At 43.3% G+C, this 70448-nt stretch overlaps 1 protein-coding gene across 6 annotated transcripts; it reads right to left on the bottom strand.

The window, feature by feature from the left end:
• Positions 1 to 14363: 14363 nt before the first annotated feature.
• Positions 14364 to 42450, bottom strand: TBPL1 (TATA-box binding protein like 1). Of its 6 annotated transcripts, none has more exons than XM_075597364.1 (8): positions 34098 to 34329; positions 32502 to 32560; positions 24274 to 24453; positions 18885 to 18967; positions 18182 to 18245; positions 16578 to 16681; positions 16392 to 16486; positions 14364 to 14541 (listed from the first exon to the last, which is right to left on the bottom strand). In XM_075597364.1, the coding sequence occupies exons 3-8, from the start codon at positions 24406 to 24408 to the stop codon at positions 14462 to 14464; spliced, it is 561 nt and encodes a 186-aa protein (XP_075453479.1). In that variant the 5' UTR covers positions 24409 to 24453; positions 32502 to 32560; positions 34098 to 34329; the 3' UTR covers positions 14364 to 14461. The 6 variants fall into 6 exon arrangements, with proteins under 6 accessions (XP_075453479.1, XP_075453480.1, XP_075453482.1 ...); XM_075597365.1 differs by lacking the exon at positions 34098 to 34329 and adding an exon at positions 33974 to 34087; XM_075597367.1 differs by lacking the exons at positions 32502 to 32560; positions 34098 to 34329 and adding an exon at positions 42429 to 42450.
• Between the last annotated feature and the right edge of the window lie 27998 nt (positions 42451 to 70448).

The raw sequence follows: 70448 nt of genomic DNA, 5'->3' as shown, positions 1-70448 counted from the left end.
TTTCTTATTGTGATACAGAATAAAGCATTACAATGCAACCTGTTTATTTTTATATTTTCCACAAAAGACATGTGTCTGCCTGCCTGGGTGGGTGAGTGGGTGAATGACAGTAGAATGACAGTGGGTGAGTGGGTGAGTGATTGAATGACAGTGAGTGGGTGAATGACAGTGAGTGGGTGAATGACAGTGGGTGGGTGAATGACAGTGGGTGGGTGGGTGAATGACAGTGGGTGGTCGGGTGAATGACAGTGGGTGGGTGGGTGAATGACGGTTGAATGACGGTGGGTGGGTGGGATAATGACGGTGGGTGGATGAATGATGGTGGGTGGGTGGATGAATGATGGTGGGTTGGTTGGATGAATGATGGTTGGATGAATGATGGTGGGTGGGTGGGTGGGTGGGTGGATGAATGATGGTGGGTGGGTGGGTGGGTGGGTGAATGATGGTGGGTGGGTGGGTGGGTGAATGAGTGAGTGAGTGGGTGGATGGGTGAATGACAGTGGGTGAATGACAGTGGGTGAATGACAGTGGGTGGGTGGGTGGGTGAATGCTGAATGTGGGTGGGTGAATGACGGTGGAGAGAGTGACTGGGTGACAGTGACTGGGTGGGTGGGTGACAGTGACTGGGTGGGTGGGAGACAGTGACTGGGTGGGTGGGAGACAGTGACTAGGTGGGTGGGAGACAGTGGGTGGGTGGGAGACAGTGACTGGGTGACTGAGTGACAGTGACTGGGTGGGACAGTGACTTGACAGTGACTGGGTGGGTGACAGTGACTTGGTGAGTGACAGTCAGTGAGTGGGTGGGTGACAGTGACAGTGGTTGACGTTGACAGTGGGTAATGGTGACAGTGGGTGAATGATGGTGGGTGAATGATGGTGGGTGGGTGGGTGAATGATGGTGGGTGGGTGGGTGGGTGAATGACAGTGAGTGAGTGGGTGGATGGGTGAATGACAGTGGGTGAATGACAGTGGGTGAATGACAGTGGGTGGGTGGGTGAATGTTGAATGTGGGTGGGTGAATGACGGTGGGAGAGAGTGACTGGGTGACAGTGACTGGGTGGGTGGGTGACAGTGACTGGGTGGGTGGGAGACAGTGACTGGGTGGGTGGGAGACAGTGACTAGGTGGGTGGGAGACAGTAGGTGGGTGGGAGACAGTGACTGGGTGACTGAGTGACAGTGACTGGGTGGGACAGTGACTTGACAGTGACTGGGTGGGTGACAGTGACTTGGTGAGTGACAGTCAGTGAGTGGGTGGGTGACAGTGACAGTGGTTGACGTTGACAGTGGGTAATGGTGACAGTGGGTAACGGTGACAGTGGATGACAGTGACAGTGGGTGACGGTGACAGTGGGTTATGGGGACAGTGGGTGACAGAGCCAGTGGGTGACAGTGACTGGGTGGGGTGACTTACCTTGACCGGGTGGGTGCAGCTTGTCGCCGGACGCTTCCCCCTCTTGCCCCCGATATCCCCTTCTGCCCCCGATATCCCGGCGGCAGCTTCCAGGGACGGGAGGTGTGCTTGGGGAGGGGGCGCGGGAGGAGGGCTCGGGGGGGCACGGGAGGTGGGCTCGGGGGGGGAGGGGCAAGGCCACGGGAGGGGAAGCCGTGACTTCAACCAAATTGACAAATGTTGTAGTTAAATACTTACAGTTGTGTGAAAAAGAAAGTACACCCTCTTTGAATTCTATGGTTTTACATATCAGGACATAATAACAATCATCTGTTCCTAAGCAGGTCTTAAAATTAGGTAAATATAACCTCAGATGAACAACACATGACATATTACACAGTGTCATGATTTATTTAACAAAAATAAAGCCAAAATGGAGAAGCTATGTGTGAAAAAGTAAGCACACCCTTACTGCTTCCATAGGAATTAAGATGCTAAGTAGCAGACAGGTGCTGCTAATCAAATGCCCTTTATTAATTGATCATCAGCAAGTGTGACCACCTCTATAAAAGCCGAAGTTTTAGCAGTTTGCTGGTCTGGAGCATTTAGGTGTGTGTTAACACAATGCCAAGGAGGAAAGACATCAACAATGATCTTAGAGAAGCAATTGTTGCCGCCCATCAATCTGGGAAGGGTTATAAGAGCATTTCCAAACAATTTAAAGTCCATCATTCTACAGTGAGAAAGATTATTCAAAAGTGGAAAACATTCAAGACAGTTGCCAATCTTCCCAGGAGTGGACGTCCCAGCAAATTCACCCCATGTAATACTAAGAGAAACTGCAAAAAAACCAAGAGTTACATCACAGACTCTACAGGCCTCAGTTAGCATGTTAAATGTTAAAGTTCATGACAGTACAATTAGAAAAAGACTGAACAAGTATGGTTTGTTTAGAAGGAGAGGTTTGTTTGGGAGAAAGCCTCTTCTCTCTAAAAAGAACATGGCAGCATGGCTTAGGTTTGCAAAGTTGCATCTGAACAAACCACAAGACTTCTGGAACAATGTCCTTTGAACAGACGAGACCAAAGTGGAGATGTTTGGCCATAATGCACAGCGCCACGTTTGGCGAAAACCAAACACAGCATACCAACTGTCAAGCACGGTGGTGGAGGGGTGGTGATTAGGGCTTGTTTTGCAGCCACAGGACCTGGAAACCTTACAGTCATTGAGTCAACCATGAACTCCTCTGTATACAAAAGTATTCTAGAGTCAAATGTGAGGCCATCTGTCCGACAGCTAGAGGTTAGCCGAAATTGGGTCATGCAACAGGACAATGATCCCAAGCACACCAGCAAATATACAACAGAATGGCTGAAAAAGAAAATAATCAAGGTGTTGCAATGGCCCAGTCAAAGTCCAGACCTCAACCCGATTGAAATGCTGTCGCTGGAACTTAAGAGAGCTGTGCATAAACAAATGCCCACAAACCTCATTGAACTGAAGCAGCGTTGTAAAGAAGAGTGGGCCAAAATTCCTCCACAACGATGTGAGAGACGGATAAAGTCATACGGAAAACGATTACTTCAAGTTATTGCTGCTAAAGGTGGTCTCTACAAGTTATTAAATCATAAGGTATACTTAGTGTTTCACACATGGCTTCTCCATTTTGGCTTTATTTTTGTTAAATAAATCATGACACTATGTAATATGTCATGTGTTGTTCAACTGAGGTTGTATTTACCTAATTTTAAGACCTGCTAAGGAACAGATGATTGTTATTATGTCCTGATATGTAAAACCATGGAATTCAAAGAGGGTGTACTTTCTTTTTCACACAACTGTAAGTATTTAACTACAACATTTGTCAATTTGGTTGAAGTCCTAGGCCTTTTTGTCTTGTTCTATAAATGGTCACAATCCTAATAGCACTCCTCGCGATCTATCTATCTATCTCTGAATGTGTAAAAAGGTTACATAGTTCTTAGGATGGGCAGCAAGTGGGGAGAAAGATTGAAAATTTACATTCCTTACAAAAATAAAGTTCTTTATTGAAGGGAACAAAAACCATCAAAACGTAATGGCTGTAATGATTTCTCAGCAATAGTCTGTACAAACAATAAACTTTAACTTCACCCAGTAGAGGGACTTCAAGGTTCCTACTTAATAAGGCACTGTCTTTGAGGGGGGGGGGGGGGGGTGCTACTTGTGCCAAAGCTTAAACTAACTGATCCTCCTATTTGAGACACAGGGCCCATCTATGGAGGACCTCTCATACTCCAGAGGCCTCCTGGAGTCCTGTCCACCTGTTGTCCCTGTGGCTACTTGATTTTGAATGCATTGTGGGTGTTAGGTTCTTCCTGAGGTCCTGGTCTGCAGTACCTATGCACTTCCACCGGGACTGCTGTTGCTAGCTCTGATACCCTCCACCTGTCTTCTGTCTCTCAGCCTGTCTATGTAAACCTTCGCTTCCTGTCTCTCAGTGAGTGTTTATAGTGGTTCCTCCAGCACATTCTTGGTTCTTGTGTTCACTGGTCCATGTAGCTTTGTTCCTGCTCCCTTGTCTCAGTCCTGCTCCTGTCACCTCACTGCCAACCTCTGCCTGTGACCCCAACTATACTGCCGCCTGCCTCTGACCTTTGCATGTGACCCCGATGCTCCTTGCCACTGGGATCCACTCCTGCAATAGATCTCTCATTGACAATGGGGCACTATCTTAGCTGCTCGCTTTCTTAGAAATCCCTAGATTGGTTTCATTATCAGATCATCTTACTCCCTCTTGATTGCAAGTGTAACTAACTATTTATGGGTACTGAAGCCCCTGTTCCCCCAGATTCAACTTACTATGGGAAAGGTACAAACTTAATAGGTTAACCAATGGGGTTCTCAAGTCCTAAAGACGCCCCCCCCCCCATACCCTTGGAGACCACATGGGTGATTACACTCTTCCCTGAGTCAACATTTTTTTTTTTACATTGTCCAACAGTATAATGAGAATCACAATTATACATAACATATCCTTATACACAATCGTTGTAATATAATGATCTTATAAATCCTGGCCTAGCACAATACATAGCCTAGCAGTATTTCCTAGGGTTCTACACATAGAAGACTACTTTAAAAACAAAATATTAACAATATTTATTTATAGAGATGTATCTTTAAAAAAAAACAAAAAAGACAAAACAAACCACCAACGTTAACTCACTAATATATTACAGCCATTTTCCCACTTGGGTACTTCCGAAAACTGTACCATTAAGAGGGAACTTCAGTAATGCCACAACAAGTGTTCCGAAAATGTTGCTTTGAATATAGTAGGCAGTAAAGAAATCAGCATGATTTTACATAATGGTGCCTTTGGTTAACAGTAGCCCAACATCTTGTTTGGATTAAAATTCACACCCCAAAGAAATCTGTCATGCTCACCAAAAATAGTAAAATAATGTCATGCTCGCCCACGTGGATGTGTCTGGAAAAAAGGTTAACTACAAAATTGCCACACACACTGTGTCATCTTCCTGCAGGGTACTAAAATGAGCCCGCACAGCCCCAAAATATTCACACAACACACAAATTTCGCTGCCACCACCAGGATTAATCTAAAAAAAACTCCTTTTCCTTAATGTTACGTTTATGTCTGAAGCACTTATTCCCATGACCTGTTACTTATATTATTTGTTATTTATATGATTACCACATGTATTACTACTGTGAAGCGCTATGTACATTAATGGCGCTATACAAATAAAGGAAGGCATAAAGAACAGGGCTAAATGGAATTTTCAAAACTAATTTATTGCCAACAAAATGACTGACGTTTCGACCACACTTGGCTTTCTCAAAGCAGAGAAAGGCCAAGTGTGGCCGAGACGTCAGTCATTTTGTTGGCAATAAATTAGTTTTGAAAATTCCATGGAGCCCTGTTCTTTATACCTTCCATTGTAAGCTGGATCATCACAGAGAATCCTGAACCAGGAGCACCGGTAGTTGTATCCTTATATTATTTTTATGTGGTGTGCAGCATTTTCCCTATAGTAGCTATACAAATAAAGAAATACAAAAATGTACACCTAAGTAGTCTACAGCTTCCCCCATGTTGTCAGAAATATCTACAAATTTATCAAAAATCCAATTTAGAAAACAGTATTGTAAAACGTCTTAAATTAAGGACAATCCCTTCACAGGTTCAATGGGAGCTCAAAAACAGTATTTATTCAGTTTTATATTTAATGAGGAGCTATAGTGCTTTCTATAATAAAGAATTACAAAATTATACTGTTGGGAAAAAGGCATTTAAAATTACTCAGAGAAGTTTGCCCCAGGGCATCATGGGAAGATGTGAAACACATTCCCACCCCTCTATGTACTGTATCAAGGAAGTACGTGTGTGCTAACAGTTGTGTAAAAAAATATAGGGCCTCATGCACTAAGCGCCGAAAAATGTTTTCGGCAAGTGTTGCCGATAGGCATGATTTTGGCGATTTGCCCTCGCAGTATTCAGTAAGGGCCGAATCCATGCCGATCCCTGCCGAATCTCTGCGAAAGCAAAACACTGATGAGCCGGTGATAAAAAATCCTGGCTCCCGATAACCTGGCGATAGGCCGTTTCTGCCGATATGTGTTTGCAGCAGAGAGAGACCCGCCGCTCTCTCTGTGCAAACATCGGCACATTAAAAACATATCAAAACAACTTTTACTGATAGTGTACATGTGAAGGGGGTCTCCAGAGCTGAACCGCATTGGTTTCAGGTCCGGGGACCCCCTGCTTCCCGAGATACAGGCCCCTTTATGAGGTGCCGGTATCCCTCTGCATTTAAAGGTCCCGATCACATGACCGCGGAATGTAAACAAAGCAGAGGGATACCGGCACCCCCTATAGTGGCCTGTATTTCGGGAAGCAGGGGGTCCCTGGACCTAAAACCAAAGCGGTTCAGCTTCGGAGACCCTCTGCACATCTACACTATGAATAAAACACCCATATCAATAAACAATCATTCCTTACCTTTGCGGCTATGTGCTATGGTAACGAAGCAGCATGAATGTATTTTTAATAATAGTGTACTGTGAGAAGGGGGTCCCCTAAGCTGAACCGCATTGCTTTGTGGACCAGGGACCCCCTGCTTCCCGAGTTACAGGCCCCGGTCTGTGTCATCGGGTGGCAGTGTCGCCGCCATCTTTATAGCATCCCATTCGCGCCGTGCCCGCTATAAATGTGGCGGCGACACTGTAACTGATGCCCCAAACCGGGGCCTGTAACACGGGAAGCAGGGGGTCTCTGAGCCACAAATCAATGCGGTTCAGCTCAGGAGCCCCCCTGCTTCGAACAATATTATTAAAATACATAAATGCTGCTTCATTACCATAGCGAATAGCCGCTAAGGCAATGAAGGGGTTAAGGCAGAATAGCATGTTTATTGGGGACATTTGCCCACAATAAACATTGCAATAAACAACATACACCCCCTGTGTATTTAAAATACATAAACACCAATCAATACATTAAATACATATAGCACTCACCCATTTCCGTCTGCCACGATGAAGGCCGTCCTCATCTTCATCCTGGCCATGCCCCCTCCGCTGCTGCAAAACATACACAAGAATAAAAACATCCAATGTAATGTCCCCTAACCCCTTAATCACCATAGCGGTTAATAACCGCTAGTCATTAAGGGGTTAACCCACCCTCACCCACCACTCAGGAGGCCTACATACCCTCCCACACAAACCCCCCACCCCGTGAGGCCTAACCACCCTCACCCACTACCCACATACCCTTGGGGCCAATACCCCCTCCCCCCACCTCCAGTACCCACAAAAAAAAACAATACACTGCCCCACAATAAGCAACATTCTATTTATTAAATACATTACCCACCCCCTGTGCCCCCCCATAAATACATGATTTATTCTTTTACATACAGGGTTCATACCCCAGCCCCAAGCAAGTCCCCGGCGGGCTGGCAGGTCACCTGACAGACCTACAGGGTACCAGCAACATGTTTCACACAGGTTCTGGAGGCCTGTTGGTGGGTCCCGCCAATCGCCATGGCCCCCAGGTGGTCTCCTTGGGTCACCATGGGCCACAATTGGGTCCCACGGTAGGCCTGCGGATGTCTGGGAGCCCCGGGTCAGACCCACAGGTGTCTGCGGGGCCTCGGGTGGTTCTCACAGGGGGTCTGGGGAACTCATGAGTGCTCACTACGGGTCCGCGGTGCCCCCACGGATGTGGGACTACCGGTTCTTCCCCGCACACTACGGGTCCGCGGTGCTCCCCACGGATGTGGGACCATCGGTTCATCCCCGCAGGTGTCACCAGAGATATATATATATATATATATATAAAAGTATACATTACCGCATAGCAGCAAAAAGGGAGACAGCACTCAGGTGAATGAAAATAAATGTATTAAATACAGCACATAACTCCAACGTTTCGATCCCACAGGGGGATCTTCCTCAGGGTGGTGTATATATATACAGTGGTTGACAAATCACCAAATAATCTACTCGCCACACAAAAAAATCTACTCGCCACCTAGTACCAAACGTGTGTTGCTTGGGCCAATATTTACTCGCCCGGGGGTTAAATCCACTCGCCCGGGGCGAGCAAATGTATAGATTTGTCGAACACTGTATATATATATATATATATATATATATATATATATATATATATATATACACACACATATATATATATATATATATACACACACACACACACACACGATGAACCAATATACAAATAAATGTAGAAGGGTTATCAAAAACATGCTCTACTACAAATACCACTTCTCCATACAGACACACTACAATAAAATCAATTTCCTTTAATAATCCAATCTGATCTTCCAATCAAAAACCTCAAATGCCAATTAAAAGCCTCAAATGCCAGTCAAAACATTGCATTATATTGGTTCATCATGTGTGTGTGTATCTCTCTCTCTCTCTCTCTCTCTCTCGCTCTCTCGTTGGATGATGAAGCCACTGTACAAATGAATGGGTGAAGGGTGGGTATCAGGCCAGTGTTGCTTAACCCCTTAATTACCTTTGCGGTTATTATCCAATAAGGTGTTTAAGGGGTTAATTGATATCTGAATGTAATTGCAATGTATTGGCTTTGTATTGGCTATGTATTTTGTGGGCAACGAAAGACAAGGATGTTGCTGGCGACGGGGGCTTCTTATTGATGAGGTGGGGGTTAGTGTGGGAGGGTATGTAGGCCTCCCGAGTGGTGGGTGAGGGTCGGTTAACCCCTTAATGACTGTAGCGGTTAATAACCGCTATGGTGATTAAGGGGTTAGGGGACATTACATTGGATGTTTTTATTCTTGTGTCTGTTTTGCAGCATCGGAGGGGGCATGGGCAGGATGAAGATGAGGATGGCCTTCATCATGGCAGCCGGACATGGGTGAGTACTATATGTATTGAATGTATTTATTGTTCTTTATGTATTTTAAATGGGCACCTTCACTATTATCCATTTGTGGATAATAGTAATTGTGCCCATTACTATACTGTATGTGTTAGGGGGGTTATTTATTTATAAGTATGTATGTGTTTTGACATTAATTGGGGGGGGGGGCATATGATTGGTACTGCAGGCCTGCGGGTAACACCCAAGGGCCCCCGCCGGCCTATAGTATCATTGATGTGCATATATGTTTATGTTAGGGGGTATAGGGGTTGTTGGGGTAATATATATATATATATATATATATATATTTATTTGGATATATTTATTTATTTATTTAGTGTGGGGCTGTTGTGTGTGAATTTTTTTTATTGTGGGTAGCGGGGGTGGGTGAAGTGGGTATTAGCCCCAACGGTGGTTGTTTAGGGCTTGCGGGTGGGTAGCGGGAGGGCTTAACCCCTTCATGACCGTAACGGTATTAACTGCTATGGTCGTGAAGGGGTTAAATGCACCCGCAATCCCCCCGCAAGCCCTAAACAATCACCAAGGGCCAAACACCCCCTTCACCCACCCCTGCTACCCACAATAAACATGGCACGGCGGGTTAACCCCTTCATTGCCTTAGCGGTTAGCCGCTAAGGTAATGAAGTGGGCTTTACATGCATTTTTCCTGCCTCGGATGCATGCCGGGGGGCTCCGTGATGGTATCAGCTCCGGAGAACCCCAGCATCAATCACAGACAGGAAAAAGGCCTGATTTTTTCTAAGTGTCGCCCTTGCTGATGCTTCTCCCCACCGACCCGCCAACTTTGAGTTGGCGGGACGATTTGCCGCAAAAATGGCTTTTCGAGAGTGCCGATCAGCTCCGATAAACACCGAAAACATGATCGGGGCTACTAGAATACAGCCGATTTAAAAAAGTGGCGAAACGTGCCAAAAAGTGGCTTATCGGCAGCCGCTTTGGCCAAATTATCGGCGCTTACTGAATACCAAAGGCATTTTGTGGCGATAAAAAACTTTTCTGCGCTTTGTGCATAGAGCCCATAGTTTTTTTTCTGTATGAAACACATTTTTTATGAAGTGCATTTATTCTATTTTACCATCTTTAAAACCGCACTCTTGGGGAAACATTTTACAAAAAAAAAAATATTTGAAGTTTCTCCATCGTTTATTTCAGCTGCGGGTGCCCCCTGCTTCCCGAGATACTTACCTCAGAAGGGGGTGCCCATAAAGGGTCCTTAGGTGGGCTGCTTTAAGGTGAGGGGGAAAACACCAATGCAGAAAACTGTTAAGAAAAGTAATGAAGACTGCACATCTCTTTAATACATAGACCCGACCTCAAATTAAAATATAACTCCACCCAAAGTCCTCCCACTTGCTCCATAAATCCCTCATCTCATCACAGGCAGACACAGATGTAACTGAAAAATGCTACAGCTAAGATGAACACATAGACAGTGCCTGACGCAGGTATATTGTAGCGTGAGTTGCGACAAAACTTTGTGCCAGAATTTGACCTTTGATACATTGAGCCTAGTGCATTACCAGGATGAGTCAAAAATGGGAGATTCAAACCCCAAACTGAAAAACCGGTTTGCATTTTGATCTGTCCCTCAACACGAGACCTCTAATTGGTCTGTAAGGTTGTATCCTGACAGTCACTCGTCACTTTCTCATTGCTATTTGACAGTTTTATGACCTGAAGTCTGTAAGAAGAAAGTTATTATATCCGTCTTTATTCAAGTAGTATAAAGACCTAATAACGCTCTCCCAGTAATTACCAGACAATTGCAGCAATGCAGTTTTGTTCCACATGCTAATTTCAGGGTACAGAAGAGAATTCTGCAGGCATTTCCCAACATGTTTATATCCCACGTTTTGAAGTATTGAGGAAATTGCTATTTAGAATTAAAAAAGTTTAATTAAACTTCTGCATGATCAACAGGCTATTACCGAAACAAGTCAATTTTACCAGCAAGCTCACTTTCCACATGTTCTGGGAGCTTCAGAATGCAATTACATAGCACTACTGTCTCCAGAGGAATGAAGGTATGTCCAGAAACCGCAAACTCTACCCTTTCCTTTCCTATTGTCTGATTTTGCTGTGCTTAATGTATTATTATAATTTCCTGTATTGTATTCTTTGTGAAGCGCTGAGATCACTTTTGGCACTATATAAAGACATACAATACATAAAATGCCTAGCACATTTCTGATACTTCACTTCTCATAACCAATCTGGTTGCTAAATACCCTTGCTGCACCCGATTCCTTTGTTTGCCCCTCGGTCACAATATAACTACTGAAGCCTAGACAGCCACACATGGAATGGCTTCTTGGCAAGTACAATTCAAAGATTTCACCTGATTAATATTTTCAATGAAATATCCCAGTATTAAGCTTCATTATTTGCGATGAATTGGTGATAGACTAGAGCCCTCAGCTTTTAATACTTTTAGCTAATTCATCCAAACCAAAGGCTATCTGGTACAACCAGAGCCATTACTACCAGAACGTTCTAGAACGTGCCTTTGGACTTCTGAAAATTCACTTCATGTGGAGCACTTCTCTATGCTCTAGTTATTTTCTGTGCTATTGTAGTACTGTGCTACATTTCCCACAACATACTGTTGCTGGGTAAGGAAAGCTGTACTGAAAAAAAATATCATGTAGATCTTGATTCACCAGCCAATGGCCGACTGAATACATATCTGATGTTAATTAACCTTGATTGTACTAGAGTATAAATGTTTGCTTTCAAAAACTGTAAATTATTCCTTGACAAAGCATTTTTATCATGTATCACTTTAGGAAGATTTTTTTTTTGGTACCGTTTCCATAAGTCTATAATAAATAATGTTATATTTTGATTGACGTCTGAAAATCTCTTGAAGCTTTGTTCCTGCAGCTCTGGAGCGTTGCCGTGCCAAGATCCTCTGTGTTTTATTGCTGAAAAAATATCAGCTTAAGGATATGGAGAAAGATGAGGCAGAAGTAGACAATAGAACAGAGGACGGGGGAAGGACCAAAGATTATGCAATTCACCAATTTTTGCAAGTGCCTTGATTACACTTTTCTACATATTTTCCTAAAGTCTTAACAAAACTTACATTATGCAGGTAACACTTTAAATGAAGACTTTCTCATCTTACTTAATGTTGTGACAATATTTATGTTGCACATTGCATATGTATAAACATTGTGCAAACAAGTTGGATGTACACAAGGCGCACACCTTACTATACACGCACGCACACGCACACGCACACACGGTTCTCCACATCATGCCCCAAATGCCCTCTGAGAATGCATGTTTTTGTGACAAAGTATGCAGCACCACACAGGTGATTGTAACGGTTTGCTATAGCCAGTTGTTGGGCTGTCTCAGACAGGATTTGGAAGGAGGGCCTTGAAGAGAATGAGAACATGTGCTGCAAAACTAGAGAAAAATTGCACATGTTTTATTAGTACAATTTTGTTTTTTAATAAAAAGCTTTCCGTTGTTTTCTTTGATATCCCAGGAGCTAATATTTCCTCATTTTGAGTTGGGAGACTTTGATTAATATCCCCAATAATGTGCTCAAAAAATGTAATGGTGCTTGCATTGAAAAATATTTTCAATTATATGCATATGGCACATACGTGTTACATATAATAAATATTTTATTTTCACGCTAATACAAGTGTGTATTTGTGATTATAAAATGACAAATTGTGATTTCAAAAAGCTGCCAAGTGTGGCACAGAATTGCTGTCAAAAGCAATATACTCACTCACTTTGCAGATGTTGACTCATATTTTAACAAAAGTTTATAATTATGAGAACCATGTCAACTGATATTAGTTTTCCATAAAACACATGGCAGACTTTCATTTTAAACTACTATGCCACAGTGTTCAGATTAATTTTTCTTCAAAGCAGTAGTTCCCTCCGGCCCATTTTTAAAAATATCAATGGTACGGGAAGCAAGGGGTCTCAGACAAAGTGCAATAATTTAAAAGAGAGGGGGGGGGGAAAGAAATCTGAACCAAAGGGGTAACTGCTCCTTTAAACATTTCGGTAACCCCTTTTCTTCTGCAGGTAGATGGATAATATGTTCTAGAGCCAATTGCCATTTCTCAGAAAAATAGAAACTTTTAGAAATTGACAGCAGGTAAAAAGGACTTGGCCCACTGGCCCACTTAGTCTAACTTTTACCAAAGTAGATATTCATACGTGCTGAAAAGGAATTAGTTAAATTAAAAAAAACTGATGTGCAAATTTCACCTGGGGCACAGACTTTGGATTTCCTAGCTAATATGTCTTACTACTCGCTGATTTTTCCCTCTTAACACTCTCTCTCTGACATGCTTTGTCGGGCTTTTCAATTCAGCATCTCCACAGCTACACAGGTGCCTTCACAACTCTACTATTTGCGTAAACGGGCGGCACAGTCTGCCGTAAAGCAGAAAAATTGCAGGGATCTCTTCTTTATGCCACAAAACACTGCAAATATCATCATCATCGCTAAAGCATAAAAAAAAAGGTTATCACAACACACTGCAATATCTGTGGGCCATGGTGCACGTTTTGCTATTCAGTTTCTAGTATACAGTGTTCAAAAATGTACCTAACTTTAACTGGAACTAGCTGAATCTGTTGGTTTGTTTCAAAATAAAACAAACAATGAACCCCGACTACACAGAAATAATAAAAAAAATAAAACACAGGAGCAAACCAACCTAAATCTAAGTATCTCAGGGAGCACGGGGTCCCAGCAGTCAAAATTAATGCAGTTCAGCTCCTAGACCCTTTGCTTCCCACCTAGAAAATTTTTAATTAAATAAAATGGCATGCTGCTTTAACTACATAATTTTAAATCAACACCTAAAACACGTCTAAATTTAGCACAGTTTGAACTTGATGGACGTATGTCTTTTTTTCAACCTCATCTACTATGTAACTATAGAAGGTTTTTTTACTATGGATTTTGCATAACGACGATTATATGTTACATATTTATAGGAGGCGAGAGCCATTTATTCATATTTCAGGAAAGTTTTGTTACAAAGTGACTAAGTGAATATAAATTATGTTTTGTAAGCAGGTACATCCAAACGCAATACACTTGCTTATAAAATATTGTGCTTTAACATTAATAACAGAAACTTTAATCAATAACATTTTATTAAAAAATATTTACAGATCAAGAAAAGAAAGTATTTGTGCTATGACAACAGAACATTTAAAAAAACACATTCATTGAGTGAGAAGAAAACAACGCGTACAGCTTCTTTGGTGCCCGTATTAAGCATTTAAAAAAATTTAAAAGACTATTTCATAAATAAAACACAAGCTCAAAACAGAGAATTTGTTTAGAGTTAGTGCACATCACAGCGCTCCTTATGGGTACATAAGAATTTACTTCACAAATAAATAGCATGTCTGTTAAAAAGCAGCAGGTCCAAGTCTTGTAAACAGTCCTGTCTTGACAATACGGAATTGTTTCAAATAAAATCCATAGATTCTGAAGACTGTGACAAAGAATATGTAAAACAAAAAGGTGCTCTCCCTTTGTTAAAGTTGGTCCTGTTCGTTTTCCTTTTTTGTTGCAGGAGTCTTTTTTTTTTTTTTTTTAAAGGTGCCTGGTACCAAATCCCAAAGTGGTTATTTACAAAATCGGTTTTCTGCTTTCAAAGACGAAGGGATAAATTTGCTCCACACCAGTGGCAACAGACTTCACATCTGGGCCTGGCAAAAAGGGGGAAAAGGTGAATTGGTGAGTGCAGATGTACTGTAGGATGACAAAGATTGTATTTGGACTTTGCCTTCTCATAACATAGTGCAAAGTTCTAGTAGCCTTTTTGATCCTTGCGAAGTACAGATTTATCGTAGGTTGCAATAAACATTAAAAAGCAGCAATCCACTCTACTCAGCATTTAAAAAAAAAAAGGATAATTATTTTCTGTTAACCATTGTGAAATATTTCTACTGTTGTCATTAGCAATGCACCTTTTTTAAACTCCTGCTTCTCTACTTTGGTGAAAATGTGTGCCTCTGGAAAGTTAAAATGGCTGCTATCATTCACCCTGTATGACAAAAAGATAAGCCTACAATTGTAGCGGTGCGACGGTAAGCATAATTTAGGAGAAGCAAAGTACAACAGACGAGAGCGAGGTAGTGAGTGAAGAAAGTGTAGAAGGTTTTAGACAGGCCGAGCTGATAGTGCACTCTATGCAGACGACAGGCGGGATGTGACAAGGGTCGTGGCGGAGGTTTGACCAATGACGTCATGCGAGCGGTTTGCCATTATTGGCTGAACAGCTTCACGTGACGCTGACGTTACGTGGCGGCCGCATGGAGACAAATTCATTTGTCTGCTGGATCCTGCCGCTAGGTTGTGCCTCTGCTTAGTCATGTTCACTATCTGCAGCATGATGCACAACAAGGTAAATGCTTTGGCGGCGCGGCAACTATAAGTGCGGCCTTGCACCTCCTCGTCTCTAAAAGTAGCAGGTACACTACTAAGCTCTCACGAGCAGGGCCCTCATTACCGCTTTGTATCTGTTTGTGCATGTCAGTCCTCACTTGTATTTAATGTACATTTATACATAATTTACGGTTTATGTAACATACACAACTCTGTACCCCCACTGTACCACACTGCGGAATATGTTGGCACTTAACTAACCAACAATAATAATTACAGGTTGACAACGAATAACAGTGTAATTAGTAAGTGATTAAATAAAAAGCTGCTTCAGAAGATGTGGGGTGGTGTAAGCCTGCAAGCTACCAGGCCCTTTTAAGAACACACTCATATTACATTGTTACGGTCTCCATAAGAACACTAAAGTACGGACAACACAAATAAGTACATAAACAGGATAACATATATAATTTATTAGGGTAATCAGTGCTGTTTGGTAATTCTAGCATTCCCCCCAAAGATCATTCATGTTGAAGTAACTGAATTTATAGTAACACACACACCTTCTAAATCTGATATAAAGGGCAGCTGTAGTGCTATTTTGTTGTAGTTAGAGCACTTAGGTGCTTATTCTATAAGCTCAGAAGCAAACAGATTTGCAATCATCTGAAAACTTCTATTCAAGTAAATTGTCTCCTTAGGCCATGTCCCCTGTGGTCGCTGCGGTGCGTGCTATACACCACAGCCATCAATGGGGTAGGCCCCAGTGGCCATGTGTCTGGGCGCGCAAAGTGCTTTGACACGTACGCTGGCAGGGAAGGCATCCAATTTTGTCTTACCTTCCCGTGCCGCGGTCACGTGCTCGTCAGGCAGCCAATAGAAGGACAGATATGCCCTGCCATGGCCCTGCCCCCGCACCCCTCCCCCATCTTGGCCGCGTCTCCCATAGCGCCCTACAGACCAGATATTTGTGCATGCGCCGCCAGGACTGCAGGTGCGCGTGTAGCAGTAGTTACTGGGGCCGCAGCCTTAGACCTTATAGAATAAGACCCTTTGAGGTTAGTTTTAGGTGCAATTGTAGAAGGTGCTGCAGAAATAGTTTGCATTTGTTAGCTTGTCGGAATCGTCGACAGCATATTCAAATCTATTCAAAATAAACCTGTGAACATACCTGTTACTGTAATACTTCCGGTTGAGAAGATCTGCAATGTTGTCCTCAGAGACTTTATTCTATAGCAGACAGCAGGATGAAGTTCAGGTTCATAACTGCACAATGGAATTATCAGAGATGTTTCTATTGTCAAAGTCAGGATGATGGTTTAAAAATAAAAACAAATAAACAAAAACACACCCCTACCTAGCATGAGGACGATTCCTCTTGGTAAATTCTGGCAGTCTTATTTCAAAGGGCATGGTACAAACTGCCAACACATTGACAACTTTAAACTCTGTGAATTTTACCTATGAAAAGAAAAACAAGTAAGTTGGCTTTTAAAAAGGTCAACACCAAGTATGATTATTTTTTTTAAGCAGTTGTTGAACCAAATAGATAAATTTTGTTTAAAATGCATCATGTGAAGTTATTTTAAATTCCACTGTAAATGTATGGCATGCTTTGGAGGTAATTGGGAATTTAAGCAAAAGCCAGCAGAGCACTGAAGTCGTCACAAAAGGAGAATATGAAACGCTTAACTGTACATGTCCCACAGTCATAACCGACTAATGCATATAATAGAAAAAACAGAATTCAGAGATCAATTTTATACAATACCCAGTTTCTCTGAGTGTTAGCATTATGCCTACCTGCTTAATGTTAAATGTGATTTCCCTCACTGGTAATTTCAGGTAGAGGTCTATACCACCCACTGGAATGTTAATGAGTCAAGAGAACAAAGAACTTTGTATTCACAGCTGCATTCAATCTGAACCCATTCAGTGTAGATCTGCGTCGCCCCAAAGGCGGACAGCCTTTGGTGCAGCCGAAGAGCAGCTAAAGGATGTGAGCCGTTTGCTGATGTTAAAGCTTCACTATTTCAAATCTAAAACTCACCAGGCCTTTATCCCGTGCCCAATTTTCCAACTCTACCTGTCCATGAAATGTCTGTGAATTGACTGTATAACTCAGTTATTTTAACGTAACCATGTATTTTTAGAACTCTGTGCCCAGGACATACTTGAAAACGAGAGGTAACTCTCAATGTATTACTCCCTGGTAAAACATTTTATAAATATATCTACACAATACGAGCAGTGTTAAATAGTTTGTGTTCCTCCATTGAAGCAGGGGAATACAGGGGAGCAAGGGCGGTGATGTCTGAGATGTCGCCCACATTCTTTAACATGCTCCCCTGAGGGGTAGCAGGCTCAAAAGATCAGTGGGTGACCAAAACATGGTGGTCGGCAGACCACCATTAAACTGTAACCTGTAGACATTAAAAAAACAAAACAAAAAAAAACGTATCAAATTTAAATTACATATATAGTAAGTGCCATCAAAAAGTGTGTAGTAGGAATATCATCAATGCCCTAAAGAATGATGTTTTCCAGCCTGTTGCGCATGGAACCTTAGCCAGGCATATACACATAAAATAAATGCATGCATGTGTGCATAATAAATCATTAGGTCTCAAAACTGATCTGAGGGGAGGGTTGAGAAACACTGCACCAGCTACTCAAATTACGTTCTAGGTTTAAAGCAGCTCCCAGGTTTCAGATAATGGATCTTAATACGCCCGGATGAGAACATGGCCACCGAGGACAGCCTCACAACAGCAGCTAAGAGAAAACCACAATGTCAAAGATTGACATGGCAGATATTTTACACCATGGGCATCTTTGTTTGTTTTTGCATCCTCTTACCAGGAGAGAGGGGGGTGAGGGGAGGGAGGGGAGAGAAATGTCCAGCATCAAATCTTTTCATATTCACAATATTTTTTCTTACAACACCAATAAGAAAAATACCTGGAAACCAAGTTTCTGCAAAGTACGTGCCAACCGTCTGGCACCAAATTTGGCTTCTTCTTCACTGCACACAGGGGGAAGGGGAAAGAATAATAATTAAAAACAATGAGTGACGTAGAGTAGCGACAGTTCTATATTTGCTTTGTTATTCTTATCTAGAGCTCCTCAATTTATCATTGTTTTTCAAAAGGAGTAGTTATTTACCATGCTACCCAGCAAAAGTAAGAAGGACTGTATTACATGTTTTTCTCTTATCTAACAATTCTCTCAACACAGATGTTCACTTTTTGGGGTAGATTCATAAAAAAGTGTGATTGTGCAAAAATTACCCATTTAAAAAACATACAATATCCACTTGACTAAACCTAAAGCAGCTCTGCATAAGTGCAGAAATACAGAGAACGATGCCTAACACTTGCTGGATTGAAACTACTCTATTTAAAAGGACGTACAATCATATTTTAACAGGGTGTCAAATTATATCATGTAATATAAACGGTCATTACCCTGCAGAGGACTTGTCAATAGTTAACAGGCGTGTATGTACGAGAGAGAGAAAAATAAATACATAAATAAAAACCTGTTGAAAATGCTGGAGAATGGGTTATATGGCTGAAAGCTTTTATACAATCCATAAAATAGATGTTGTAGAAGGTGGACTTTACCTCACCACACTTCAAATGTGTTCTAATACAAGTGTTACCTGGTGGCTCCTGTGCAAATTATTTTTCCTGAGGACCAAATTGTAGCAGTGATTCTGGGTTTCCTAAGTTTCATTAGAACCTTCTGGGGAAAAAAAAAATATGTAAAAAAGGTCAGCTACTTAATTATTTTTTTTATTATCAAAAATGAAAGAGTGTGAAGTAGAACAGAAAAAAAACAAGTCACATTACTTTGAACTGCTGTCCGTGCACTATGAAGAGTATATGGTGAACCAAAAGGAGTCTACCCGTGCACTCAAACAAGATACACCAAGTAGTCCAAAGTAATATTTTTACTAATATGGACAACATTTGTCCAATTATAATTGATGCGCGCACTATATTACACGCCTTAGGGATTCGTGGTTTATACATAGGTGGTGCCGTCTGTCCACTCTGTTACACATATGAAGAGTGTATAGTTTAATATTTACCTATTTGTTCTGAATGTATACCTTGCTTTATTACCATAGCAACAAAAGGGAAATGGTCTCTCAGCTACATGACCATTGAAATAACATTAATCTACAACGAACTCAAATGGATTTAGACATTTGCTATACTCTCTAATATCCTTAAGAACGGATGTGAACTAATTCCTTAATAAAAGCATTCATTACTGCAGCTGAAAACACTAGTTAGTGGATGCTCTTATGAATATAAATGACTGTTGGGAATATAACTTCACATTGCTGCATACATTTCAAATGAATGGACATAACTTAACAAGCCCAAGGTAAATAACAGCAATCTCCAAGCAAAACCCAAAGAATGTGACATGTCCGACAGCTGAGAGTCAGCAGTTATAATACATACATTGGTTAAAATCTGTGATTGATAACTTTTAGAAATTGATATACACAAGTCTGGGATTTCTTTTTGTAAGAGTAGAGAGGTCAGCACTCAAGTGATCTTGGTGAAACTTTATCAAACATTTATTGAAGCTAGATCAATTTTTCGGTGTGCTTGCAGGCCTCTCTCAATATACAAACAGAAAGTTGTGCTATAAATACCCATACAGGTTGCCACCAAGTGAAAAAAGGCACCAAAAGCGTTATGTCGTCAGTGCTGCAATGCAGCCTGAACGTAAAGTGAGTAAGTGTTGCAAAACAAACTTCCACAAAACATAACATACAATATGAATAAAGTTAAAATATACTAATGGTCACAAGAATAATTAATACAGACTATCATATCACAGTTATAAAAAAAATGTATCATAAATTTTTTTGGCACTAAAGGCGTTTTATCAAATAATCCAACAGATACTAACACACTAGCATAAGTGAATCTCTATCATAAACTTTAGTATCATATAATGGTTGCTACAAAGTGAATTTAATTGGATCTTAAATAGGCTACATTGTTCTAAGTGAAGGTATGTCAAACCAAAATGTAACATTATACAGGGACATTATTTGAGCAATATGTTACTATAAATGGATCCTTACTCTAGTCTTGCTATATTGATTAAAAGCACACTGTGGAAAAGACTCATGCTCCGTGTTTAAACCGTCCACGTCCAAATATGGAGTCTCATATCTCTGCGTCAGGATTACGGTCAACATCAGGTTAATCCCTTGGCAATATCTTAGAGGTAAGCAGCGGACTATAGATATATTCTGGTCGGAGACCCTGTTAGTCTCTATCATATATTAGGTTTCCATACATATAGAACCTGGGCCTTGTCACATATCCATAACCGTTGTTGTTAACAAAGATACAGACAGCACCAACTCTCTTTCCAGACTTTGACAGAACAGACATAGATATTGACAGACATCCAACAATAATCATGTGTTAGCGTGCATGGACAATGGACTAAGTAACAGCGATATTCAATGGGTTAGTACTAGCATAGTTATCTGCTATATGTTTTCCCTATGGTTGGTACAAAGTTAGACACATTATGTGCTCTAAGAGGGTATATAATGCATGTAGAATAGCATAAAATACTGCCCAGTTCAAAGTTCAATGCATGAGGTAAGTCCAAACATCCAAGTCTGTTGGAGGATCGATGTGAAGGATGGTGTCACAAGAAGCAGCAACGTTTGAGGCCCTCATTAAGGCATCAGTAACAGTTTGGTGCTATAGCCTCTTCGTGTGGGTCTCGGCACATGGATAATGATCATGTGTCTCAAGGAAGATATTTGGTGGCCTTCCTCCAGGAAATGTTGTACCACTGGTTTAGACATTTCTCCTTTCTTACAGGCCAATTATATGCTGGATCTGTGCTCGTTCCTACATTCCCGAAAGGTATGGTCACCATCTCCCACATATACCAGACGGCACTGGCAAAATATGAGATAAACCACTGACGTGGTATGGCGTCAGGTATGTTTTAATTTGAATTTCTTTGCTAGAATATGGTTGTTTAAAATATGTTCCTGCAATTATTCTGCTCCTACAGGTGGTGCAGCCCTTACATTTGTAACAAGCGTGCTTATGTGGAGAAAAATGTTCTTGGTGCAACACGGCGCATATTTCGCAACAGGATCAGTTTGGACCAGTAGATCACGGAGACTTGGGTTCTTCCTCAGAGCAAAAATAGGTTTATGTTGTGTATATCTCGAGCTTAGGCTCTGTGGCTCTTACATGCCAATGTTTAAAAAAAAAAAGCTTCCAACATGCTTTTATAATACAGAGTAGGTGGTTACTACTGATACTCTCTCTGCCAATAGTGAATACACATGTAACTTGCTTAGTAACTATCCGTGGGTTATACCCAGTCTCTATGAATCTGTCTGCCATTAAACCCATATGTTGGACTCATCTGGATCACGGACCACTGAGAAACTGTGAATATGGCAACCCCACCTTAAATGGAGTTGGATGAAAACTAGATGCATGCAGCAAACTGTCAGTCAGTTTAGTATATAATGAGGTGGTACTAGAACAAAAAATAATTGCCCATATGTGATGGTTCATTGTGAATCTAATAGTACTATCTATTGTGTTGTGTACCTGTACAAAGGCTAGAAGTTCCTCCTCTGAACCTGTCGACAACAGGAACATACTCCCATAGTATGTGTTGTCTAAATGGATGTACTGATAATGTGAGTGCCTGCATGCTTGCCCATAAATAAATTGGCAAACAATAGGGCCATATTGCACCCCATTGCCATGCCAGTCAGTTTTAAGTAATAGCTAGTCTTAAGATTGAAGTAATTACAGGCGAGTACTACTCGATTAAGTTCCAATAAATATATTATTGGCAGTCCTGTATGGATATTAGATGTATTTAGAAATTCTTCTATGACAAAAGACCCTCCACATGGAGGATAATCGTATATAAACTGGTCACATCCATGGTGACCATATGGTCTCTGCTGTTATATTAGAAAGTGCTCAGAGTTGATTAAGAAACATGGTGGCTCTAATATCTTGTACTAGCCCCATAAAGGCTTGTACAGACTGGTTAGTAACAGGAGGGGGAACAAAAAGATATGTCCAACCTTAAATTAAGGCATTTTGTTAGTTGTGGGTTTATCGTGAAAGAAAATGGAGTCTCAAGCCTATTAAGTATAAACATATCCACGTAACTCAAATAAATCTAGTGTTGCTGTCAGTACATATGACAGACCCGTCTAACAAATTTGTCTCAACGTCAGTCAGTAATGTATCGGACAGTTTGTAGATCAGCGTCGTCTGCATTGTGGGGAACAGCACTGCCGTTTTGCACATTCCCTATCGTCTGTGTGCTCTGTCACTTTTATGTGGTGGTCTTGCTCTTAGTTTGTAGGAACCCTTCTGTAAAAATTTTTTTTATGGTTTTTGTGCATCAGTATTATTCCTAGAGTCCGTCAGGTCAGTCTCACTCCGGGAAGAGGGAATGAGGGGGTATCAAATCCTTGATTAACCTCAAACTTGGCTGCTTCTTGTGACATACCATCCTTCTCATGGATCTTCCAGCAAATACAGACGTTTGGACTTTCCTTGTGCATTGAACTTTGAACTGGGCAGTATTCTATTCCGCATACTTTATATACCCTGTTAGAGCACATAATGTGTCTAGCTTTGTCCCAACCATCGGTAAGACAGTTATCTGCTATGCAAGCCAGTACCAATTATCAGCCCAGTGGTCCAGAAGGGGGCCCGACTATGTTGCAAATGTTTTTGTCTCTCGGTTGTATCATTATTTGTCACTCCTTGCATCCGCTCTCCTCCTCCTGAAACACAGCGTCAAATGACGCCACATGGCATCTCGATGTATTAAATACACTTTGTAGCAACCATAGTGTGTTAGTATCTATTGGATTATTAGATGAACACATTAAGGCCAGTTTTAATGATAAAAATATAAAACCATGTGATATATACAGTATACACAATATCATATTCTTGTAACAATTAAATTAGCATTAGTATGTTTTAACTTTATTCATATTGTATATTATGTTTTGTGGAAGTTTATATTTTGCAACACAAATCACTTTATGCTCAGGGTGCATTTGCAGCAGACACTTTTTGGCACCTTTTTCCCCCAGTTTGTGGACACCTGTATGGGTATTTATAGTGCACCTTTGTCTTCAGAATGGCCCGCAAGCAGACCAAAACATTGATCTATCTTAAATCTTTTTAATACTTTTTTCCTATAAGACCACTTTCGTGCCAACCTCTTTACTCTTCTGGATTGTAGGTGAAATCCACAACGCTGCAGGACCGCCTTTGCTCAGCACTGGTGGTAAGTATCAGGTTTTTGTGACTGCACCATGCAACAGTTTTTTTTTATTTTTTATTCTGGAACAGCTTCAAGTAAAATACAGAATAGGAGAAAATACTGTTCTGTTCATAATACCAGAGCAAGCAATATGTTGCACTAAAGATTAAATACGACTACAGTGCATTGTTTATAAAATTTGACTAGCATTAAATTAAAAATCCATGTCCAAAGCAAATTACCTGAAATCAACCACTTATTACAATAGGAATGAATTGGGCAAAATTGCTAATAGTTATCCATCTTTAAAAAGTGTCATGCCAAATAAACTTTCAAATACAGAGACAAGTGTAACAAAAGATCAATATTTTTTCATAACAAAAAGTAGTTAAACAGATGTTTTAACATTTCAACGATGGTGCCCTCTAAGGTTGCGGACATAGTGCAAGAGACGGCGAGTGCGGCACAAACAAATGCATATAAGTGCACCAGTCCGGCCTTGCTGCGTGCGTGGCGGCATGATTTTGGGCAGCCAAAATGTTTAGTTTTTATTTTTCGCGCGACAACCGCGTCACGTGAGCGTTTCCACCAATGAGGGTGAACAAGCCTGGTGACATCACGGCTCCCTGTCGCCTAAGTGAACCGAGTCCACAAAATCGGACAGGCGCGCGTGCGCACTATGGCCACAGCCTTACACACCTTAGCAGTTTGGTAAAAATGTCAATACTTACTCCAACCTCACGCTTGTAAATGACATTTACTCCCTCCAAAGCAATCTTTCGCAAGTTTAAATGGCATCTCGTTCGAAACACAGATACAACATTGGTGATTAAAATATCCAATGCCACGTCACTGTCCGCATCCATTGAGGTGGCTAACTGGTAACTTTCCTTCCACCATGAAGATTACGCCTGGAAAAATTAAAAAAAAAAAAAAAAAAAAAAAAACACAAATTATTCAAAATTGGTAATACAATGTGTTGGAACATTAGTAAATTCTAAAGACAGCTACCAAAAAACTGGCATAACTACAAAACAATATCTCTATCTCTAAGCTTTGACAATGTTATTTTTGCCAAACAGAATCATAGCATTATTTTGTGATTTTAAAGCTTTACACCCATGTATAAAAGGCTTACTAAACTCCACAAAACTCAGTCAATTTGCAAAGAAGTAAAAATAATAATTTAGACACATTGAATCAATGTTATCCTTGCCACGTGTACATATTGCTATTTTTTTTTAAACACGTTTCAAAATGTAATTTCCATAAAATCAATTGCCAAAAAACCTGAAACTTTGGAAAGAAAATTGTGATTTTGTAAGTTTTATTAATTACAACTTGCAATAATCAGGTTATTGTGTGCACAATAAATCCAACATGTTTGGTAGAAGAATAAACACAGAAATACAAAGTTGAAAACCGTGATAATTTACTATTTCAATTCTTTTGATACACCTAGGACATGCTAATGCCAATTATCGACTATGGGGACATAGTATACGGCTCGGCGCCACAAACCCACCTTGGTAAACTCGATACCCTCTACAACTCAATATGCCGTTTTGTTCTCCAATGCAACTACAACACACATCACTGCGAAATGCTTAAAAAACTAGATTGCACCTAGACTCAAGTGATGACCAAAGTTCATCTTTCCTATCTTGCCTTCAAATACTTTCTGGGCAAGCTACTTGTCTACCTCAACAAGCTCCTCACCCCTACCACATGCAGCACACTTATCTGAGATCTGATTCCAAAAGACTGTTCATGGTCCCAGGGTTCAGCAAAGAATCCGGCCGCTCCTCTTACCGTGCACCCCAAAACTGGAACAATCTACCGGAGACTCTCAGCTTCCACCAGTTCTTTCAAAACTAAAGCTGTCTCACATTTTAACCTGGTCTGTAACTGTTACATATGCCTATACTATATATTATTTCTAACTGTGCATGCTATGTCTTGTATATAATGTGTACACTGTTCACTTATGTGACTATGTATTTGTAACCATGTATTTGTGATCTTAATTCTATGCAGGAAGGCCAGACAGCAGGAGGTTACAGGAGAAAATGAGGGCCTGTGTCAGAGTTTTAGCAGTGGAGCAACAGAGGAAAGGGTGTATCTTTGTAATATTGCAGAGGAAAAAGCGACAGGTTTTAGCTACCTTTTGAATGTGAGAGGAGTCGAGTGTGACCCCATGGCAGAGTGCTTGGGCTACTGGGTGTATGAAAGTGCTTCCAACAGTAATGTGGAAGAAGGTAGTAGGGCCAGGTTTGGGATGAAAAATGAGGAGCTCCGTTTCTGCCATGTTAAGTTTAAGTCGGCGGAGGGCCATCCAGGATATCGCAGAGTGACATTCAGAAACTTTGGTCTGTACAGGAGGTGTAAGGTCAGGGTTTGAAAGGTAAATTTGTGTGTCAGCATAGAGGTGATATTTTAACCCAATAGATGTGATTAGGTCACCTACAGAAAGTGTGTACAGAGAAAAGAGAAGGGGTCACAGGACAGAGCCCTGGGGTATATCCACAGAGAGATCGATAGAGGAGGAGTTGGCAAAAGAGACACTGAAAGCACAATGGGAGAGGTAAGAAGAGATCCTGGATAGAGCTTTGTTACAAATACAAAGAGTACAGAGAATGTGAAAATAAGTTATGGTGGGTAAAAAAAAGTGACAAAAACCCTCCACAGCAAATGGAAATATTAGTGTATGCTCATTTGTATGTCTTAGACAGGTCTGCAACCAGTGGAAGTGCTGTGTGATAATGGTGAAAGGCGGGGTTGCAGACCGCAGACACCCCACACACCCCACGATATTGTTTGAACGGCTGCTTGAAAGAGAAGAGCGTGGTCCACAGTATCAAATGCTGCATAGGTCGAGTAATATGAGCAGAGTGTAATGACCTCTGTCTTTGGCAGCATAGAGGTCATTAGTTAGTTATTTTAGTGAGTGCTGTTTCAGTGGAGCGAGCAGTGCGGAAGCCAGATTGTAGAGGGTCTAGGAGAGAATAGGCATTGAGAAAATTAAGCAGGCGAGAGAATACAAGACATTCAAGGAGGGAGAAAGGACGATAGAAAGAAAGGCAGGGTCAAGCTTGCCGTTTGAGTAATGGTATAACTGTTGCATGTTTGAAGGAGGAGGGAAAGGTACCAGAGTAGAGGGAGGAATTAAAAATGTGTGAGAGGGCAGGGATTATAGTAGGAGCTAGAGGTTTTAGGAGATGGGAGGGAATGGAGTTAAGAGGGCAGGTGGTAGAGGAAGAAAGGGAGATCAACAGTGCCATATCCTCCTATGTGACAGCAGAAAGAGAGACAAGGAAGGCAGAAGGATAGTTAGGAAGAGGTGTAGGGTGGAAGAAGAAAACAGAGGGGATGATATATGGATTCCACCTTTTCCTTGAAATATTTATCAAAGTCCTGAGGTGAGATGGAGGAAGAATAGGCAGCAGAGGGTGGTTTTAGTAGGAGTCAGAGATAAGAGTCGGAGTGGGTTAAACTTGTGCGTGTTGATTAATGAAGAAAAGTGGGTTTGTTTAGCACAAAGGCAGAGTTGAAACAGGATAGCATAAATTTGTAGTGAAAGAAGTCTCTTGGACAGGGAGAGGAGAGAAGATCTGGACAGTGTAAGCCTCAAAAGTGGCAAAAGCGAGGGAGGAATAGGAAGGGTTCGGTAACGGCAGAGAGAGGAGAGCAGGAGCCCCACGCCTCCACCCCTGCCATCAGGGTGTGGAGTGTGGGAGAAAAAAAGGCCACCATAAGAGAGGGCAGCTTCCAGAGCAGAGTCAGTCTGAGTGAGCCAGGTCTCAGTTATAGCAAAGAGAAGCAGGGAGTGAGAGAGAAAGAAGTCATGCACAGAGAGGAACTTGTTAGAAAGGGAGCGAGCTTTCCAAAGGCACAGGAGAAAGGGAGAGAGGAGGGAGGGTGGCTGGGGATGAGTATGAGGTTAGAGGGGTTGACACCAGAAGGAGTAGAAGTTGTATGTGGGAGGCGAGGACAAGGGACCAGAAGATATATACCAAGAAGCATTGAGGAGAAGCACGGGGAAAAAAAGAGAGAATGTGTGAGGAGGATTTGTAGGGGTGTGTTTTGGTGGAGGGGGTATTATTTATTTATTTATTTATAAAATATTTTACCAGGAAGTAATACATTGAGAGTTACCTCTCGTTTTCAAGTATGTCCTGGGCACAGAGTAAAACAAATAATACATGGTTACAAATACAGTTACATAAATGAACAAGGTATACATTTATATACAAGACATTGCATGCACAGTTAAAGAAAATATATATTATGAGCTTATGAAACAGTTACAGACCAGATTAAAGTGTGAGACAGCCTTAGATTTGAAAGAACTTAAGCTGGTGGTGGATGTGAGAGTCTCTGGTAGGTTGTTCCAGTTTTGGGGTGCACGGAAGGAGAAGGAGGAACGTCCGGATACTTTGTTGAGTCTTGGGACCATGAATAGTCTTTTGGAGTCTGATCTCAGGTGATAGGTACTGCATGTGGTAGGGGTGAGGAGCTTGTTCAGGTAGCTGGGTAGCTTGCCCAGAAAGTATTTGAGGGTGAGACAGGAAAGGTGAACTTTGCGCCTAGACTCTAGTGATGACCAATCTAGTTCTTTGAGCATTTCGCAGTGATGTGTGTTGTAGTTGCATTGGAGAACAAAACGACAAATTGAATTGTAGAGGGTGTCAAGTTTGCTAAGGTGGGTTTGAGGAGCCGAGCCATATACTATGTCTCCATAGTCAATAATTGGCATTAGCATCTGCTGTGCAATACGCTTTCTGACCAGGAGACTTAGGGAGGATTTGTTCCTGTAAAGTACCCCTAGTTTGGCATAGGTCTTGGTTGTCAGGGTATCAATGTGCATCCCGAATGTTAAGTGGGAGTCAAACCATAAGCCCAGGTATTTAAAACTAGTGACAGGTGTTAGGGTGGTTTTAGCGTTGGTTCTAATCAGGAGCTCAGTCACTGGAAGCTTTACAAATTTAGTCTTGGTCCCAAATACCATTGTTACAGTCTTGTCAGTGTTTAAAAACAGTTTGTTTTGGGAAATCCAGTTTTCGAGTCTCAAAAAGTCAGACTGAAGTATGTGTTGAAGGTCAGAGAGGCTATGGCTGTGTGCATACAGGATTGTGTCATCTGCATACATGTGTATTGAGGCTTCCTTACAAGCTGTGGGAAGATCATTAATGAACACTGAGAAGAGTAGGGGCCCCAGAACAGAGCCTTGCGGGACACCACAGGTGATATCCAGGGGGTTGGAGTTAGAGCCTGAGATGGACACATGTTGGGATCTTCCTGATAGGTAGGACTGAAACCAGTTTAAAGCATGTTTCCCTATTCCAGAGCTCTGGAGTTTGTTAAGCAGGATAGCATGATCAACTGTGTCAAAAGCCTTTGCAAAATCTAGGAATACTGCACCAGTGAGTTGTCCCCGTTCCATTCCACACTGGATTTCATTGCAAACTTTTAGCAGGGTAGTTACGGTGGAGTGTTTGGGACGAAACCCAGACTGGAATTGGCTAGGGAAATTTGTCTTGGTGTAGAACTCGCTTAATTGGGAGTGGACACATTTTTCCATAACTTTGGATAGAATTGGGAGAAGTGAGATTGGCCTGTAGTTTGAGACAGTGTTTTTGTCCCCACTTTTGAAGATTGGGACAACTCTGGCAGTTTTCCAGGTCTTAGGGATATGGCCTGCAGACAGGATAGAGTTGACTATCGACGCAATTGGTTTGGCAATGGCTGGGGCACCAAGTCGTAGGAACCTAGATTGTAGTAAGTCGGGTCCACATTGGCTGCTTAGTTTTAGTTTGAGGAGCGCTTGTGTAATCTCCTCTTCAGATACTGGGCTAAATTGAAAATTGTGGGCAGTGTTGGGAGGGGGTGGGACTATAGGGGTACTCCCAGGATGAGATTCAGGTTTGGGGTTTGTGCTGCGTTTCGCTAATAGGTTAGTGGCACACCCCACAAAGTAATCATTGAATGCATTTGCAATGTCAGTGGGGTTTGTCAGAGTAATATCCCCCTTAGTGATATTACTTGGTTGTTGATGGTTAGGAGGCTGGAATATATTGTTGATAACCTTCCAGAAATTAGCTGGGTTTGATGTATTCTGGAGGAGATTGTCAGAGTAATATTGTGCTTTTGCATGCCTTGTTTGCCTTGTGCACACGTTCCGCAGGCATCTGTAGTGATTGAGATCCTTGGTAGTGCCAGTTACTTTGTAGCTTTTCCACAAGGCATCCCTGAACTGGTAGAGTGCTATAAGGTCAGGTGTAACCCATGGAAGGTGGGCCCCCCGTACCCTTATTTTGCGTAGTGGAGCATGGGTATCGCAGAGTTTTAAGAACTCGGATTGGAAATAGTCGAGCGCAGAATCGGGGTCGGGAATTAAATCGATTCTGTGCCATGGGCAGTTGGTAAGGTCATCCAGAAACTGTTGTGGGTTAAAGTTTTTAAATGTTCTAGTTAGGAGAACTTTGGGGCTTGAATGGGGCGGTTTAATTTTCCTTACACAGTACACTATTGCATGGTCACTGAAAATGTCAGGAAGGATGCCAGAGGATTGGATTCTGCTGGGGTTTGAGGAGAGAATCCAGTCTAGCAAGGAATGGTTATGCGACTTCAGGTTTATTCGTGTGGGTTGGGAAATGAGTTGCGATAGGTTAAGTGACTTGAGTTGTATCTGGATTTTGTGGTTTTTAGGGTCAAGCCAATTGAAGTTGAAATCCCCAAGAACTAGCAGCTCACTCTTCTCATTCAGAGAGGAAATGGAGGCAAGAAATTGGGTGATATCAGTCAAGGATTGTGGAAGGGCTTTAGGGGGGCGGTAGATGCCAGCAAGCAAGATGGGCTTAGAAAAGGGGAGGCAGATTTTGCCAACTAGAGTTTCAAAAGAGGGTGGACTTGGTGGGCAATGTAGCAGTGTAAATTGTAAGGTGTCTGCAATATAAAATAACACCCCTCCTCCTCTCTTTGACCTATCTCTCCTAAAAATGGAGTATCCCTGAATGGCGATATTTGCATCTGGGGTTTTAGAGGATAGCCATGTTTCTGTAAGAACGATGGCTTTGGGTTTATGCATAAGGCACCATGCCCTTAGTTCGTCTAGTTTGGGCAGCAGGCTCCGGATGTTTATATGGGCGACAGATAGCCCTTTTTGGAATTTAAAGGTGGAATTCTCAGGGGCATGGGACAGAGCTGAAATGGGAGGACCTGGGTTAGTTTCAATATCACCTGCTAGAGAGAGTAATAGTATGAGAAGAAATTTGGGTAGTTGTTTACAAGTTGTAAATTTGTGGTGTTTTCCATTAGAGTGAGCAGTGGTTGGTGTGCTGGTTTTTAGAGTTCTCCACCAACATTCAGTAGATAGTGCAAGGCTTTTGAGTAGTCCAGGGTGTATGGTGATGTTGGGTGCGGGCCAGGATGGAGGAGTTTGTAGTGGATAGAGGGAGTAACATCTCCATGAGGCCAGGAGAAAGAAAAAAGTTAGAAGACATAGCAGGTTCATGATGCCAGAGGTAGGCAGTGTTGCATGGAGCTGTTATGAGCAGAGTGAGTGTGTGCAGACTAAACAGCAGGGGTGAACCTGTACCTTGTCATGTGTTTTGCTGCATTGCAATGCTAGGGTCAATTCAGGGTTTCAGTGTTTTGTGCAGTCAGTTTTGGGAGAGGCTGCAGTGAAAGAAGTTGTAAAGGGGTGGGGGGTTAAACTATGCAGGCTAACAAGCATGGGATCATAGTGTGATCTGAATAGCTTACCATTTGTTGTCTTGAGTTAAAGAGTTTGCAGAAAGAAGCAGTCCCCAGTCACCTCTAGTCAAACTGTAGTCTAACTGTATCACTTAAAAACCTCACTTTAAATGCCTCACTGCCTAATGCAGTTCCTGCCAAATGCAGCTGAGCTGTTAGTATTATACACAAAAAAAAGGTCACATGACCCTCCCCCTCCCCAATCAGTCACCTTGTTCCATTTGTTCAATTAACAGCACAGAGTTAAGAGGAAAAAAAAAAAAAAAAATACTTTTTACATTCAAACATACTAACTTATATATCAATTCAACAAGGCCAGATTCAGTCTTATACAGAGGGTTTCAACATCAGGAACATACTTATATATCAATTCAACAAGGCCAGATTCAGTCTTATACAGAGGGTTTCAACATCAGGAACATACTTATATATCAATTCAACAAGGCCAGATTCAGTCTTATACAGAGGGTTTCAACATCAGGAACATACTTATATATCAATTCAACAAGGCCAGATTCAGTCTTATACAGAGGGTTTCAACATCAGGAACATACTTATATATCAATTCAACAAGGCCAGATTCAGTCTTATACAGAGGGTTTCAACATCAGGAACATACTTATATATCAATTCAACAAGGCCAGATTCAGTCTTATACAGAGGGTTTCAACATCAGGAACATACTTATATATCAATTCAACAAGGCCAGATTCAGTCTTATACAGAGGGTTTCAACATCAGGAACATACTTATATATCAATTCAACAAGGCCAGATTCAGTCTTATACAGAGGGTTTCAACATCAGGAACATACTTATATATCAATTCAACAAGGCCAGATTCAGTCTTATACAGAGGGTTTCAACATCAGGAACATACTTATATATCAATTCAACAAGGCCAGATTCAGTCTTATACAGAGGGTTTCAACATCAGGAACATACTTATATATCAATTCAACAAGGCCAGATTGAGTCTTATACAGAGGGTTTCAACATCAGGAACATACTTATATATCAATTCAACAAGGCCAGATTCAGTCTTATACAGAGGGTTTCAACATCAGGAACATACTTATATATCAATTCAACAAGGCCAGATTCAGTCTTATACAGAGGGTTTCAACATCAGGAACATACTTATATATCAATTCAACAAGGCCAGATTCAGTCTTATACAGAGGGTTTCAACATCAGGAACATACCTGTGAAGAGAATGCAATTAGATCCATGTCATATCAGCTGAGGTTATTGGTTATTATAGCTGTGTAGTGACAAAGGGCGCAGGTAAGAAAGGAGTTCATGCCAGTTGAGAAGTGACGAAGGAAGGAGAGATGGAAATATGAGAGTTAGACATAATGAAGCTGGTAGAAATAAGCGCATGCTTTCAGAAGAAGCGAGGTCAGAACAAATACATAGTAGAGGCGGCATGGCAGCCATAGTTTAGTGCCAAGGTGTGCAGTCTGGGAGATGATATCCTTCTTTCCAGCGTAGTTCAAATCCAGGATTCTGGGCCAGTAGGTGTTTTGTTGTCCAAATGTTCACTCCTGTTAAACTCCAGACTGTATGCTACTTCAGGGGTGCGCAAACTAGGGGGCGGGTGCACAGTATTTTTTTTTGGGGGGGGGGGGGGAGAGGGCACAGCAGGTGTAGAGGCTCCGCGCTCTTCCCTGGTGCATTTAAATTAAATGCCGGGGGACCACGTGAGGCCTCTGCAACCTCAACTTGCCGGGATTCAGCCGGCTTCTGTACGCGTCGCCATGGCAACACACGGTGTTTAATGATGCCGCAGGGTCATGCGACGTGGTGCATCTCCATGGTAACACGCGTCACATGCCACGTGGTGTCATTTGACAACAGTTCACAGGAAAGGGGGTGGCGCGAGCACTGGGGCTGGCAGGCAGCGGGCGTAGCACAGGACCTTTGCGAAACCCTGTGCTACGTTAAAGATGGGCTGCTTCCCAGCAGACGCTGCTCCCCCCAGTATGTCTCTAGTTATATAGCTTAACAAGTCACCTGACTGAATTAAGTTCAGCCCAGACAGCTCAATTAGGACATTAAAAACAAATTATATTTCTAATCACAGTTGTCCTACCCAGGTGTCAACAGTTGACACAAACAAACATACATAGATTTTCAAGTCCCTTGAATACAAGTCACTATTTCTTTGAAAAGCCTCAGTAACATCTCTACGGTCTCCGACCTGTGTGCACCGAGACTGCACTATACTTTCTTGCCATAGCAAGAAAATTCAGAGCAAAATACAGTGGGCAGGAGGGTACAGCAGTGATCGCCTGCACTTGCTGATGTCTTTTCCTATTAGGGAATACATCTGTTATTGTCTTTAGTGGGACCAACCATTGCATATTTTCTTCTTGCACTCTACAGACATCAACATTTTCCATACTGAGAATTTAAACATGTATACTGGCATCAATGAAAAAAGGTTACAGATGTGTGCACACGGCTCTGCATAGCATAGGCGCGATATATATCCACAGCTCTGCATAGTCACGATATATGCACCGCATACACACACAGCGTATCAGGCACAAATATATACTGCCGATGTGCAGAGCACTGTACATTGCAGGTGATACATCACACGTACTGTACATACAACCAGCCCTGCCCATTGCAGTGGTGATATATATATATATCTCTCACACACACACACCTCTACATATAGAAGGGTTGACTGTGATAGACAGCGTGGTGTCATATAACATAGTGATGCACACGGGGCGGTATAACAAACACCCCCCATGGAGTGATACACCACACAGACATATTCCGGTTACCTTTACGGCGCGCGCCCTCCCGTCTCCATGGATGCGCGCTCTCCCGCGGGCAGGTGACGGTTGCTCCCTTCTCTCTCGCGCGCGCCGCTTCTCTTTGTTCCACACCCTCTCCGCCTTCTCGTGCCCTGGATTCCGTGTCTCGCGCTCCCCTCCTGCACCTGCTTTTGCTGTTCCGGCCCGAGCCGTGACGAAGAAAAATAACCAAACGGACTCAGCGCGTCATCGCGCACGCGGCAATAGCCAATAGCGTGAGCAGGGAAACCAGAGAGTCGCCGTCGGGTGCGCCAGCCAGAGCGCCCCTTGCTGCGTCTGCGTTGCAAACCTCTCTCTGGTGAAGAGGTTTGTCGTCAGAAGAAGAGGCAGTGGCTGAGTACGGCCTCTAGCGGAGCGGAGGAGTAGTTAGGAAAAATATAAACGTTTGCAGAACTTGATCCAGCATAGGAGCTGTCAAAGTTTTCCATTATGCAAAGTGGTTTACCAGTTCTCGTGTGTGTGTGTGTGTGTGTGTGTGTGTGTGTGTGTGTGTGTGTGTGTGTGTGTGTGTGTGTGTGTGTGTGTGTGTGTGTGTGTGTGTGTGTGTGTGTGTGTGTGTGTGTGTGTGTGTGTGTGTGTGTGTGTGTGTGTGTGTGTGTGTGTGTGTGTGTCGTCAGAAAACCTCCACCGTTAGCATATAGCCAATAAAGAATATCACTTGTGAGTACATTCATATGTCTTAGGCCGAGTCCATAGAAGGACAGGCCGTGCTGAGCCGCGCTGAGTCCCTGCATCCTCAATGAGGATGCCTTTAGAGGGGGCTCACGCGAGCGTCCGCAGGCGTGCTGAGGCGCTGGAGTTTTCAGCCGAGCGCCAAGCTGTTTTTCAGCGCGGAGCTGCGTCAACGTCACGGCGCCGTGACGTCGGCGCCGTGACGTCGACGTCAATCGCCCGCGACGTCACTGCCCCGCCTCCCTCAGTCTCCCCCTGCCTCCGATCGCGCCCGCTGGCTCGCCTGCATGGGCATGAAATCGCGCAGATTTCAGCAGCCTCAGCGTCAGCGCGGCTCGGAACTCCTCACCCCTCTATGGCCCGGGCCTTAGACATGTCTGCAACCCTGCTTTTCAACCATTATCACCTCGCATACAGTGCTCCCACTGCAGCAAGGGATTCTGGGAAATGACATGCGTCACACTAGACTATGCTCAGCAATGAGAGTATGCAGCAGGAAGGTATATAAAGGAAGGCCCTCCAAAAGCCAGACAGGGCGGAACCAGGAAGAAGAATCCAATAGGCTGCTGGTGCACACAGATGTGCCCTATGATGCAGCCGGATCAGGGATGGGGCGGGACCGATCGTGCGCCGACCCGTGCGCATCACGGAGGTCAGGGGGCGGAGCCTAGAACGCGCGTCACTCCCACGCCGGTCCTGTCCATTATCAGTGGGGGCGGAGCTTAGAACGCACGTCAGCGGGGAGGCTGGACGAGCGCACCCGTTGTGCGCCAGAGCGGGGGGGGGCGGAGTCAGAACCCGCAGTCGGAGAGTCAGACCGCGCAAGATCCGTGCGCGCGCGAGTAACAGGGCCACGAGATGGCGGATCCTGTTTGTCCGTCGCTGAGGGGTTGTTGGGGTGAGGAGACGGACTGCGACCGCCAGGATGGCGAATCCTCACAGTACCCCCCCCCCCTTTAGGAGCGACTCCACGATGGCTTATCACGGAATCTGGAATGAAAAATGCGAACCAGTCTGCTGCGTGGACCCGATGACTCGGAATCCAGGATCTTTCCTCCGGGCCAAACCCTCTCCAATGCACCAGATAATGCAGAGATCCTCTGGAGATCTTGAATCAAGAATAGATTGAATCTCATACTCAGGTTGGCCTTGAACCATATGAGGAGAAGTGGACGGAACCGTAACTGAAAAGGCATTCTGGACCACAGTTTTGAGAAGCAAAACATGAAACACGGAAGGAATCTTCATGGAAGGTGGCAGAGCGAGACGATACGCAACCGAATGAATCCTCTCGGAGATAGAGAAGGGTCCAAGAAATCTGGGTGCAAATTTCATAGAGGGGACTTTCAGCCTGATATTCCTAGATGACAACCAGACCTTGTCGTCAGGTTTAAGATCCCGAGCAGGTCTGCGGTGGTGATCTGCCTGATTCTTCTGCCTATTGACTGCTTGCCTGATGTTGACCTGAATCCTTTTCCACAAGTCTTGTAATGTCTTGATTCTGTCATCTGCCGCTGAGACCCCTGAGGAAGGTCGAGCAAGAGGAAGAGTAGATGGGTTGAATCCGTAGTTTACGAAGAAAGGGGATTCCAGGGGTGAAGCACTCCGTGCTTTATTGTGGGCGAATTCTGCCTAAGGTAAGAGTTCAACCCAGTCATCTTGGGAGGCTGATATAAAGCAGCGTAGATACTGTTCGAGAGACTCATTGGTCCTCTCCGTTTAGCCATTAGTCTGTGGGTGGTATCCCAATGAGAAATGGAGAGCGATGCCTAGCTGGAGACAAAACAAGCGCCAGAACCGGGAAATAAATTGGGAGCCTCTACCTGAAACAATTACCAAGGGTACTCCATGTAACCGAAAGATCTCCCTGATGAAGATGTCAGCTAATTTGGGAGAATTGGGGAGGCCCTAGAGGGGTATGAAGTGGGCCTGTTTCGAGAATCGGTCCACTACTACAAGAATCGGATTCATACCCTTGAAATTAGATAACTCCACAATGAAATTCATGGACAAATGTGTCCATGGCCTATCAGGAACAGGTAGGGGTTGAAGAAGACCTGAAGGAGGTATTCTGGGCGTTTTAGTCCTGGCACACGTAGGGCACTTCAGTCTTCAAGGGTCACCAACAGGTCACGTTTTCAGGATATCCCTGCTTCAGCAGAGGTGGCTCAATCAGTGACTTTGATTGAGCCACCTGTGCTGAAGCAGGGATATCCTGAAAACCTCACCTGCTGGTGGCCCCTGAGAACTGGAGTTGAGCACCCCTGGACTAGCCCATAGATGCAATCCTAAAGTTGGAGTAATTTTTTTTTAAAGGGTGTTTGTGGCGAGCACACACGTTCTAAGTGAAACTTGTTTGTGTTTTGTCACTGAAATTGTATTTTGATGTTTTTGATTGAATGAAAGACTTTTGAGAGTATAATTACAATTTCATTGACAAAACACAAAGAAGTTTCATTTAAAATGCGCGTGCTCGCCACATACACCCTTTTTTGTTTCCTATCCTATTCAAACGGCAATCAATGAAGATGTACAGCACAATATAAAGCAAACTGCTAAAGCACAATATCTATTTACTAATCTGCATTATCCATCCCTGTTTTGCAATATATACTAGTGAAAGAAGAAGACAAAATATATTTTGTGGGACTAATTTCAGTGTGACGTTTAATAATAATATCATAGTAAGTGGTATAATACTCATATATATGTTATGCCTACATTGAAATTGTATTTATTAACTGTCATTAGAATTAATTTTGTGCTATAAAGAGACATATTTTGTACGTGGGTATTTCTTTCATTCTTTTCTTTATCTAAACATTGAGTGGCGCATTCCTTTCATTTTCTATAGGTTTATGGCAGAAGACTGCTTAGTAAATATGGTCCAGTAAGCCAATGTAAAGAGTGGTCAACCAAGTAAATCAACATGGCAGACCTAGTAAGGGTCTGCATTGATGGGAAAAGTTATAGGTAAGGCTGTAGGACACACACACACACACACACACACACACACACACACACACACACACACACACACACACACACACACACACACACACACACACACACACACACACACACACACACACACACACACACACACACACACACACACACACCATTAACTGCAATAGCATCCCATAAACTGCCCCCTTGTGGCAAAGGATAATGTTATTCCATTTTAAAGCATACTTGCTTCATACACTGTAGTCAATAGCCTGACCCTGTTTATTTTCTTAGGCCTTCCCTAATTTACAATCCCACAATTCCACGTTGGAAATAATGTTTGCCAAATATCACATGGTGGTGTTATAACGTGCCAATATTCAATGCGACACGTTTCGTGGAAATGATTATCTTTGCCATTACTTTCATTACCAAAGACATTGGCCCCTGAGTTTAAAGTTGAAACTCCCCATATGTACTGCATAATGTAAAGGCTTTGTAATTGTTTTTAAAGTCAAAGAGAATAAACAAACTTGAGGATCAGTGTCCCAGCGTCCCCATCAGTCTCAGATTCTTGCTGCCAGATAAGATAGGTGGATTAGCAAATTGAACCATAAACTTTAAGAGTGTTTGTGAATATTGCTGATGTTTTGAAGTGGCTGTTATGTTGAACCAGAGCCTGGGAAATACTGGACCTACGAAATAACATTCATGTAAGGAGGTGGGAGTGCATACAATTTTATATCCTAATTCCTGAATTCAAGGTTTAAAGACTGTAATTTTCCATCCCGAATTTCAAAGTAACAAGAGGACATATTGAATGCCAGGAAGCAATCAGAGGTCAGTGTAACCCAGAAGAACTTTACTTAGAAGTTGTCTGTCCTTTTCTAATTCAGGGATTCCAGCCAAACAATGACTCTTATGATTTGGCATAATTTTCTGATGACCTTTTTTAAAGCAGCAGTTCCATATATTAGGGGAAAAATAGTAATAATAATAATAAATGATGATGATGATAATAATAATAATAAAAAAAAATATCAATGCAATTAGCTGCATTAAAGATCGCCCTTCAAATGAAACTTTTACTTAACGGCTTCCTGTAATCAATTAAAGTTATTTGTACAATTCTAATCTTTTCTAATACTTATTAATTGACTTCAGAAACACAGGACTAGAAAAATAGTGGATATTTACATATTTTTTTTTTACAAAAAGGCACCAGTCATCTGCATTAAATTTATAAAAAACATGAATATGGTTAATTTTCTTTGGTTTTAGGGGAGACCACCCATTCAGGCCCGGGCCATAGAGCACTCAGGCGTGCTGAGGCGTGCTGAGCCGCGCTGAACAGATGCAGAACGCCCCTGCATCTGTTATCAGCGCGGCTATAGTTTCTCCCTGCTGATGCGCGCTGATGCGCGCTGAGCAGGAGAAACTCTTCCCCGAGCGACAACCTGATATATTTGGTGCTCGGGGAAGCGGAGGAGCCATTACCAGACAGAAGACAGAAGGCATTGTGTTGTGTGTGTTGTGTGTATTGTGTGTATTGTGTGTTGTGTGTGTTGTGTGTGTTGTGTGTGTGTGTAGGAGGGGAGAGGGTGATGCCCCGATCGCTGTCTCCCTTCTGCTCCGGTCCCTGCCCCCCTCCTGCCCCGATCGCTGTCTCCCTTCTGCTCCGGTCCCTGCCCCCCTTCTGCTCCGGTCCCTGCCCCCCTCCTGCCCCGATCGCTGTCTCACTTCTGCTCCGGTCCCTGCCCCCCTCCTGCCCCGATCGCTGTTTCCCTTCTGCTCCGGTTCCTGCCCCCCTTCTGCTCCGGTCCCTGCCCCCCTTCTGCTCCGGTCCCTGCCCTCCTTCTACTCCGGCCTTGCCCTCCTTCTGCTCCGGTCCCTGCCCCCCTTCTGCTCCGGTCCCTGCCCCCCTTCTGCTCCGGTCCCTGTCTCCTGTGTGTGTTGTGTGTCTGTGTGTGCGTGTGTATGTGTGTTTGCATTGTGTGTGTGTATGTGTGTGCATGTGTGTGTGTGTGCATGTGTGTGTGTCTGTGTGTGCATATGTGTGTGTGTGTGTTTGCATTGTGTGTGTATGCATGTGTATGCATGTGTGTATGTGTGCATGTGTGTGTGTCTGTGTGTGCATCTGTGTGTGTGTGTGTGTGTGTATGTGTATGCATGTGTGTATGTGTGTATGTGTGCATGTGTGTGTGTCTGTGTGTGCATCTGTGTGTGTGTGTGTATGTGTATGCATGTGTGTATGTGTGTATGTGTGCATGTGTGTGTGTCTGTGTGTATGCATGTGTGTGTGTGTGTGTGTGTGCATGTGTGTGTGTGTGTGTGTGTGTGTATGCATGTGCGTGTGTGTGTGTGTGCATGTGTGTGCATCTGTGTGTGTGTGTGTATGTATGTATGTGTGCATGTGTGTGTCTGTGTGCATATGTGTGTGTGTGCATTGTGTGTGTGTGTGTGTGTGTATGCATGTGTATGCATGTGTGTGTATGTGTGCATGTGTGTGTGTGTATATGTGTGTGTATATATAATGTGTATTTGTGTGTGTGTATATATATATATGTGTATATATAATGTGTGTGTATGTGTGTGTATATATAATGTGTGTGTGCATCTGTGTGTATATGCATGTGTGTGTATGTGTGCATGTGCATGTGTGTGTGTATGTGTGTGTGTGTGTGTGTGTGTGTGTGTGTGTGTGTGTGTGTGTGTGTGTGTGTGTGTGTGTGTGTGTGTGTGTGTGTGTGTATATATATATATATATATATATATAAATATATATATATATATAGTGTGTGCATTGTGTGTGTGCATGTGTATATATGTATATATATATATATATATATATATATATATATATATATATATATATATATATATATATATATATATATATATATATATATATATATAATGTGTGTGTGTATGTGTGTGAATATATTTATCAAAGTTGCACAATGTTAATAAATAATTTATTCTCACCACATGTCTTTTTTTTTTTTCATTTTTTAAATATTATATAATACACACACACACACACACATGTTCCCCAGTGACACACAGAACACTTCAAAGTGACACACACACACTGACAGCTACCAAGTCACACACACACACACACACACAGTGCTACCCGCCTCCCAAGCGCGCTTGCTGTCTCCTCTGGCAGGACAGCAAAAAGCTCCTGGTAGCGCGAGCGTCAGCAAGCGAGAGCACTGCTCAGCGACGCTCAGTGCACTATGTCCGAGGCCTGATGAGGCTTCAAGCTTCCTTGGACATAGAAAATAAATGTTGTATGCTTTTTTTAAGATGACAAGGTGGCACCAAGAACCCTTGGGGGTGAGACGGGGAGGGAGGGGGGGAGACGGGGAGGGGGGGGGAGACGGGGAGGGGGGGGGGGGACTTGAGGACTGGAGTTGAGCACTCCTGCTGTGGATCATGCAGAGGGTTCTTGGTGCCACCTAGTCATCTTACAACATACCGCATTTATTTTTAAATTAACCACATTCATGTTTTTTAGGGATGGAGTTGAGCACCACTGACCTACAGCACGCAGCGCCGTCACAAGTACTTGAAGTCCATCGCAGGTGCCCATAGGGGGCGCGACCGCGACGGCGCTGACCAGCGACATGGCAATCGAAATCACTGAAGCCAAAGGATTTTGTCTTTGGCCAGTGCCGGCAGCGTGACGTCAGCATCACATGAGCGGTTCAGCCAATGAGGGCGAACTGCTCATGGCGACGCCTCCGCCACGCCCTCTGTCCGCCCACCCAAGGTCTCCTGCACCAAATACAACTTTCGCTTATGGCGTCGTGCGATGTCACCGGTCGCGAGCACGTCGCCGTAGCCGCTACTATAAGCACGGCCTTATGTACAGCTTTGAGCACTGGTTTTTTTTCAAACTTTTTTGGTTATGTAACCCTATCATTTTAATTGTGAAATTCTGGGGAACTACAACCCTCTCTTCCCTCCCTCCCACATCTCTCCCTCCTCCCCCCCCCGGTTCATCCATCTCTCTTCCCCTCTTTCACACACCCCTCTCTCTGTTCCCCCCTTACACTCCGTCCTCTTTATGGTCTCTCCCCATTTATGCTCTCTCCCTCGCTCTTTGTGCCTCTTCCCCCTTACACTCCCTCTCCCTCCTCCCCTCATACTCTCTCCCCTCTCTTCTCCCTCCCCCTCTCTCCTTCCCCCTCACACTCTCCCCCTCTCTCCTTCCCCCTCACACTCTCCCCCTCTCTCATTCCCCCTCACACTCTCCCCCTCTCTCCTTCCCCCTCACACTCTCCCCCTCTCTCCTTCCCCCTCACACTCTCCCCCTCTCTCTTTGCCCCCTCACACTCTCCCCCTCTCTCTTTCCCCCCTCACACTCTCCTCTCTCTTTCCCCCTCACACTCTCCCCCTCTCTCTTTCCCCCCTCACACTCTCCTCCTCTCTCTTTCCCCCTCACACTCTCCTCCTCTCTCTTTCCCCCTCACAATCTCCCCGTCTCTCTTTCCCCCTCACAATCTCCCCGTCTCTCTTTCCCCGTCTCTCTTTCCCCCTCACAATCTCCCCATCTCTCTTTCCCCCTCACACTCTCCCCCTCTCTCTTTCCCCCTCACAATCTCCCCGTCTCTCTTTCTCCTCACACTCTCCTCCATCTCTCTTGACCCCTCACACACACACACACACCTCTTTGAGCTTGCCGTGCTGCGCCGATCCAAAGCTCCCTCCTCCTGTCGGCCCGAAGTTGAGCTTGACTTCCGGCGTACATAGGAGCAGTGGGAGGAAGGATTGCAGTGACCGGGGCTGCTGAGCTCGGGAGCCACCAGGACACTGCTGCATGGGGTGCCGCCACACCGCCGGGCCTGAGACAGCTGTGACAGTTGTCCCAGCTCTCCATCCCTTGCGGCCTCGGAACCCCTGAGGGGTGAAAATGACTGGCTTAGCGGATAGAAGGCAGAGCGGGGATAGGATATAAAAGGATTTCAACAAAGTGCAGGATGAGAGCATGTCAGAGAAAGAGAATAGCTGGAACAAGAGGTCATGCTTTGAAGTTGTATAGTGGCAGGATGAGGGGACATCTGAGGAAGTACTTTGCGGCGGAAAGAACAGTGGATTTGTGGGATAGCGTCCCGACCCCCAACAGAGCTGGTAGGCGGACTTCAAAAATGGATAGACACAAGGCTATTGTAAATACGAAAGAAAGCCAAGAAATTTGTACTGCACCTACGGTGTGCCAACACTTTTTAGAAATAATTATGACTGTAAACCTGATAATAAGGAAAAAATCACTAATCATTGCAACATTTCCATAATTCATTAGCTCACTGTCACTGGCAATCACATTTCCTGTACCCCTTCTTATTTCCCAAGGTGCAAGGAAATGAAGGTGAATATTTTCTCAATGAAGGGTTTTATGGTGGATAGAGCAGAAGAGACTTGTGCCAGCAAACCCTACCAGTTCAGGTAAGTTAAGAAAATAAATGAAGGGCAATATTAGGCGGTGCTGTGCCCTGTGACACCTTCCCAGGTACACTTTGCAGACTATTCTGCCGTGGGAACGTGTCTTATGTAACATAATAAATGAGGCCCTAAATATTTAACACTTTGCAATAAATACATTGCTGGCGTCTGGCAGCCATGGGGTTGAACGTTTTCATTTTAGGACATTGCTGATTTCAACCCTTGTGATATTGGACCCTATATATTAACACATATACATTTGTTGTGATGCAGTGCACCATTTTCTGCTCCAAGCTGTGTTATATATGCCAAGATTGTTATTCAAGTAACCTACTGGCACACATTGACGTGGCTTGCAGGCTTATAATGCTTTGGCCAAAGGGTTTAACTAAATGACCCTTACTCATGAGAATATTATTATTGAAATATTTAACTATATACTATTTACTACGTATTTTATCTCATTGGATGTAGCATTGGGCTTTTTTGTCTTTTGTTGTATACATTTGGCCACGCTCAGTAGCACTCCTTTTGACATACTGTAAATATATATGTGTAACACCTTCCCCCTCCCTTTTCCCCCCTAAGGGAGATCTGTAGCTATGTGGTATGGTTGTGGTGTATAGCTCACCTGTGGTCTTCCAGGAGGCCTGATACTCCGCAGATGGTAGAGCGAGCAGATGGGTTCGTTGGTACAGTGCTTCCATCCTGCAGGTCTCTGCCACAGGCAGGGAGTAGTCCCTACAGGAACCCCTTCCAGTAATTCACACGCAGGCAAGGAACAGTTCACAATTTATTGGCAGTCCAGACATGATCCTTCCTTCTCATGCAAGGGAGGTACTTTACACCCAGCTTGCATGGAACACTTCCCTCGCAGCTTGCATGGCATCCTCCCTGACTAGACTCCCCAGGGGCTTGAGGCCCCTGAGGCTATTCTCAACCCCCTTATGGGGCATGGTAGACATACTGCCCAACTCCCTAAGGAGCAGGCTACACTGGAACTTAATACATTTAGGAAGGGAGCCATCTTTTACACCTGGGGAGGGGTTTAGGGGAAGGACCCATTTAGTATCTCCCCTCCCAGGCATGACACTCCCAACTGCCATTAGGCCTGCACCTGCATCTGGCAACAAATTAACCAGAGGCCTAAAGGACTCACATGCTGGCCCATGGGAGAGGAATTTAACCATAACACTGCCTGCACCTTACCAGGACTTACATGCTAGGGGCAGGAAACACATAGCCAGGGGCACTATGCTACATATGTATATGATGTGGTGGGTTTTGGGGTTCTGAGCTTGCTAGGATTGTGTGTTTGTTAACTGGCACATATTGCAACCAAGATAGTTATGCCTTAGACCTTTGAAGACAAAGAAAGAGAGGAATATTATACTCAAAGGTTTACAATTTGCCACAACTCATTATAATAAGTCTGCCAGGTCATTCCTTCCTGACTTCTTTTTTTTTGTTACTTACATTTTTTATTGATCATTTTGTATACATAAAAAAGTAGGGTATGCAAAACAGAAAACAAAAAAGGGGGGATACAATAATACAAATAAACTGGTTGTGAAACTGTAAAGGTGAGGGAGATCAGGGAAGGGGGGGAAGGGACAGCATTTGTAACAATATAACACAGTAAACAACAATTTAAATACCACATATATCTACCTGCATGACGGAACCAAGGAGCTCAAATCTCAGAGAATTGCGAGATAGAACCGTTCAGATAGGCTGAGAGTTTTTCTATATAAACTATATGCCAAATGTTGTTATTTATTTGGTTTAGGGATGGGGGGAAGGTTGTTTCCAATTTTGGGCAATTGTACACCTTGTAGCATTTAAAATTTGGGATATTACTTTAGCTTTTTTTGGAGTGAGTGGCCATTGGTTTTCCTAGCAATATACTGTATATAGTTAGCTCCGGAAATAATTGGACACTGACACAATTTTCATAATTTTGGCTCTGTACGTCACCACAATGGATTTAAAATGAAACAACCGAGATGCAATAGAAGTGCAGACTCTCATGGCAAAAACAGAGCTCCTCATACTTCCTCCCAAACCTGGCCCTACTACCTCCTTCTAAAACAAATATATTATCGCAGCGCTTCTCCATGTAAACAGCATGCAGGTGCCGAAGAAATTGGCCATACAAATGTGAAAAAACAGAAAGTGAATCCCTGCGCTACTTTTTTTGGGATAGCAATAAATGGGGATATATACAGTAAGGTCCGGAAATAATTGGACACTGACACAATTTTCATAATGTTGGCTTTGTACGCCACCAGAATGGATTTGAAATGAAACAATCGAGATGCAATAGAAGTGCAGAAGTGCAGACTTTCAGCTTTAATTCAAGGGGTTGAACAAAAATATCGTATGACACGTTTAGGAATTGCAACAATTTCCATACACAGTCCCCTTATTTCAGGGGCTCAAATGTAATTGGACAAATTAACACAATCATAAATAAAATGTTCATTTTTAATACTTTGTCGAGAATCCTTTGCAGGCAATGACTGCTTGAAGTCTGCAACGCATGGACATCACCAAACGCTGTGTTTCCTCCTTTGTGATGCTTTGCCAGGCCTTTATTGCAGCTGTCTTCAGTTGTTGTTTGTTCGTGGGTCTTTCTGCCTTAAGTTTTGTCTTCAGCAAGTGAAAGGCATGCTCGATCGGGTTGAGACCATTTGATTGACTCGGCCATTGCAGAATATTCCACTTCTTTGCCTTAAAAAACTCCTGGTTTGCTTTCGCAGAATGTTTAGGTCATTGTACATCTGTAAAGTGAAGCGCTGTCCAATCAACTTCGCTGAATTTGGCTGAATCTGAGCAGACAATATATCCCTATACACTTCAAAATTAATCCGGCTGCTTCTGTCTTCTGCCACATCATCAATAAACACTATTGACCCAGTGCCATTGTAAGCCATGCATGCCCATGCCATCACACTGCCTCCACTGTGTTTTACAGATTATGTGGTATGCTTCGGATAATGAGCCATTCCAAGCCTCTCCATACTTTTTTCTTCCCATTATTCTTGTACAGGTTGATCTTCGTTTCATCTGTCCAAAGAATGCTGTTCCAGAACTTGGCTGGCTTTTTTTAGATATTGTTTGGCAAAGTCTAATCTGGCCTTTCTATTCTTGAGGCTTATGAATGGTTTGCACCTTGTGGTGAACCCTCTGTATTTGCTCTTGTGAAGTTTTTTCTTTATGGTAGACTTGGATAATGATATGCCTACCTCCTGGAGAGTGTTCTTCACTTGGCTGGATTTTTTGAAGTGGTTTTTCTTTACCACGGAAAGGATCCAACGATCATCAACCACTGTTGTCTTCCGTTGACGTCCAGGCCTTTTTGTGTAGCAGTGCGTTCTTTTTTTCTCAGAATGTACCAAACTGTTGATTGGCCACTCCTAATGTTCCTGCTATCTCTCTGATGGATTTTCTTTTTTTTTTGCAGCCTAAGGATGCCCTGTTTCTCTTGAATTGTGAGCTCCTTTGACCGCATGTTGTGAGTTCACAGCAACAGCTTACAAATGCGAATGCCACATCTGGAATCAACTCCAGACCTTTTACGTGCTTAATTGATGATGAAATAACGAAGGAATAGCGCACATTTGTCCATGAAACAGCTTTTGAGTCATTTGTCCAATTACTTTTCGTCCCTTGAAAAAGAGGGGGCTACATATTAAAGATATGTAATTCCTAAACCCTTGCTCCAATTTGGATGTGAATACCCTCAAATTAAAGCTGATAGACTGCACTTTAAGCCCATATTCATTATTTAACTGTAACTTGAATTTATTTTGGTACACAGCCGAAATAACAAAACTTGTATCAGTGTCCAATTATTTCCGGACCTAACTGTATATTGGGTCATGTGGGATAGTGATTTTTACACAGGAAACCCACAATCCAATACCTGGGTTCAAAAAGGACTCAAAAGAGTTAATGATATTCTTACTCATAAGAGTTAATGATATTCTTACTCAAGGGAAAGTCCCTTCATTCGCTTCGCTACAAAGAAACCCTGATATCACCTCTTCTGAATTCTTCAGATTTCTCTAGGTTAGACATTATATTCAATCAGTCTACAAACCAAAACAACCCCATGTTTTAACTTGATATGAGGACTGGTGTCTGCGCCAGCCCCATACAAAGGGCATTGGAGGCTATGCACTAAGCTCAATGACTTTGCGTTCTGATTTGGCCAAAAAACAGGTTCGTTAAAAAGTGAAGCCGGGGACGCGATTCACTAAGGCCTTGAACCCATTTTTTAACGTACCTGCTCAAAATAGCTCAGAACAGCCACAGCGTACGTGTTGCTTTTTTCCCCCCTGCTAGCGTTCTTAACCTTTACGTACGCTAGCTGATAGAAAAAAAAGCCGCATGTAACATTTGCATGGAGATTTGCCATCTCCATGCAAGGCTGTTACAGGCGATCGTACAATAAATAAATACATTTTAATAATAGTGTACAGGAGCAGGGGGTCTCACGACCTGAACCGCATTGGTTTCAGGTCCGAGGACCCCCTACTTCAGGAGATATAGGCCCTGTTATGGGGTGCCGGTATCCCCTGCACTTTAAAGCTCCCGCGTCACGTGACCGAGACAATTAAATTCTGCAGGGGATACCGGCACCCCATAAAGGGGCCTATATCTCCTGAAGTAGGGGGTCCCCGAGGCTGAAACCAATGCGGTTCAGCTCAGGAGACCCCCTGCACATCTACACTAGTATTAAAACACACATAACAATAAATAATAATTCATTACCGTAGCGGCTATCTGCTATGGTAATGAAGCTGCTTTAATGTATTTTTAATAATAGTGTGCGGGAGCAGGGGTTCCCCTGAGCTGAACCGCATTGATTTCTGCCTCAGAGACCCCCTGCTTCCCGAGTTACAGGCCCCGGTATGGGACATCGGGTGCCAGTGTCGCCACCATCTTTATAGCGTCCAAGACGCGACGTGGGCTCTATAAAGATGGCGTCCACACTGGCACCGATGCCCAAAACCGGGGCCTGTACCTCGGGAAGCAGGGGGTCTCTGAGGCAGAAATCAATGTGGTTCAGCTCAGGGGACCCCCTGTTCCCGCACACTGTTATTAAAATTTACATTAATGCAGCTTCATTACCTTAGCGGATAGCCGCTAAGGCAATGAAGGGGTTAAGGCACATTAGCAAGTTTATTGGGGACAATTGCCCCCAATAAACAACACACATCCCCCCCGCCCCCTAACACATACAGTACTGTAATGGGCAAAATTACTATTATCCACATATGGATAATAATGCATTTGCCCATTTTAAATACATATAAATGACAATAAATACAGTCACTTTTACAGGCACCCACGATGAAGGCCATCTCCATCCTCATCTTCATCCTGCCCATGTCCCCTCCGATGCTGCAAGACATACACAAGAATAAAAACATCCAATGTAATGTCCCCTAACCCCTTAATCACCATAGCGGTTATTAACTGCTTCAGTCATTAAGAAGTTAACCCACCCTCACCCACCACCCGGGAGACCTACATACCCTCCCCCACTAACCCCCCCACCCCGTGAGGCCTAACCACCCTCACCCACTACCCAGCCGGGAGGCCTACCCACATACCCTTGGAGGTGCTTCCGGGTCGCCTGGATTTCGGTGAGTGGGCATCTAATGGTGAGTAAACAAAAGAAAAGTTTATTATTTTTACTTTTACAGGTTTTTTTGCTTTTTGATTCATGTCTTTTATTTTTTCAGTCCCATTTAATGCCCGTTAATGTATCTATGTATATACAAACATTCACGGACACTAAATGGGTGTATTCTATGTGATTTTTGTATGTAAATGCATTGTATTTTATGCTCTATTATTGCCCCTGTATGTAATGTATATCTATCTGTATGGATAGACATTCAGGGATAATAATTGATTGTTTTGCTAATGTTTATGTTATTTTCATGTATGGCTAATGTATTTATCAATTGGAAACACAGAGCAGGTGAGCGCTAACTAGATGGTAATAACACCCTATGTAAATACAAGGTAAAACCTTGCAAAGTTAATTGGACTCTTTGCAGGGGCTGCCTACATACTAAAACTGACCCCCTGGTCAGAATGAAATACAAAGTGAAACAGATGTATTATAGGCGCCAATATGATAAAGGATATATCACACCAAATGCAGGGCCAAGGTGAGGCTCAGGATAGATGAGTTGTGCTTAAAAAAGAAGAAGACAAAAATACAAAACATAGCGTGATACTGTAGGTATATGGGACAAACAACATACAATACTAAAAACTAACAGCTGAGATCAAGGTGAAAATTATCAAAAAACATTTAATAAAACATATAATCAATTACTATGACAATGGACATAAGAAAAATAAAAAATAAAAATGCACAGACTGATAAAATGACCAAATGGTTAATGGTGAGGACCACCTCACTGCGACACCGGGTGAACTGCCCACTCACCGGACGAAGGATGGTAACGAGCAGTGGATAATTTTGAGAGTATCCCCTCTCAGCTGCTCAAACAGCTACTGCACCGGAACGGATCTGCAGAGGAGGCGCTGCACACGCCAGCCGGCGTGTGTGTGTGTGCTCTCACTGCCTGGTCGCGGGATGGATGCCGTGCAGAGTGTTGGCGATTTCTCAGCAGCAGATTCGTCTGTCAGAATTATCAGCTGATTCGCCTCCAGGTCAACTCACGGGAGCAGCGGCAGTCTCGGCGTCACTTTTAGGGGTCCTTGCAAGCCACCCTACGCGTTTCGAAAGCGATCTGCTTTCCGGTGATAACTCCGGGGGGGGGCACTTCCTGTCTGCCCTGCTCACTTCCGGTCCCCGCGGAAGTGAGCAGGGCAGACAGGAAGTGCCCCCCCCCCCGGAGTTATCACCGGAAAGCAGATCGCTTTCGAAACGCGTAGGGTGGCTTGCAAGGACCCCTAAAAGTGACGCCGAGACTGCCGCTGCTCCCGTGAGTTGACCTGGAGGCGAATCAGCTGATAATTCTGACAGACGAATCTGCTGCTGAGAAATCGCCAACACTCTGCACGGCATCCATCCCGCGAGCAGGCAGTGAGAGCACACACACACACGCCGGCTGGCGTGTGCAGCGCCTCCTCTGCAGATCCGTTCCGGTGCATTAGCTGTTTGAGCAGCTGAGAGGGGATACTCTCAAAATTATCCACTGCTCGTTACCATCCTTCGTCCGGTGAGTGGGCAGTTCACCCGGTGTCGCAGTGAGGTGGTCCTCACCATTAACCATTTGGTCATTTTATCAGTCTGTGCATTTTTCTTTTTTCTTTTTCTTATGTCCATTGTCATAGTAATTGATTATATGTTTTATTAAATGTTTTTTGATAATTTTCACCTTGATCTCAGCTGTTAGTTTTTAGTATTGTATGTTGTTTGTCCCATATACCTACAGTATCACGCTATGTTTTGTATTTTTGTCTTCTTCTTTTTTAAGCACAACTCATCTATCCTGAGCCTCACCTTGGCCCTGCATTTGGTGTGATATATCCTTTATCATATTGGCGCCTATAATACATCTGTTTCACTAATGTATTTATCAGCTTTATTTTGTCATTGTTGTTAATAATGTAATTTTTATTTAGTGACAGGTTATTTGTAATGGCTTATTTCTGGTAGTTAGATTAGAATGATGGTGGTTACTTTAAATTAGAATTGTTTTGGCAATGGTTTGGCTTTAGGAATTGAATAGGGAATTGTATAGTTGATTTGTATTGTATTGTAATTGTTTGAGGAAATGGATTAATTGATTGATGCTAATTGTATTGATGTTGCTTAGTTTCTATTTGATTTTCATGATGGCATTGCTGGTTAGGGGACATTGTTCATAGTGTATTTTATTGTTACATATATTTTGCATAGTGTTACATAATGCACAGATTAATTACATCATGTACACACTCAATGCAATTGTGTGACATTTCATATACATTTGTGTAGCTGCTGGTTTGTTGGTTTATATTTACAATCGATGCTGGATTTATTGTAACATGCAATGTGGTGATTTTAAGATTAAAAATTCATGTTTTGATTTATGCATATTTTATGTGTTTCATAATGGGCAAATAATCTATTATCCATATCTGGATAATAGTTATTTTGCACATTATTGTACTGTATGTGTGTTATGTATGTATTGAATGTATAGGTCAGGTTTAATTATTTTACATTCAGGGTTGGTTCCTTTGGTCTGCGTGAGACCTTCTGGAGACCACCTGAGATATCCTCGGGTATCTCACGGGTACCAGGCTGTGTGGTCCATGGGGGACACCTGCGAGGAAGAACCGGTGGTCCCACATCTGTGGGGGCACCGCGGACCCGTAGTGCCCACCCGTGGGTCCCCAGACACCTGTGGGAACCACCAAAGGCCCCTCAGACACCTGTGGGTTTGACCCGTGGCTCCCAGACATCCGCGGGCCTACCGTGTGGACCCAATTGTGGCCCATGGTGACCCGCGGAGACCACCTGCTGGGCCATGGCGCTTGGCGGGACCCACCAAAAGGCCTCCAGAACCTGTATGAAACAAGTTGCTGGTAACCTGTAGGTCTGTGAGGTGACCCGTCAGGCCCACCGGGGACTCACATGGGCCTCGGGTATGAACCCTGTATGTAAAAGAATAAATCATGTATTTATGGGGGGGCACAGGGGGTCGGTTATGTATTTAATATATAGAATGATGTTTATTGTGGGGCAGTGTATTGTTTTTATTGTGGGTACTGGGGTGGGGGGAGGGGGTATTGCCCCAAGGGTATGTGGGTAGGACTCTCGGCTGGGTAGTGGTGAGGGTGGTTAGGCCTCACGGGGTGGGGGGTTAGTGGGGGAGGGTATGTAGGCCTCCCGAGTGGTGGGTAAGGGTGGGTTAACCCCTTAATGACTGTAGCGGTTAATAACCGCTATGGTGATTAAGGGGTTAGGGGACATTACATTGGCTATTGTGATTGTTGTGCATGTTTTGCAGCACCGGAGGGGCATGGGCAGGATGAAGATGAGGATGAAGACGGCCTTCATCGTGGGTGCCTGTTAAAGGTAAGTGTAATATGTTTTTACTGTATTTATTGTAGTTTATATGTATTTAAAATGGGCAAATGCATTATTATCCATATGTGGATAATAGTAATTTTGCCCATTACTGTATAGTATGTGTTAGGGGGTGTATTTAGTTATAAATATTGTTTATTATTTTTGGAGGTGCAAAATTGGTACCGCAGGCCCGCGGGTACCCCGGGACTCCCGCGGGGACCCCAGGACAGCCGCGGGGTCAGCCGGGGACAGCCGCGGGGTCAGCCGGGGACACCCGCGCGACCTCCGGGCTCCCTCGGGTGTCCCCACGGGGTCAGCCGGGGACACCCGCCGGCCTGTTGTATGGGTGTTGCGCATGCAAAAATGAAAAGCAATAATTTTTTCTAAGTCAAGCTTTTTTTGCGTCTACTCTGACCTGACGTGTTCTGATCAATGCAACTTTCACGTACGCTAAGGTTGCGTTGCTTAGTGCATCCCGCTTAAGGGCAGAATTTAACGCAAACAGGGTTACGAATGAGCAAAGTTGGACTTAGAAAAAATTCCGGAAAAAAGTCATTTTTAGAGCACAAAGTGCCTGTTTGCGTTGCTTAGTGCATCGGGTTAAGCTCAAAATCACGTTCTAAGAGCACTTTGCGCTCTAAAAGTGACTTAACGGAGCTTAGTGCATAACCCCCATTATCTCCAGAATATACCAGAGTCTATCCTCTATCAAGAGCAACCAAACCCCCGATAACTATATGTTATCCTGGGAAAAGGATCTTAACATCAGTATAGACCTCAATATCTGGGAAGCCGCTTCCAAAAATTCATTGTGCGTTGTGATTTAGAAGAATATTTACAAGTTAATATTCAGATGGTACAGGACTCCTGCCAGGTTACACTCTTTCCTCCCAAGTGTTTCCCCTCTGTGTTGGCATGGTTGTGGTGAAGTGGGGAATATATTACATATATTTTGGTCATGTCCCAAAATCCAACAAACATGGATGGAAGTGTTCGCCCTAATACACAAGAAAGGATAGAAATGCAGATGCCGGTAAGTCCTCGCGCAGCGAAAGAAGGTGTTTTTAAATCGGGAGCCATGTTTAGACCGCATTATATGCGGATCCGTGTTGTAGTAGATCGCGCTATAACAGGGTTGAGCTGTATATGTATGTATATATATATATATATATATATATATATATATATATATATATATATATATATATATATATATATTAAACAAGGCACTGTACAGGATTTCCTGACGATGACAACATCGTTTTATTTTTTAAAGAATGTGACGGCACTCCCTTTAAAATGACGTCACATCCTTTGAAATAAAAATCAGATTGGGGGTGTACCATGTTATAGTATATCTAGTATAGTATATCTCCCAATCCGATTGGTTGGAGCAATATGTGATGGCAGCCATTTTTTTTGATGTCATCTTAAAGGGGGGTAAGCATATCCTTCCTGATTGGTGGGCTTCCCTCCCTTTTGTTGATGTCACATCCTTAAAAACAAAAAAACTGTCACATGGTACACCAGCCAATAGGATTGGCGGTGTACCATTTAACACTCGAATGTGTCGTCACAGGCCTTATATAAGGCCCAGCTCATTTGAAGCCAAGAAGACGACGGGACAACATCCGCCCTATTGGATTGTACAAGAAAGAAGACAGAAGAGAAGAAAAGAAGGAAGAACTCACCAGGGAGATGTCTCTTCAATCAACATGTGATCATGGACTTCTTCGCATTGGCTGTTGAGGAGCATTGAGTTGTGTTTCAAGTGTGGGTGCTCGAGTTGGACGGGGTTGAAGAGTCAAAGGTAAGAAAAATATTGATTGCATTTTATTTCATTGTGTATTTTTTTTAGGTTGCCCATTAACTGCCAATGTGTTTCTCTATGCCCCTTTCGGGCTATAGATAAACACAGTGACAAGCAAGGCATTTTTTGGTTTTTATTTAATTGTTACAGTATGTATTGTATTTTGTATTATGTCTTTTTTTAGGTTGTCCATTCATTGTCACTGTGGCAATCCATGTTCATATATTGTGGGCATGGCTTACCAGTCACAATCAATGGCTTTATTGTGAAACGCTTGTTTTATTTAAATGCCAAGTGTTTATTTTGTGCCTGTTTTCTTTTTAGCTTGCTCATTTATTGCCATATTGGCAAACCATGGCCATATTATATGGGTATGGTATACCACTTTGCCAATTAATTGGTTTATTTGAAAAAAAATTTTTTTATTTAAATGTATTGTATTTTTTGTTGTGCCTGTTTTTTTTAGTTTGCCCATTCATTGCTATAGTGGCAAACCATGGCCATATTGGGGGTATGATGTACCATTGTGCCAATCAATGGATTGCGAGGATGAAGGGTTGGGGTAGTTGCCCTGGAGAGGGTGGTTAGGTCTCTCGGGTGGGTAGCGGGGGGGGGGGTTACCCCTTAATTACTATAGCGTTTACTAACCGCTAAGGTGATTAAGGGGTTAGTGACCATTAGTTTTTTTATTTTTATTATGATTATTGTAATGTAGCTGCCAACGGAGGATGGGGAGGAAGATGAGGACAGCTTTCAGCCTGGCAGGGGTAAGTGCTACTTTAATTTACTTTATGCTGGCTGGGTCATGTTTTATTTTTAATGGTCAAATGCACTATTATCCAGTTAACTTCTATTGCCACCCTCCTGCAAGGCAAAAACACCCACCTTGGGGCAACTACAAGCTTCACCCACCCCCTGTACCAACAACAAATCAGTGCCTGCTATTTAACCCTTTCATTACCTTAGCTGTTAGCCGCTAAGGTAATGAAACTGGCTGCAATTTTATTTGACTGCACAGGATTGATACCGGAGGCCGGCGGGGACCCCCTGGAGACCTGCAGGAACCCCCGTGGACCCGTGGGGACCACCAGAAAGGTAGGGACCCCCAAACATGTGGGGGCCTGCGGGAACACCGGGGGACCCTCAGGAACCCCCAGGGAACTGCAAGTCCCCACAGGTCTCCAGGAGATTACTGCCAGCCTCTGGTATCAATTCTGTGCAGTAAAACTAATACAAACTCCTTATATGCATCTTGGAATTTCCTTAGCACCAGTTTTTAGCTTTTATAATACTATAAACATATCGAAGTTTAGTAAATAGCAGTTTCTGGCAAAAAATCCCATATCAGGCATTTTCGGGCTTATCTCACGCCAGAGTCTTATAGCACTATAAAAAAACCTGCTTTAGTGCGATATTTCACTATTATCAGAGCTTTGTGAATAGCAACACAGGCAATATCGCACTATGAGGGCATTTATAGTGCTACAAATCACTTATTGAAGTTTAGTGAATAAGCACCATAGTTTTGTATTTATCTTTCTTGATGCATTCATTTATTTGCACGAAACCAACATTGGAGAAACAGTGACAACTTTGAAGTGTGCGATAACGGATACATTTCCTTCTCATTCTAATCACAGATTGAATATTTATGGGAGCTGCTGTCATGGTAAGGAACCCGTTTCAAACAACGTGAGCACGGTAGCATGACTGGATTTGTATTACCCTTCTCAGTCATAACTTGGGTCTTCTATTTTGCAGTTTATGGAAAGTAGACTCTAGCAGAAGTTTGGGTGCGTCCATACTGCGTGGGACCGCGTGCGGCACAAACAAAAAGATGCACCTCAATGAGGCAGGCCATAGATCGCGCGCTGAAGTGGACGGCGCAAAAGATTTTTTGCGAGACAACATTTTTTGCTTTTGTCTCTCGACGGCCGGGTCACATGGGCGGTTCAGTCAATGTGGGCGAACCATTCATGTGATGTCATGGCCACGCTTCCGCCATGCCTCCCCATCGCTGTGAATCACAGGCCACAGATCGCTTGGCCAACAGGCACACGCGATGCCATGCGCTCCGTCGTGTGCATGCCTACTATATCCGCGGCCTTAGTTGTGAAGCCCAAAGATGAGACAGCTGACTTCTTATAGGTTGAGGTCATGTGATGTTGCCTGCTACCAAGCTGCCTGTAATGCAGAAGTCCCTGTGCTTTTGCCTGTCAAGAGAGAGGGGATTTGGCCCGGGATTAAAGGGGTTACACCCCATTTGGCCACCCTCTACTCTCACCTGGGAAGCAAGGGGTTAACTGGACTGGGGTCCAGTAATGTGTTTTTGCTTTGCTTCAGCCATCCAACTGTTTATTCCCCTGTATAAATGTATTGTTTCTGTGCCAGTGGCTGCACCACACACACACTGGGGCTTAAAGGGTTAATGAGCTGCAGTTTAGGAAAATACATTAGGATGCAGGATGTCTTTTCAGAAATATCTGGGCTTCAAAAGGCTTGATTGAAGTTGGGTGTGAAAAGTACAGAGGGGGTTTGGTGTATGTTAACACATATTGCTGGTAGAGACAGCTAGGCCCATGTCTGGGGCATTGGGTGTGAAATCTAGCACCTGTGACAAATGTTCTCTACACAGGAGTCCCTGCTTCAAAGGATTTATTGACCAGGGGTTATGGGGGCCAGGGGTGCGGTTACCCAAGGAGATATCAGAATGAGTGACCTTATTAAATATAAGAATATTATGAGATGTCCTCAGCTGAACGTGCTAAAAGCTACATATGTGTATTCGTGGGACTGATTCGCACATAAGGATTACAGACACATGATATCTAGCCGGTACTAAGAGACAGATATTAATATCTCTCTTAATTTTAGTATTACACAGTAATATTTAGTCTTATTGGGAGCGTCATACTGAACTGAAGTTATGAAGTTATTTAGATAGGAAAAGCAGTTTTTAAACGTCCTTGGGTGGGAGGAGTTTTACTCTGAGGAAAACTGTCAACCTCACCACTGATTTATGAGAGGGGCTGGGTTTAGGTAGTATTCAATTGGAAATAACTGAATTTAAGGCTGAGCAAGTGTGGTGGGGGTAGATATCTACAGAGGAGTATTTTGAGACCGGATATGGGATATTTCAATGTTTCTTGCCAGCGACCTCTCTGGGGGAAAATCTATGTCATGTGGTGAGGTATAGATTTTCTTTTATATTTATCATTTTATTTTAAGAAGCTGTTCTGCCTTATATTGTAATAACTGTATGTTTATTTTGTAATACCTTTTCTGTAATCTAAGCACTGTATTTTTATATATATATTAAAACAATTAATAATTAATGCTTTGGCCTCTGAATGAACTAATGCGCGCTCTGGAGAGAATAACTTACAAATTCGGTCCAGTAATGTGTTTTTACCTTGCTTCAGCATCCTAATGTATATTCCCCTGTATAAATGTATTATGTGCCAGTGTCTGCACCACACACACACTGTGTGTACAGTATGTTAATACCTAATTGGCAGACCAAGGGTATATTGCTGGTAGAGACAGCTAGGCCCATGTCTGGAGCATTGGGTGTGAAATCAAGCACCTGTGACAAATGTTCTCTACACACGAGTCCCTGCTTCAAAGGATTTATTGACCAGGAGTTATGGGGGTCAGGGGTGTGGTTACCCAAGGAGATATCAGAATGAGTGACCTTATTAAATATAAGAATATTATGAGGTGTTCTCGGCTGACGTGCTAAAAGCTACATATGTGTATTCGTGGGACTGATTCGCACATAAGGATTATAGACACATGATGTCTAGCAGGTACTAAGAGACAGATATGAATATCTCTCTTAATTTTAATATTACACAGTAATATTTAGTCTTATTGGGAGCGTCATGCGTGCCGGAATGTATTAATATGTCTTGCGTGCCAGTAAGTAAGACTGAACTTAAGTTATGAAGTTATTTAGATAGGAAAAGCAGTTTTTAAACATCCTTGGGTGGGAGGAGTTTTACTGTCAACATCACCACTGATTTATGAGAGGGGCTGGGTTTAGGTTGTGTTCAATAGGAAATAATTGTATAAGAACCAGGCTCAGCCTATGGCTATTGTCTTTCGTGTCTTGATGATTATGAAGATTGCTGTATGAACTACCAGTCCAGATATGACTGTTTCATCATTCCATCTTAAGTGAGTGTCCATATTTTGTCTGTTATTTGTATAATCTCATGTGTTCACCTTTTTCAAGGAATAAATTATATTTTATCATATCTAAGTCTCGTTCAGTTCAACCCAGTTATATTTGGTGTGTATTATTAAAAGCCTGTCTCAAAGCTACCGTCACATTGCCCTAGCAGTACCTCCCCCCCCCCCGAAATGCACCACTACCACCTCTACGGGGCAATGTGCGGGCTGGTTTTAGAGGAAACCGGGCATGAAATTGCTTGATCAGTGGTCTTGGAGACAATGAATTAGAGCGAAAGCGCCTCTTGAAGTGAGACAGTTTGCTATAGAAAACAGACTTAAAACTAAATAGTCTCACATGGATAGAAAACCTGAAATTGTACTGTCTCTGGTGGGTAGCAGATTTTAAACAGGAACATCTCTGATGGGTAGCCGATTTGAAGAAAGTCTGTTCCTTTGCGACAGCCACCTCTGACAGTTCTAGCAACGAAGGCAAAAAGTATGAGTTTAGTGGTTCAGAAGTAGTCTGTGATTCCTCAGTTAAGTCACACTCAAGCAGAGAAAATAATTGGTCAACCATCACATATGGGACAGAAAGCAATGGTACTTTAAAACTTAATTTAAAAAGACTTCCAAGAAGGAGTCTAACAACATTATTACGTGCCCTTTTTAATTTTAAATTAAGTCTGACGGTACAGCAGCAGACCAGCAACTATTCCACCATTAGATGATGCAATATTGTATACCTTGGGTGTAATGCATTGGTAGTATTTACCAATACATGGTTCTTGGTGACTGACTCCAACCCTGTTATTTCATACTACAGGTGTGTTTTTCTGAGTATCATGTATACACTTTTATACACGCTACCTTAGAGCAGTGTTAACTTCTATATTTTACACATTAGTGGTGTGCATTTAAGTGAATTTTCCTTTGAGCACACTGTCTTGTGAGCTTACCTTTTCCTGATTCACTTCAGTTCACAGTTTTGCACCCACCTATTAATTATCGATTATTTTTCTATTCTATTAGTATGGTTTCTAGTTGATCACTCCCTACCCACCCCTCTTTTTGTATGTAATTCTGCCTCTAATTTGTTCAGGCCCGCAAATGGTCAATAACAATTACAGTAGAAAGGGGGGTCTATATACGCCTGAACTTTATTAACAATATCCAGTTGCCATGAGGATGTGTTCCTGAGAAGTAGGGTGGAGCTTAACCTACGGAGCGGTGCACAGACAGTGGTGTCCTATGAGTGACGTCATCATTGCGAGACGCGGCGAGTTCAAACTGATCGCGGTGGAGACACTGCGTTCACTTTGGCAGGAGACGCAGACACAAGACACCACACCTTTTCCCTGAAGAAGTAACTTTTCATTACGAAACGCATTGGAATGTGTTTCTGCTCATTTTTTATACCCATTTGTAGCCAAGATTACCCTTGGTTTATTTCTCCCTGTCCCCTGTGACACCTTTTTCCGTTTTGTGCACTACGCGCCGCCCTGTGTGTAAGGACTTTCTACTTTATCAAGTATTATATAATACTACAAAAACTGATTTATTTAAAAAACACATTTATGATTTTGAATGAAATGCTGCTTCAACCACTAAAATCAAAATTGCCTGTCAACAGCTAAATTCAGTAAAGCGTGCAAGTGAAATCTCCATTCTTTTAAACAGCGATAGCAAGCACGTGCTCACTTTTGTGAATTTAGCCATGTTCATATGTACATGGGTAACCCTGTCATTAATTAGAAACAAATTGTGTATGAGCCCTGTCCATCTGCTAAGTCATTCTTGACTGTGCTTATGTGCATTGTAGAACCACTATCCGTCAGCTGTTGGTTGCTTGCTCAGAACACAGAACGCAGCTGTTACGCCAGAGTAGCCCGCAGACCAGACCTGTCCCTAGAACTGAGGTGGCAGGTATGAATACACACACCGACAGAGCGAGTGACGTGTCCGGGTTGTGGTATTAGATGGTGCCAGGCCAGATGGGGTGTATTGCGTGAATACTTGCCGGTACCGTTTTCCCAGAAGAATGGTCGTTGCCGAGATCAGGGGTAGGAGACGTATGGAAGGATCGAGATGAGTGCCGTGGTCGAAGGGAGCCAGAAGGTACGTAAACAGGAACAATCCGAAGTCGAAAGCCAAAGGGGGTAGTCTGCCAAGCCGCGTCTAAACCGAGAGAATCAAATAACAAGCACTGTGAAACACCCATACAAAAACTATGACGAGCGAGGAAGCACAGAACAGAGAGGGTATATAAAGCTGGGACAGCCAACCAGGAGAGGGGGCGTGCCTGGAGGAGCACAGGGAGCTTCAGCGCATTGGCTGCTGTTCTTAGAGCTCAGGTGACACTCAGCAAGAGCCAGATTGTAACCGCGCGGTGTTTGGGGGCGGAGCCTGAGTGGGGATAAGTTCAAGGGCTTTTGTGTGTGCACTGTAAGTCTGACGTGTGCATGAGAGGAAGCAACGTGGGGTGCGCATGTGCACGCGGGGTGGCGATTCCACACTGACGGCTGCGGCACAGAGCATGGAGGAAGTACCTCGTGGAGCGTCCCACCTTGCCGAGCGGTAAGTGATGAAGCTGAAGGGGGCTTGCGTGGTTGTAGTGGAAGGGTCTGAGCAGTGTAAGGAGAGAGCCGTGAGCTCCGCCTGAGGCGCTGTGTGCTCACATTCCTAACAGCAGCCACCTACAGCAATCATAGCTGGAATGGGAAGAAATGGGGCCTGGTTGGATAACGGGAGAGGGGGCAATGGGGCCTTACTTGAGCTGCTTATAGGGTAGCCACCACTGACAGTATTATTATATACCTGACTAATGCCCCTAACAAATGCCACCTCACCCCCTATGCTTCACTTCTACCATTTTTATTTCTTCTGTTAACATGGTGGGCTGACTTGGGGCTTGCCCCGCCCCTTTGTACTCTGTGACCAGTGATATCCCCATAGGAAGCAGATAGGGTATATATAGTCCCAGTCTTTGTTCTGGCAGCAAGTTCTTCAGAGTTCTGCCTGGGGTCCTCAATCTAAGTCCTGTATATACATTTCTATTTGTCTAGTCTGCAGCTAACTTTGTCTACTGTCACTGCTTATTATTTTCCAGTTTAGTAACGTGCCCCGATCTTCAGTAAGGACCTGTTAGAGGAGCAGTAAGTCTAAGTTTGTAGGAGATGGATGCATTGCTGTTCTGTCCCTTCGGGTTGTCGCATAACAATCTGTAGTTCTATTGAATTGGCCCAACTGATCGGTTCGTCTAGCATCACTTCTCTCTACAAGCTATTTCACTATGTCCTTATGCAATGTGTAATTAAGCCTATGTACCTCCTCTGCATAGGACTGGAACCTACTAGGGGATTATTTGCCACATGTATTGTATTATGAATATCTATGTGAACTGGTTTTTGGGCGGATGCTCAATAAACGCCTTTTCTTTTATAAAAGTTCCTGGCACCCATTTCTATACTGCACTTTCACGCATGTCCAGCCAACACTTACCAAAGCACCATCTATACGGCTGAAAGACTGGGTATTTACTTTATGGACTAATCTTACACCATTAATAGCCGGGGAATGGGAGTTAAAATCATTTTCACTGCTTTTTGTGAGCCTACTTTGGTTCATCAGCAAGCAGTTTTGTGAATTTAGCCACGTTAATATGTGCATATTTAACACTGTCATTAATTAAAAACAAATTGTGTATGAAATCTGTCCAGCTGCTGAGCCATTCTTTATTGTATGTATGTTTGTTGAGGAATGGAAGAAGCTCTATTTGCATTGCTTTTGGGAAATGCACCAGGTGGATGGCTACCACTTTGTTTTGTCCATGGGAATCCTGCTATCCTGTCTGACATTTTTCCCGTTCCAGATGCAGGGCCCTTCCTTGATCAGGGAGGCAGCAAGGGACCGCCCCCCCCCCCCCTCCCCCTGCTGACCGATACCCACATATAACAGACAAGTAATGACAGTCTCGGTTTGGAGGTATAAAAGGCCGTGGCTTTGTTTAGTAAACAATAATAGAGTAACCGCTAGTCCTTGCCAGAGTGCTCACTTAATGGGTTAAGGGAAGGGGGTCAGCCAGGCCTTGGCCTGCTGCCCCGTAGCTGGCCGAGCCCCCATGAGCTGACCGTTGCCACGAGTGGGTTCCCAGGATTCACATACAGTTGACCCCGCCCACTCACGACTACCCCCGGGCTTTATCAGCTCCGAGCCCCATCTGGCAAAGACAAGCACTTACCCCCCCAAACTGCCGCCGCAACAGTGGCAAACTGGTCAAACTGGCCCCTCCTTTAGGAACTTCAGTCCTTTCTATTCCTTGGAAAGTCTTCCGACTTGCCCTGTAAAATGCGATGTACATGTTAACAATGTTCACAGGTAGTATAGCTCAGCAGCTCCACGATGATAATGTTCCCTCTACTCGTTAACAAACGAGTGGCCAAGGGCAGAGTACCTGCCCCTGGCTGCCTTCTAAAAATGGGACTGGTGGGTGGGAATTTGGCTACAGCCAGGAGCAGAATGAATGCTCCCACTCCTGGCTGCACTTTAAAAGCCCCTTACCGCCCTTGTTTGTTCCTTAGTCTATTCCTGAGTCTGTTCCTGAGTCTTCCCCTTGCCTGTATGTATAGATGGTAAATGGTGCTCACATGCACATGTATGGTCAATTCATAATATAAAGAAAATTGACAAAATATATATAAAGAGTAAAATGGAAATGTCCATAATCAATGAATGTCCATAATCAAGAGTCCATATGTATGGGAAATACAGAACTAATGGTGTCCACTTGACAACCCCAGCAATTGGCCCTTGCGTATATATTCCCAATAGGTAAGAACAATAACAGACAAAGGCTTAAGGTAAATATATCAGGGCTATTGCCCATTACCTGCCAATGTAAATCCAGGATAGATCCAGTACTCTTTTGTAGGCGTGCAGTCCTCCAGGATAGTAACGATGGATGCAGTAGGAAACAGGAGCACAGACAAAATCCCAGCACAGACGTGTTTCTTCACTGCTGATTTGCCATTGTGAGCTGACTTAAAATACCCTTTTCATTTTCATTTTAAATTGGAGTTGCCCTGGTATTTATATTTTTCTCTTGCTGAGATTTTGTCTGTGCTCCTGTTTCCTACTGCTTTCCCCTTGCCTGTGTCTGCACCTTCTCTGGAACCGGACCTGTCTTCTCTTGCATCACAGACTTCAGATCCCAGGTCAAGGTCAGTGTACCTACTCTCTACCTCTGCCCTGCGGGTCCGTATCCTGTCCTGCAGTCTGCAACGTTACACCTTTCTTGCAACTCGTTGTTGAACAAATCCACCCCAATCTCTGATAAATGTACTCCGTCAGCCCTAAATATTTATTTAATTATTTCAATATGAATGACCACAATTATGTTGACATTGTTTTCCTCATAGCATTACCGTCACTTAAATATTTTCCTAGTTCTACTTTTGTTCTCAACTGACAGCAGTTATTTGTCACCATAGCAGAGTCTACTTTCATTTTGTTCACTTAGCAATTTTATGGTTCGTATACTTTATAATAAAAAAAAATTACGAGCGAACTTTCCTGCACTATCTCATCTGCCTGCTTCTAAATGGAGATGTGCAAAGTTGTTCCATTTTGACTTGAAAATGTGTAAGTTATAAGGCATATGATCTTGGCTTGGAGGCGATATTTGGGAAACTTTCCCAGAAGTAGGAAATGCCCAACATTTTCCAAATTTGTAAAAGTGCATGAATGTTTCCCTTCTTTTTGCATTGAAAGACAATTTTTTTTCTACAGAACCAACGATGTGTAATAGTTTAAATACGCAAGAGTGATCAGACATGTGGTGAGTAAAAAAGTTACAAGAACTCTCCATCAGACTAAAGTAATCATAAAGCAAATGTTTCAGACAGGTCAATAAAACCTGCCTTAGCTCATAATCACACATCATAGTGTTCCAGAGGGAACACAGAAGAATTCTGCTGCCAGTGCTCAAGGGCCAAAGCGTAGAATGTCTTATTCTTAAAACATAATGGCACACGTCTGCAGCATATAACTATCACTCTAAAAAAGCGTATTAAGTGGACCCAGTGGAGCAGGCTGCGGGGAGGGGTAAGGTGAGGTGACGCTAAGAGTCGCCGACCATCCAGAGAACAGCCAGGCTGATGCTAAGTCACCCACCGTCCCTTCTGCCAATGATAATACCTGCTGTCACGCTGCTTTATCCGGTGTAGCCAAAGAGATAAAGGTGAAGCACCGTTGAGTGAATGCCTGCAGTGATGTGTGTCCTGGAATCCATGTGCAACCAGCAAAAGTACCGGAACAGCCAAATGAAGAAGCGGTGCACTGAGGTAAGTAGAAAACCACACGCAGCTCTAACAAAAAACGACTAATTTATTGAAAAAAAGGGAACAAACATCCTGAAGCTAAGAACCTCTTACGCGTTTCATCCCACAAGGGATTTTGTCAAAGAGTGAGTGGTGAACTCTCTCATACACCTCTATATACCACCAGCTTGACTGTGATAAATCAATTTATTATTGACCTATCACAGTCAAGCTGGTGGTATATAGAGGTGTATGAGAGAGTTCACCACTCACTCTTTGACAAAGTCCCTTGTGGGATGAAACGCGTAAGAGGTTCTTAGCTTCAGGATGTTTGTTCCCTTTTTTTCAATAAATTAGTCGTTTTTTGTTAGAGCTGCGTGTGGTTCTCTACTTACCTCAGTGCACCGCTTCTTCGTTTGGCTGCACATCATAGTGTTCCAACTGCAGCCAGGGATTCTGGTTAAGTTCTTCTGTGCATGGACTCCTATCCGCCAATATTACTTCTATCAATTATGCACTTTGTATTCTTCTTCCCTGTATTATGTCTTATGTAAAATGTTTGTAAAGTGCTGCATTCATGGTAGGCACTTTCTAAAAATAAACAAACAACAAAAAACACTTTATACAACTCTTTATGCCACATGGACAGGTGCTACATTTAGGGTATAAAATAATATCATTTATTTATAAAAATGTTTTAACGGGCAGTAATACATTGTGAATTACCTCTCGTTTTTCAAGTATGTCCTGGGCACAGAGTTACATAGCAGATGAAATTGAAAAAAAAGAGGTGTCAAATACTTGTTGATGGGCATGTGTGGAAGTAGGCAACATGTTACTTCTCTGGTGGACGTGTCTGACAATTTTACAGACCTGGGCACAAATATTTACGGTTATCCATGACATCTTGAAAGTAAAAATTCCCCTGGACACTTTTATTATTCTCCTGAATATGGATATTCCACAAATTACAAAGAAGACCTGAATACTAATTACTCAGATTTTAACAGCTACCAAATGTTGCATAGCTAACCATTGGAAGCAAACGAGTCCCCGAGAACTGGAGACCATTTTCCAACACATTAATGATGCCACGTTAATGGAAAGACTTTCTAGTATTCTTAATGGTACCTACAGCACGTTTTGTTATATTTAGACAACCTGGATTAACTCCATCTAATTAGAGCTCCCATAGGATGTTATTAACCCTTTATATTGTAAATTCTCATTAGCAGGACACTCGCTACCTCTTTCCTTATTTATATTTAACTCTATTTATGTAATGATCAAATCGCTGTACCCCGATTGTACCGCGCTGAGGATTATACTGGCGCTTTACAAATTAACAATAATACTTAACCCTGTGCATGCCCTATGATATATATATATATATATATATATATATATATATATATATATATATATATATATATATATATATATATATATATATATATATATATACAGTGTTCGACAAACCTATACATTTGCACGCTCCGGGCGAGTGGATTTAACATCGTGGCGAGCTCCTATTGGCCCGAGCAGCACACGTGTGGTACTAGGTGGCGAGTAGATTTTTTTGTTCGGCGAGTAGATTTTCTGGTGATTTGTCGACCACTGTATATATATATATATATATATATATAGACCATTCGATACCGGTTGCAACACGACATCAAGGGACAGCACGCAGGTAAGTAAATCATACATTTTCTATATTTGATAGAAGACATAAAAATGTACGTTTTGATCCCCCAGTGGGACCACCTTGAGAAAGGTCCCACTGGGGGACCGAAACGTCGGTTTTTGTGTCTTCTACCAAATATAGAAAATGTATGATTTACATACCTGCGTGCTGTCCCTTGATGTCGTGTTGCAACCGGTATATCGTATGGTCTGTTATTGCTTTATGGGATAAGCAGCAAAACTTATTTACTTGCAAATGGTGTGCCGGCTGTGCATTGGAATATATATATATATATATATATATATATATATATATAATCAAAAAAGAAATAGATAATACCGTTCTGTGGCTAACGAAATGCTTTTATTTGTGCGAGCTTTCGAGATACACTGATCTCTTCTTCCGCCGATGTTACAATGAATGAAGCAAGCAAAGGGTATACTTAAAAACAGTGTCTCTTGGAATGTTATCTGTGCTTGTCCTTCTCCCCGGTGTGGATGAGATTTATGGCTAGAGATGTTAAATGGTTCCTGAAAGTAAGTGATGTAAGAGTGTGTGTGTATCTGTGTGAATATAAATGAATGGAGAGCCCACAGTGTATACAGTGCTTTACAAAAGGGGTGTGTGGAGTGGGAGTTAATATAAATGGTGTGGGTAGGTGTGGAAATGTGAGAGATAGTAGCATAACTAAAAGTGTGTGTGGATACTATGTGGTCCCTATTGGTGTATAGGGATGGAAAAACAAGGAGTATTAGTACGTGTAAGAGACAGCTGTGTGTGCATACATATAGCACAGTATGTACAGACATGGCCTTTAGCGCTCATGGGAAGAGAGTTCACTTGTGTATAAAATTTCGATCTCTGTTTAGGCCACCGTTAAGTGTCCCGAACAGTTGCATAAATTTGTATTCATGCAACCGTCTCTCTTTCGGTGTTTTAAGATTACCTTTGAGTATAGCAATCCTCAGATCTTTCATCTTATGGACGAAGTCAGAGAAATGTTCGCTGACAGGACTGTCTCTTGTTCCGCGTGTGATGCTGTGGCGATGCAGGTTCATTCTCTTGTTTAGCCCCTGCCCCGTCTCACCTACACTGGCGACACGTTTTATTGCAGTGCGGCCAGTTCCGCAAGCCGGGAGATTTCCCGGCTTGCTAGTGGCATCCCCTCGGCGTGCCGCGCATCACCGATGCGCGGTCACGCGTCATCGGGTGCCTGCGCCCCCTGCACGCGCGTCCAGGGCTCCCCGAGGGAGCCCTGGTGTCCCGCGATGTGGGGGACGGCGGCAGGGGGTTCCGGGGGACCCGGCGGACCCGGCAGCGGGAGGAAGAAAGCCCCGATCGGAGGGCGCTCCTCCGCTGCTTCGGCGCGCGCCCGGCACCCTCCGGCGCGCGCCAGGTTACTGCTGCGGCCGAGAACGGGCAAATGCTCGAATAAACTCGGCCACAGCAGTATGTAGTAGCAGCCTCCTGAGCATTTCATGCACATGATGAGGTACACGATATTGCTGGAGGAACAGGTGAACCTTCCTCTGATTTTGTATTCCCGATTCCTGTGTGGTATTTGTATTGTGTCCGCTGTGTAGAGCATTGCGCAGGTTTTGCATCTTGGGTCCTGGCATGGTTTCGTCCCGCATTCAGTTGTACTGCTGAATACTTTACTCCTCATCATAATATTCTTGAGATTATGAGGTTGTCTGTATGATAATAAGGGTGCTTCAGGGAAGACCTGTTGCAGTCTTGTATCTTCCTGGAGGATCGGTTGTAGTTCCCTGGCGGTCTTGCGTAGGGCTCCTAGGTGTGGGTTATATGTGACCACCAAAGGTACCCTGTCGCTTGTCACCTTCTGTTTGTATTCAAGGAGATCACTTCTTGGTATTCTGGTGGCTTTGTGAATTTGCTGGTCTACAATTCTATGGTTATATCCACGGTTTATAAAATCTGATCTCAAGGCTTTAATCCGCTGGTCTCTGTCTGCTGTGTCGGAGCATATCCGGTTGTAGCATATGTCTTGACTGTAGATGGTTGCATGTTTGGTGTGTGTCGGGAGGAAGCTGTTGTCCCTCAAATAGCTGGCTCTGTCTGTAGGTTTGCGGTATACAGAAGTCTGTAGTTGGTTGTTCTTTATAGTAATGGTGGTGTCTAGGAAATGTACTTCATCCGGGGAATGGGTGAGGTCGGGTGGAACGTATTGAAGTTGTTATAGAACTGTAGGAGGTCCTGTTCGCCAGAGGTCCAAATCAGGAGGATGTCATCGATGTAGCGAAGGTATGTAAGGGGTTTCAAGTGACAGGTGGAAAGAAAGTCACTTTCCAGTTTTGCGCTGAACAGATTGGCATACTGTGGCGCCATCCGAGTACCCATAGTGGTCCCGGTTGTCTGGAGGTATGTGTCATTTCCATATATGCCAGATATAGCTGGGTGTGTTCCTGACAAGTGGTTTTAGAATGCCCTCCACCCAGCCAGAAATATTCTCGGTAAGTGTGCCAGATCCAGAGATAATAGGGCGACCAGGGTTACCCTCTTTGTGAATTTTAGGGAGCATGTAGAATTTGCCAGGTTTTGGGTTAGCTGGTATCAGGTCCAGAATTTGTTCTCTTGTGCGGATTGGGAGTGTTTTAATGATCCTGTTGAGTTCTCTCATGTATTTTTTAGTTGGATCCTCCTGCAGTTGGGTTTAATACTTTGAATCAGAGAGTTGCCTGTGTGCTTCCCGCAGGTAGTCTGTGGTGTTCACTATGACCACTGCTCCTCCCTTGTCCGCAGGTTTGATTGTTATGTTGTGGTTGGCCTTTAACGATTCTATGGCTCTCCTCTCCATCAGTGTCAGATTATATGTTTGTTTCCTTACTTTGTCCAGGATGGTGGTTTTGGCGCTGTGTCTGAAGCTTTCAATGTACCGGTCCATTGTGGGGTTGCGCCCAGTTTGTGGGATCCAGTTGGATTTTTGCTTCTCCCTGCTTATGTGCAGCGGCTCTCCTTCTGCAGTGTTGGCATAATCTTGGTTGTGTCTGTTGTGGAAGAACTGCTTAAGACGCAGCCTTCTACATGCTCCCTAAAATTCACAAAGAGGGTAACCCTGGTCGCCCTATTATCTCTGGATCTGGCACACTTACCGAGAATATTTCTGGCTGGGTGGAGGGCATTCTAAAACCACTTGTCAGGAACACACCCAGCTATATCCAGGATACCACCGACCTGCTAAACAAACTGAATGCCATTGGCCCCCTCCCAACAGGAACACTACTAGCAACCATGGATGTAGAGTCACTTTATACAATCATCCCCCACGAGGATGGGATTTCAGCCTGCAGATACTTTCTGGGACCGCAGGAGCCACTCACAGAGACAGTGACTAAATGCATCAAATTTATTCTGACCCCTAACTACTTCACATTTGGAAATGACACATACCTCCAGACAACCGGGACCGCTATAGGTACTCGGATGGTGCCACAGTATGCCAATCTGTTCTGCGCAAAACTGGAAAGTGACTTTATGTCCACCTGTCACTTGAAACCCCTTAAATACCTTCGCTACATCGATGACATCCTCCTGATTTGGACCTCTGGCGAACAGGACCTCCTACAGTTCTATGACAACTTCAATACGTTCCACCCGACCATCAACCTCAAACTCACCCATTCCCCGGATGAAGTACATTTCCTAGACACCACCATTACTATAAAGAACAACCAACTACAGACTTCTGTATACCGCAAACCTACAGACAGAGCCAGCTATTTGAGGGACAACAACTTCCTCCCGACACACACCAAACATGCAACCATCTACAGTCAAGACATACGCTACAACCGGATATGCTCCGACACAGCAGACAGAGACCAGCGGATTAAAGCCTTGAGATCAGATTTTATAAACCGTGGATATAACCATAGAATTGTAGACCAGCAAATTCACAAAGCCACCAGAATACCAAGAAGTGATCTCCTTGAATACAAAAAGAAGGTGACAAGCGACAGGGTACCTTTGGTGGTCACATATAACCCACACCTAGGAGCCCTACGCAAGATCTCTAGGGAACTACAACCCATCCTTCAGGAAGATACAAGACTGCAACAGGTCTTCCCTGAAGCACCCTTATTATCATACAGACAACCTCATAATCTCAAGAATATTATGATGAGGAGTAAAGTATTCAGCAGTACAACTGAATGCGGGACGAAACCATGCCAGGACCCAAGAT

Source organism: Ascaphus truei, chromosome 4, assembly GCF_040206685.1.
Source record: "Ascaphus truei isolate aAscTru1 chromosome 4, aAscTru1.hap1, whole genome shotgun sequence".
Taxonomy (NCBI): Eukaryota; Metazoa; Chordata; class Amphibia; order Anura; family Ascaphidae; genus Ascaphus; species Ascaphus truei.
The sequence above is the reverse complement of the archived record's forward strand: the minus strand, read 5'-3'. Positions and strand labels throughout refer to the sequence as shown.

Excerpts from the sequence above, each read along its gene's own strand:
- TBPL1 (XM_075597367.1), bottom strand. The coding sequence starts at position 24,408 with ATGGATGCGGACAGTGACGTGGCATTGGATATTTTAATCACCAATGTT. Across the intron at positions 18,968-24,273 it reads TTTACAAGCGTGAGGTTGGA|AAGGTTCTAATGAAACTTAG; the intron begins GTAAGTATTGAC and ends TTTTTTCCCCAG. Across the intron at positions 14,542-16,391 it reads CGGAAGTATTACAGTAACAG|GCCCAGATGTGAAGTCTGTT; the intron begins GTATGTTCACAG and ends CCTTTTTGCCAG.